The following is a 72,089-nucleotide window of genomic DNA, read 5'->3' on the forward strand; positions in this document are numbered from 1 at the left end:
ATCAGAAAAAAATAAGTCTATCCCAGATCAGAAAAAAATAAGTCTATCCCAGATCAGAAACAAGAGATGTTTGTAAAACACATATGCCCCCCCCCCCCCCCCCCCCATGGTGCAAAATTGAAAAGGGTTATACACACACACATCATTTAATTGAGAGTAGTATCATCAATTCAAAATATTGAGCAGACAATATCTTTCTATGTCAAGAGTGGATTGACCATGTGACCTAAAAATCAATAGGGGTCATCAACTCCTGAAGATGTACCAGTGTACCAAGTTTGATGTCTGTCAAGCAAATGGTTCTCAAGATATTGAACGGACAGTATATTCCTATGTCCAATTTGACCCTTGACTTTTGACCATGTGACCTTAAAATAATTAGTAGTCATCTTCTCCTGAAGATGTACCAGTGTACCAAGTTTGATGTCTGTCAAGCAAAGGCTTCTCAAGATATTGAGCGGAAAGTATATTCCTATGTACAGTTTAACCCTTGACCTTTGACCACGCGACCTCAAAATCAATAGGTGTCATCATCTCCTGAAGATGTACCAGTGTACCAAGTTTAATGTCTGTCAAGCAAAGGGTTCTCAAGATATGGAGCAGACAGTATATTCCAATGCCCAGTTTGACCCTTGACCTTTGACCATGTGATCTGAAAATCAATAGGGGTCGTCTTCTCCTGAAGATGTACCAGTGTACCACGTTTGATGTCTGTCAAGCAAAGGGTTCTCAAGATATTGAACGGACAGTATATTCCTATGTCCAGTTTGACCCTTGACCTTTAAACATGTGACCTCAAAATAAATAGGGGTAATTTTCTCCTGAAGATGTACCAGTGTATAAAGTTTGATGTCTGTCAAGCAAAGGGTTCTCGAGATATTTAACGGACAGTATATTCCTATGTCCAGTTTGACCTTTGACCTTTGACCATGTGACCTCAAAATCAATGGGGGTCATCTTCTTCTGAAGATGTACTGGCGTACCAAGTTTGATGTCTGTCAAGCAAAGGGTTCTCTAGACATTGAATGGTCAGTATATTCCTATGCCCAGTTTGACCCTTGACCTTTGACCATATGACCTCAAAATCAATAGGGGTCATCTACTCCTTAGGATGTACCAGTGTGCCAAGTTTGATGTCTTTCAAGCAAAGGGTTCTCAAGATATTGAGCGGACATTATATTCCTATGTCCAGAGTAGATTAACCCTTGACCTTTGGACCTGAAAAACAATAGGGATCCTCTTCTACTCATAACTAACCCACATATGAAGTATCATTATCATCAAGTGAATGGTTCTCAAGATATTGAGCAGACAACACATGGTCTACAGACCGACCGACCGACCGACCGACCGACAGGTGCAAAACAATATGCTCCCTCTTTTTCAAAGGGGGGGGGGGGGCATAAAAATAAGGTGAGGGTGGATGGGTGGGAATGCTCATGATCCATGCGCCTGCGCTGTTGTTATTCACCGCTCTCTCGCTTTTTAGCCGGGCTTTGCTAAAAGCCCTGGCTGTAGGCACACTGATCGCATTCCTTACTATAAATAGCTCAACATAGAAAAAGTAAACAAAAAGCCAAACAGCGTTCAAGAAGAAACTTCCGAAATACAAAGTAGTTTTTCTGATATTCAATAATTTAGCAAATCAAGATCAATTTTAGATTTTTGGAGCTAAAATTAAAGAAACAAAGGCAAATCTAATAGTTTCAGATTTTTATGATTGCTAAAATCACAAGATCAGTTTTTTAGGACACATAAACAATGCGCATGAATATCTATGAACTTCTTTTCATAGCGTGGGTTTTGACTGCAAAGAAGACAAAAACAACCAGAGGAAGATAGGATCGAAAAAGAAGACTGAAAATGGTTAGTTTTATGGAATTATAAATTTTACTTATTGTTTGAAAGGTTGTTTCTCTAGCGAGTGAAAAAAAAAGTCAAATACAGTGAATATGCTTAGTTTAATGCTCTGTTTTAACGCTGTCGATTACACGACTGTCCCGCCATTATGTCAATCGTAATGGGTAGTATTAATCATAATTGATTATCATCAGTTTAATTTCAAGAAGTCCATTTAGTGAAATGATGCATTGTACTATATTTTTTCATTCATACAATAATAGCATTTCACTCGTTGAACGAAACGTTAACCGCGTCCCGATGAACTATCAGTGGTCGCGTGCCGCCATGCTGAATTGTTTGTAAATAAAGGGCTTTAAATACAGTTGGGAATGGTACACTGTATGGCATTGATTGTAACGAAATTTCTTAACTTTTTATTATTGTAGAAAACAGAGTTTTAAAAAAATCTAAAAATTTGAATTTAAAAATTTTGAATAGAAATTATAATTGGAGATTGAATTTTCTTGGAGTTGAACAATTTACTTGGAGTGTGAATTTTCTTGAAGTGAAACATTTCAAAACTGAATTTTCTTGGAGTTGAACAAACATGAACATATGTGAAATCTTGGAGCTTTCGTACGGTACATTAGAATCTTATTTCTCAGATCACAAGCCAGTTTATGCCATAATTGATGAGAAAGCAAGTTTGACAGCCAAACATACATATTAAATAGTTAATCGGACATTACTAGGGATACAACAAATTTTATTGCCATCTAATGATAATCTGTTGTATATATCCAGGCATTAAGACGTGTTGATAGAAAGTGTATTTTATATCATCCAAATTAGTATGATTATGTCTATATCACATTAAACTGAAATTATGAAACTGCAGTACTCCAACTTATTATAGTCATAAATCTTTTTAAACATTTAAATGAAATTGTGAAGCAGCAGAACTTCACTATTAATAATTTTTAAACATTTTTAAAAAGAAAATAGTAGATACTCTGATTGACTTTATATACAATATATTCATCAAACACAGTACTAATTGTGCATGTTACTATAGTACACAGTATGATAATTACATTTATGTTTACACCAACAGAGTTCAGAAACAGACCTTTTTACATTAATGAAATCAGTTGTTGGACACTCTCCCTACCCAAAGAAGGTCACAGTCAAAGTGTTGTATGCTGACCCTGCAACAACATATTTCAATGACAAGAAGGAGAAGCGAGAATTGATGAACACAGTACTTGCAGACAGTACGAAAGCAGTGAAGTGCGTTGTGTATGATTCCAAGAAGTTTCACAGATTTACACCTGGCAAAACCATCATACTCAGAAACATTATTCGCAAGCCAGAGGGGATTGCTGTCACAAACGCCACTGTGATATTCCCCGCAGCAAAATCACTCAGCCTCCCACCAAGTATGGAGAAGGAAGGGATAGCTATATTGCACCCCCCTCCAGCTGATGTGAAGAGTGTGGTAGAAGCCTTAGCTTCTCCAACCAAGACCAAAGTGTCTGTTCGTGGAAAAATTGTTCAGGTTAGTATGCAAGGAGTAGAAAAAGAAGACACATCTGCCATTTTCATAAGCTTAGATGCTAGGTTTTATTTCTTCTAAGTGATAATGTCAAAGTTTTATGCATGAATATTCAATACCGCACCCATTTCTTTGCAAATATCCACATTGATGTTCATCTAACCTTGCGCTAAATGTATAATTCTGTTTGCCCCCTCCTTTCCCTGAACAAAGCAGTGGAAGCTGATTCAACAATACAATCAGTGTTATGCTTTTTACCTGATGATACTTTAAATAACTTAGTGTAGAATTTTTGCTGTGTAAAACTTTTAACTACAGAGACAGATTCTTTAAATTGTACTAGTTTATGACCCAGCAAAAAAAAGGGGGGTGTCATTTGCAATCCATTTGACACTTCTATGCACACTTATTTTCCTCCTGTATCAATTGTCGCATACATGCATAAATGGGAGACGCATGTACTAGATCTATCTTATCCACATCGAAGTGATCAATATGGACTTTATATTCCACCTTATGACAAATCATGGACTTCATTTAAAATTTGCTGATCTTTTGTCACTGGTTAAAAATTTCTAAATCCCTAAAGAATGTAAAGTTTTGCTACATTGTACTGATAAATCACAACCGTAAATATTCAACATTTTCTTAGTAGCTTTCAGATTTGCACATTTTCTCACCATAACCTTTGGCTGAAAGGGTACTTAGTCTCAGCTTGCTCAGTATCTTTTTGGTTGTTTGTTTTTAATAAAGGCAAACATATAATTGGTTTACAAAAGACATGACAACATTAAAGAAATTTATGCTTTACTGCTTTTCATGTATACAATTAATCTTTTTCTTTTGTTTGTTTTGTGTACACTCACATTGAACTCATTTATTTAATACCTGTTGTTATGAATTGTAGGAGGAAGCTACACGTTTTGTGACAGTGAAAAACGAAGACAATGTAAAGGTGAAGAACATCTATCTGGAAGACTCGACCAAGAAATGCAAGATAGCATTGTGGAGAGATCTTGCTGATCAGGCCATTAGACCAGGGGACTACGTGGAGGTGTCTGACTGTATTACAAACACTTTCAGAAATGAAGTGTCCTTATCAACTACCTCCAGGACAGCAATCACTGTAGGTTTATCTCTTTATCCATCAATTAATTATCATAACTTATTATACAGGTTTTGCACTATGTCCTACAAATCTTAAAATTTGTGATAAATGCACAGTTTTGCAATAATTTTTTAATTTTTCAAACAGAAAACAGAATGCCCAGAAGAAACGGTTATATGGGAAATTGAATCTGTGTGCGTTGAAGATGAGACCACTGCCACCCTTTTACTAAAAGATGATCGAGTAGTGACAGCACCTTTGAAGTCTCTGCGAGATGCCTTCCCAGAGTGCAAGGAAGACAACATTGAACAGTATCTCATTTCCCTGTGCCGCCCAACCATAGTTGTTGAATGTACATTTAAGGGAAGTTACTTGCTCTCTATGAGATTTTAGGTTAGGTTTTGAAACCATGTCCATGTCAGAATATACATTTTTAGATAGGAAAGTATTCTTTTTTTAACTCAAAATGCATATCCATATTATTTCCAAACACTTCATTTTTTCCACTGACATGCTGCTGCATTCACAACTTTAAATTCTGTTTTATTTATTCTTTGTGATCTGTTTTGTAGCTTTGTACTTTTATTTCTCAGGTGCATTTTTTGGGTAGCAATTCCCTGTTCATAGCTAATTGCATATTTATGATGCTTTAACTTATATCACATTTGACTTGTCCATCATGAACAATTTACATAGTGATGTATGTTTCTAATGGTGCTGATTTTTTAAAAAATATTTACACTTTTTCTATTTCTCAAACAGTTTTTGCATAATAACAATGTGCCAAATATTAAAGGTGATATGACGTTGTGTTGTAAAGTTCATTACATTTAATGGTAGTTACTTTTATTTCTTCCAAACTAAATTTAATAGTATTTTGTTATCACTATACTCCAGATGAATCTTTGATCAATACTTTACCACTCTTGCTGGAACAACAATTCTTCAATATTTGACCTAAATCTGTTGCAAAAAGTTTTGTATACGTGGTCACACTTCATTGAAAGAAAATTTGTCACCAATGCTCCTTAACTTTTGGATTCAGCATATTCAAATAAGCTTCTTATGTTGTGAAATGTATGGTTGTTGTTGGTTTCCTTTTCTAATCATGCTGATTATAAAACCTAGAAAACATTGTTTCATAATGTGTGTTTTTTAGATATTTATGTATTTTGTAGAATTTAAGGATTAGTTGTATGTATGTATATATGTTCCAGAAAGATATACAAGTTCTATTCAATGCTTGCAAATACAGATACTATCGAATCCTGATTCCATGTATTCATATGCTTTTTTGAGGTAGACAGTGTCTTCTACATGTAAAATTGTCTTTACAGCCTGTTTTGTATATTGCTGGACTTTGCTCAATTTTCATGATAATGAGAACAGAAAGGAATTTTGTGCCTTTTTTGTTGTTGTATTTGAGTAGATTTAGATTATATGCTGTTAATATGTCTGTAAATTATATTTTTTCTCCTCTTAATCCATAGATTAACTGGTAAATTTTTAAGTATCAAAATATGTTTTGAAAATGACTGATGTAATCTGAATCTATCATTAAAGGTAACTACATGTTTGTGAGAATTGTAATTTTGTCCTTCTAATCTGAAAACAAACTGGTTAACTGAATGTACGAGTAAAAAACATGTTGAAAAGTATGACTGGAACTGATTTCAAGGTAAACTACATCTTTGTGAGAATTGTAATTTTGTCCTTTTATTCTGAAACTGGTTACCTGAATCCACAAGAGAGAAACATGTTGTATATGACTGTAACTGATTTCAAGGTAAACTACATGTTTGTGAGAATTGTAATTTTGTCCTTTTAATCCAAAAGCAAACTGGTTACCTTAATCTATGAATAAGATACATATTGTAAAGATTGACTGGAACTGACTTCTAGGTTAACTACATGTTTGTGAGATCTGTAATTTTGTCATTTTAATCTGAAAACAAACTTATTACCCGAATCTACATGTAAGAAACATGTTGTCAAGATTGATTTGAATGATTTCAAGGTTAACTACGTGTTTGTGAGATCTGTAATTTTGTCCTCTTAATTTTTGAACAAATTCGTTGTTACCTGAGTCTTCAGGTTAGATACACATAAAAAATGAATGCGACTTTTTTTTCAAGGCTAAGTACATGTTTGTGATCATTGTAATTTGCTCTTTTAATCCACAAACAAACTACTTGCTTGAATCAACAGAGAGAAAGATGTATTAGAAAAAAAAGACTAAATTTGTTTCCAGGGTTAACTACATGTTTGTGATAATTGTACTTTTGCCATGCAATCTGTAAACTGGTTTTTTTTTTAAATATACACTTAACAATTATGATTGCAGTTTTTTCATGGTTAATATGATCATACATGTGCATGTACTTTAAATTCTTTTTCCTAATCAATAAAAACAATTTATGTTAATGTGCATAGCTTTATAATTGCTTCTTGTAGGTAGTACATACTTTTCTAGTTTTGAAGTACATGTATTGTAGTGTTGCACATTGGAAGCAGGCAAAGTGGGACCATGATTACTTTTGAAAAGAGTCAATTTTCATTAACATGACTTCCCCCATGTTACTATGACTATCATCTTGTAAATAAAAGTGTTCTAAATCTGGTTTGTTGTGTATGTTTTCATTATATAAAAGACTTTGGCTAATGGTTAATAAACTGTTATAGAATGAAAAATTGGCAATCATTGAATAAAATTCACTATCATACTTTGTTAGTACACTCAAATAATATTTGAACTTATACATAGGATTCAAAAGGATGCCTTTGCATACATCCCTCACAAAACTCTTATTTTAAAATATTCTCTGACTAAATTCTCCTGTTCTAGAAAGGTTTTGCCACCCTCTGCAAATGAATATTAAAAAAAAAATTAAACCTGTTCTTGAAAACATTGCAGTGTAGTGTATAACCTTAAAGCCCGGCTTTCAGTACTTTCAGTACTTTGATTGTAGTAAGCTGTGTGTGGTTTTCAACGTAGCGAGTCCAGTACATTCCTGAGAACTACCCGGAAGTGCAATTTCACGTTATTTCTCGCGAGTCACATGACGAGACTTTCCGACCCTGTCAAAGCTGTAAAGCTGTTGGAATAAGGATCTTTGACCTTATATAAGGTATACGTTGTGATTGAACTTGACCTTTCTAAAATGATCTTGAGAGACCTTGGTCCAAACGATCAATGGTTGTTTTGTTTTCATTGTTTGTCTTTTTTACGTCCTGTGGAGAATTTTTCATCCATATAGAGACGTCACCAGCAGTAAGTGAAGTATCACAAATTTAGACCTATGCTTAACGCTCAGGGCCGTAGCAGTAAGGGTTCTTTAGCGTACCAACGCCTGCTGCGACACGGGACTTCCCTTTTTAAGGTCATATCCGAAAAACCCGTGATTCTCCCTTCTAAATACCGAGCGTTTGGCGAAGGAGCAATCACTACCTATTTCGCAACCCTTGGTACAAAGAAATTAGATTTACTTGATCAATGATAAATTTTAAATAGAGATACATCCATCACAGTGAAGTACAACGAATGAACAGCAATGCTAGTGTGTCACGGTTTGTATCATCTTCACAAGTCAATTTATTACCTCGTACTAACCCATGACATCAGTCGCATAGGCACTCAATGTTTTAAATATCTATAATAAAACAATTGTCTTTTTGTAAAGATAATATTCACGTTGCCATCTTGGTTTTCCTTTTTACCAGCTGCATCGCTTAAAAAATTCGGCGAAAAGTTCGATATGATAAGATAATTAGACCCCTACCGTTCATAAGCAACTCTGTCAAGGTCATACCTCTCGCATCGCATCTTGACAGAGTTGCTTCTAAACGGTAGGGGTTTATAAATATTTTTATATAAAAAAACATCGAGTGCCTGTGATCAGTCGCTATATAAAAGTTGGGCTCATTAGACGATTACGCAATCCACTATAAATAAAACATCCAATGGAATCACTGCATCTTGTGATGGTGTACATAATGATGCGATCTCATACTATTGTAATGATAAACACGCGCAATTGTAATATTTACACCAGTAATTACGATTATTGATAGTAGATCAAGTTTGAAAACCTATTTGCTTAAGACAATATTGCTTAAACGATTGAAATATCCATAACTGTTGTTTCAATACACGTTGTGGTAGACAGTGTCAATGTGTAAAGGTACGAATTCACTAGGCATCAGTGTAGTGTGCGCATGCTCGGAGAGTGTGTTGTTGTCGAGATGCGTGCTACAGTCAAGATAGGTGTAAGAAGCGAGCTAGAGTCCATTTGTGTAGATCTGAATATATATTGCTCGGTTGAAATATAGGGGTTTCAACAATCTCGATTGAAATAAGAATTTCGCAAATTCTATGGTCGTTATAACGATCTAATTCGTCAATACAACCCATCATTGGGTCAAATGCTGTCTGACGTGTTTCATACCGATTGTTAAGCCGTTCTTGGCACACTGATTTTGACTACGGATAACTCCGTTTACCTGATCAGGATATATGTGTGTCCGGTTGACAGCAGATGCTTACTCCTCCTAGGCACCTGATCCCACCTCTGGTGTGTCCAGGGGTCCGTGTTTGCCCAACTATCTATTTTGTATTGCTTATAGGAGTCATGAGATTGATCACTGTTCGTTATCTTCACCTTTCATATATTATAACGTTTACCGGCGTTATCAATCCTTAGATATGATACTTCACTGGCGCGGCGAGCAATCGATAATGCACGAGGAATGTTCTATGTTTATCTTCTCTTGTACCATAGTTTGGCGTGCTTTCTTTTGTTAAAAGTGTGGGTTATCTGTACATAACCCACATTTTTCTTCAAACCCCGCCCACATTCTCGAAAAAAAAACCAAACAACATTACTGTCCACTGTCTGGAGTTCCTAAAGATCAAAATTGCACATATCAAACACGGATAACTGACTCAGACTAAGTTCTCCAAATACATTATTGATATTTGCACTGAATCTCACTTAAACCTTGATACAAGATAATATCGTCAATGTTCTCGTCCCAAAGACTTTCTATTTCCATATTCTCCTCAAGTCGAGAAACACGTGTACGTAGAAATACGGGTATTATTTATGAAGAGTTTCATAAAAGACCGATAAGAACGCGTTTGAGAGATAGACTTGTTTAGGGGACAGAGTGAATCAGACTTGTGTTTCTTTTATAGTTTCGCATCTTACAGTTCTTAATTTTTTCTCTCTCTTATGTTTCACAATTTTTTTTAATCATGTAAATGTTTTTCCAGCCAATTTAGTCAAAATATGTATTAGAATGAAGGATATCAAATAGGATTTTCAAAAGAGTAACCACCATCATCAGTTGAATATATTGCTATATTTTAAAACAAAAAAATTCACGAATATGGGTTCTTAGAATTTTATTTGAATTTTTAAATTTCAATTCTTTAAAGCCAATACCGGTACTAAGAGTCGGAGAATGCGTAAATGTGTAATAAAAATATCAAAACCAACAGTCCAAACATTTATATGCACTTTAAAAACGACCTTTTAAAAACAAATAATAAACATACATTTTTCGGTGATAGAAAGTCGTTATGATAGAAATATATGGTGTACAAAGTGTAATGTAAAGACATAACAATTGGCATCATATTGTAAACAGGCGGCCGCGCTTCCTATAATAAAATATAATGAATAATAGTAAACTATGGTACACGTCACTTACCCCATATAATATTGTTGATTATGTGCAGATACCCGATGGGCGTGGTCATAATGACACTTGGGAGCTACGCTCCCTCGTGTCATTATGACCACACCCATCGGGTATCATCCCTCCAATATCATGATGTCTAGCTCGAGATGAAGTTCCTTTAGAGTAAACATCAACATCTGTGCCTATGAAAATTTGAGAATCCTACCAGGCGTTGGTCAGGTGTTGGCTGACCGGATATGGGAACTGAGAAAACAAGGTCACACCACAAAAGAGGTCTTTGTTACTATTCCTAGAATGAAAATAACTCCAGAACTATTGGATTGTGTAGAGTTTGAACCATCAGTTATTGACATCTAACGGAATATATGGTGAACAGTTCAGCCCATATTTACGACAGTCATGAGGATATGAATTGTATGGAGTCTACCCGTATGGAAATAAAACACGTGACAACGAACGTCAAGATTTAATTTTCCTTATACAGCAACCCCACTAGCTGAACCAAGAAGGACACCATCCCTACCCTCACATCAGAGTCGCATAAATTACCAGGTCAAACACGAAAATAAACGTGAACCTGATCAAACATTTACAATGCAACGAGGGCCTGTATCTTTCAATCCACCAAGCTATCCAGGTGTAGACAGGGGCAAAGTACATCTGCAGTCTCTGGAAATGATGGCAGTGGACAGCTTACAGAGAATGTCAGAAATTTGTCTTCCCATACATATAGGCGTACTATGCCTTCGCCTCAGTTGTCGCCAACTTTTGTGTGACGCCGAACGACAGCTACAGAGAATCAGAGGCGACACGAAACAAAACCAGTATATCTGCCAAAAGATAGGACCACTAACTGTGAAGCCTTTTTTGTTAAATTCAGTAGATATGCAGAAGTGTCTCACTGGACGGCTACAGAACGCAAAGATCAGTTATGTTGGTGTCTTGATGGAAAGGCCAGCGAGTTTAACACTAGTATTGTGAGCAGAGACTATTTTGAATTAGTTCGCAAACTAGAAAAACGTTTTAACTTTGGACCTACCAGAAACTCTTCAAATCCAGTTTATGGGAGTTCATCAGAACTCGACAGAAAAACTTGAAGATTGGGCAGACAACTATTATTTTTAGCAATGAAAGCTTTCCGTGGTTTACATGAAGAGCATGTATATTCGCAAGTGATATGGCGATTTTGTCAAGGTTGCTGCGATAAAGCTGGTCAACATGCTGCAATGTCCAGACCCAAATCCATGGAGGAAGCCATTGATAAAATCAAATGGCAATTTACAAGTTATTTCTGAACATTATTTAATAGTTTCGAGTATTTAGCACATCTCATTTGTTTTAAACATGTTATTTTCTATCAGGCAATCTATATGTAAACAAAAACATGGCACAAGCCTTGTTTACATAACAAACAATTGTGGATGTGCAGCTCACTTGTAACACAAAAACTGATATTCAAATTTTGGTTAACCATAAGAATATGTTAGTTAAGCACTGTAAACAATAAAAATGGGGGGGGGGGACACAACATTTTTAACTCAACCGTGTCCATGTCCCTTTAAATTGATGCCTTTCGCCTGCTCAAAACATTCCGCGAATAGGTTATTTATGGGAGAGGAAATCCGAGTACCCGGATGAAACCCACAGGTTACATACAACCACTGAGCGTAACAGTGACAATGAAGCATGTTTTTCTCTTTTCTTAGAATCCAGTGTGTTAAACCACAACGCTACCTGGCCACCCTAAAACACGAACACAACTAAGTTTTAATCATGGTAATTGCTGTCTCAAGTACAAGATTGTATCATATCTAGTAAAATGCAAATAATACATTACAAATGTTCTCTGTGTGAACTTAGAATCTTAGTTCCACATCATTTCATTGATGTTAACATGTTTTTCACTAAATGCTGTTGCTGTCTTTAAAGTATAACTTTATGTGTGATTTGATAAGAGTGCAATTCTCATTTCATGTTCCGAACACATCTTATATATAAGTTTTGAGAGAAAAAAATGTTTTCATCATAGGAAATTAAAGAGTTTGGGTATTATAAAATTGAGGAAAATAATACATGTATCATGCTATAAACATTTCCCCCCAAACTTATATTTGTCATTGAAATTAAAATCATGTTCAAGAACTACTTAACATTTTCCCCACTAGGTTTCCAAATACATACTCGTATTTTCAAAAGGTTGATGGGTGTAAAGAGTTTCTATGAACACTACATGAGACTGCTTCCATATTAGGTTGACAAATTGTAATGATGGTTCAAAGAAAATGTTAAGAGTGTTGCTATGTAAAACGGATTTTAAAGCTGTAAATTCAAATTGTGGCTCCTTCATAGGCATGTAGGTCATGGTTTGAACCAACTTGAAATATTCATGATATAAGAAATTAAACATCCCATCCTACTTTCTAATTACCTCCTCTTGCAAGAGGACATTTTCCTTCAGTTGAGCACACGTGTATCCCCTATACCCAAGGATACTTTGCAACATGTTTCATGGATATCAATGCACCACAAAGTATGTTAAATGTTTACAAGATAGAGGACTTGACGATAAAAAATCAGTTGAGCTTCAGCTCAGATAGACGAACTCTGAACAGATTTTTCCGTTTTTATTTCAAGAGAAATTCCCCAAATAAGTATAAATTGGTTATTTTTGTTGAAGTAAAACATTGATGACAAATATTTCGTTATCCAGCATAAATATGGACAATGCCTTGGTATCTATAGTCTCCTGAAGGATGACCAATGATGAAACAAAAGATTACGAGAACATCTACTACTCAAACCTCCAACTTCCTTTGCACTGGATTTTTTCACGTCGTCGAACTCTAAAGGCGTCAAGCATTACTTTAACAAGGTTAGCACCCCTTCCTATATACAATGCTCAATTTGTTACGATATGAAAGCAAGTATTCATTATATCATATTTACCTAAATTCCTCCATTTCTGTGTTTGACTACATCCTCAATGACCCGTACTTGTTACATATACAAGTACTTCGTGAATGTAAACATGAATGTATTTTACAATATTAGGTCAACAAAACAAAAGTTAGTACCATTTTATCATTTCTGTAAAATTGAAATGCCGAGTCATTAGGGTTACATAGTAGCTTCATCGTTATTCGTTGTACATTATTATTTGTTGTTATCGTGGTTGAGAAACCCAAGAATTCAGGTGATCAACAAAGCGCAGTTTATATAAAAAGAAAGAACATAAGTTTTGCTGTCAATGAATTAACATACCAACAAACTTTTTATTGTTAGCAAAAACGCGAAATTTGATGCCTACGGAAAATAATGAAACCGTAGTGTATGTAATCTAAATACGTGGCGATATCGACAAGGTGGCATTAATGGTGAACTATGAAAAATATTAGCTATAGAACAAGTCGAGCATCACCGAGTCAACATTTCTAATTTCAAAATGACTTCCATGAAACCATCAATCTCACCTAATAGATATACTACGTCAAACCGTGCATCATGATTTAACCGATCTGGATCTTTTCTATAGATCTACAATTGCACTTAGATTTAGTTAACATAACGTATTTCTTCATTATGTATTATTTTCATGTCCTCAAATTTGAAATTCTTCTTCTGTCCAAGGAAATTTTATGTAAATTGCAAATAAAGAATATCGGTATTTCTACATTGATTTTCAGTAGTGGACTGGATTTCTGAAAGGGGGGGGGGGGTGATGTCGAATGTTGAACTTAAGTATGAGATTCTGCTGAAATAAAAGAAAGCTCAAATTAAGTTTGAGATTTTTTTCTCGAGAAATCCAAACCAGGGCAAAAACATAATGTAAATTACTTATTAACATACATGTATATAAGAATATGCATTTGTTATATGCCTCGCAATGAAAAACAAAGACATTTCTGTTACAAGGGACTTGGAATGAAAAGCTTCATCTCCTACATATATCAAGGAATGCTCTGGTGAGAATCTCTGCTGCCCTGTACGTCACATCTTGTTTACCATCAATTTCACAAACTCTGAAAAAAGAAGAAATACCCCTTGCAGTGAACTGATAATTGTCATTCAAATAACAATAATAACTAGACACGATCTCGTTGCGAGCAACGAGTAGGTCTTCCGTCCGATTTGTTGATGCACTCGGAGTTAAAAAAAAAAAAAGACAAATGAGTCCCAATTTAGTTTCCGACTTTAAGACACTTTAGATATAATCAATTTTTCATATCATAAGCTTCTGAAGCAAAGTTGCGGTGAAATTCGTTTGAAATTCGACTCTCCAGGCGAGCCATAAGGCCCGCGGGCCTATTTCTTGATGTCATTTGTTAGCCCTCTATAGACTCAACAACTTTAGTTCTATATGTCTTTACAAAATATTTACCTGTAAAAAGTTATTGAGATCGACCGATATTGACAAAAAATCGACTCTACAGGCGAGCCATTAGGACCATAGGCCTATTTCTTGATATCAATCGATAGATCTCGATAAACTGAACAACTTTTGTTCAATATGTCCTTACAAAATATTTACCAGTTACAAGTTTTTGAAATCGACTGATATCGACAAAAATCGACTCTACAGGCGAGCCATGAGGCCCACAGACCCATTTTTTGATATTGATCGATAGGTTATGACACATTGAACAACTTTTGTTCAATAATGCTTTTCCAAAAATATGTCGTTTTAAAGATATGAGGCGTCAAATATTTACGATTTTGGCCCTTAAAATCTCTAATTACGTAACATATGACCTACTTTTTGATTTGATAAGATCAAGCTCGTTGAGATGAACATTTCCGCTTCAATGACTTATTACAAAATATTAATAGTTTCTGAGATATTCTCATAAACCTTTGGACCCTTCTGGGCCCCTAATTTAAAGGGTCAGCCCCTTTTGCTTGATATCGTAAGAAAGGTCATGACATTTCAAACATTTTTTGTTCAACAAGTATTTAGAAATTCTTTACCGTTCTCGAGTTATTTCTAGAAGTAATTTTTAGGGGCCAAACTGTAGCTCCCTAACGGGGCCACATAGGGCAAAAACGAAATATGCATATTGTTCAGATCATCATTCTGAACAACTTTTGTTTTTTATTGCTTTTCAAAATATTTGTCGTTTTCGAGATACAAGGGGTAAAAATTTTATGGTTTTGGCCCTTAAAATCCCTTATTACGTAACATATGACCTAAATTTTTATATGAATAGATTTGGATTGTTGAGATGAACATTTTTTGTTCTTTGACTTATACCAAAATAGTAACGATTTTTGAGATATTTGATGTAGACTTTGAGCCCTTCTAGATCCCTAATTGAAGGGGCTAACCCCTAAATCTTGATATTTTCGAAAAGATCTCGTAAATGTGCACAACTTTTGTTCTACATGTCTTAACAAAATATTTGCAAGAAAAAAGATATTGGAGATCAAAGGTCAAAAATCGCCGAAATCGGCGAAAATTTTTGGCATCCATTTTTTCAGGTCCAGGCGAGCGTTTAGGCAAATCGCGTCCGGTAAAATCGAATCCCCCACAAATTTTCTAAAATGTTTACTCTATCTTGTGTAGAAATTTCAAGACTCTAGCTTCAAAACTAACGGAGGAGATGTGTGGACAACAAGGCCCTTCAAAAAGTCACTAAAAGAGAGATAACTCCTGACCGGAAGTGACGTCAAGCACGAAATTTTGCAAGCAAAGTCTCGTCACCAAAAGACATCTTTCCTGAAAATTTCGTGAAAATCGATCGAGAAATGGCTGAGAAAAACGCGTGTACTACCAAGGAAAATAATAATAATAATAATAATGAAGAAGAAGAACGCGAACAATAATAGTAAGGTCTTCCGCAGGAGACGGAAGACCTTAATAATGAAGAAGAAGAACGCGAACAATAATAGTAAGGTCTTCCGCAGGAGACGGAAGACCTTAATAATAATAATGAAGAAGAAGAACGCGAACAATAATAGTAAGGTCTTCCGCAGGAGACGGAAGACCTTAATAATAATAATGAAGAAGAAGAACGCGAACAATAATAGTAAGGTCTTCCGCAGGAGACGGAAGACCTTAACAAGAGGTACTGTGAGCAATGCTCACTAAGAATACCCCCCGCTTACCCCAATCTCCCAAAGGGTGTTGGTAATAGGTATAAACTACCTCTTTTCTGAGTGTAAAAAACAAATGGCATGACAAACCGAACCATATTGCTACTTCGATGTCCAGTGCATGTGACCTTTGACCTTTTGACCCCAAAATCGATAGGGAACATCTTCATCCCATGGGTAGTCCATATGTATGATATGGTGACTGTAGGTGGAAAGGATAACGCTTTAGAGCCCGGAAACCATATTGCTACTTCGATGTCCAGTGCGCTTGACCTTTGACCTTTTGACCCCAAAATCCATAGGGAACATCTTCATCCCATGGGTAGTCCATATGTATGATATGGTGACGGTAGGTGGAAAGGATAATGCTTTAGAGTCCGGAAACCATTGCGTCTACAGACGGACGGACGGACGGACAGACGGACAACCCGATTCCAGTATACCCCCCCCCCCCACAACTTGTTGCGGGGGGTATAATTAAATAAACGGAGGAAGTTAATGGGTAATTAATGTCATGCACATGAAACTTACACAACAAAACGTGCAATAAATCTTTACACAACAGAACGCATGTCATTCTACTATATGTCTACAATATTTACATATATTACTGATATTTGTAAGGGGGGAGTTTTCTTTCTGATGAGATACATCAAATACTTTTTCTTTGAATGAAACATACCATGAGAGGAATAAAGCGTTGGATAAATAAACAATACGGCAGAAAAAAGAACAAATACATTGAATTTCATGTGGATACATATACAAAATGTATAATATATTGTGTTAAGAAGGACAGCTTATCTTATATTATGAACATAAGTTTTTTTTAGAAATTGTTTTAATGTTACTGGATGACATAATTTTATTACATTTCCTATATCCAGCGTACTGCACTTCAATGAAAAGTGAAGATAACGAACAGTGATCGATCTCATAACTCAAATACGGGGTTAGGGTACACCTGGATACACCAGAGGTGGGGGGGGGGATAAACATCCCCTGTCGACAATTCACACCCACTGTGAGCCCTATACCTTGATCAGGTAACCGTAGTAATCCGTAGGCAAAATCAGTGTGCCAAGAACAGCCTAACAAATCCGACAGCATTTGACCTAAAGATAGGTTGTAATGGCAAGCTAAATCATGAAATTCGTCAACAATATTTGATTCGTTACATAGAACACAGAGTCTTACACTGTACTAGACCAGCTGTCAACCTCTACTAGTAGACGAGGATTTGTGATACGAAATTTTTGAGTTGTTTGTGAGTGAGGTTTTTTTTTTTTGGGGGGGGGGGGGGTGTTCCAAATATGTAACCGAATGTAAACTGATTTATATTCAACAATTTTAATATAGAAAACCCATATGAGAAAAAGGTCTGGCATTTCATAGCAGTTTTTGTTACTGAATAACCAATGAAATATAAAACACTTTTTATTGAACATGCCATTTATCAATTAAATGACATAATAGACTAAAATATACAAAATCAATTGGCTGGGACCACTGTTTACTACTGACTAGGTTTGAAAATGAGCAAGTCAACATGTAAATTACACAAATTGATCCAAGCCAATATACAGCTAAAGAAAACTAATAACATCAAAAACGTGGCGCACAAAAAATGCCACAAAGCAATGAGACATTCGAAGAAGTTGCAAATGGCAAAAGGTTCACGTGACAGTTTTACTGCTTTCTGATTGGCTAAAAGTTGTGAGGCACTTCTAGGGAAGTTTGTAACCCAATGGTATTGAGGTACTTGAAGAAAATACTACCTAAAGTATAAAATTCTGAATATAAAACAATTCAATGTTCCATGTTCCATTAAATATTTATCCAAGAGTTTGTTCACTGCATTTGTTATTTACTTTGCCTTCTTTATATCATATATTACTAAGTCCACACGTGTTTAAAATTACATTCAAACCATGACTCTTCAACTGTGCACTTTAGGTAGTATGTACATAGATATTTGTATAATTTTGTTTTCGTGGTGTGACCTTAAATTGACCCAATATGAAATTCCCGTATACACATTAATATAAATAGAAAAACGTCCTGTCTCAACATACATGTAAGTATACCATAAAAGACGACGTGGAGCTTTTCAAGCGAAAATATATTAAGGGGAATACATTCTATTGTCTATAAGTTTTAATAACCCCCATATTTCACATCCGTAATTTAGAAATGGTAAAACTACTTTGTCGAAGAGATCAAGCTAACACTGGTGGATTAAATTGTATATTTCTTATTATCCGAACTTAGCTTTTTGTGCTTGTTCGCATAGGTGTTTTTTGTAGCTTTCAAGAAGAATCCGGCCTGGGAAAGACTATTCCAAGATATTTAGATTTAGCGCAAACATCCGTGCATCAAAGGACCCCATTGGAAATAAACTATCTAGCTTTCATGGGTTATCCTGGGTATTTATGTATGTATGTTTGTATGTATGTATATACCGAATAAACATTTATCTTATTTTTTTTAAAGATTTAATACATTTTGTACTATATGATCATATAGGCTTCGCCCTTGGTCCTGAACCCCTGGAACCATGCATTTCACAATTAGGTAGAGAACTTCATGAACATGCATTTACTTTTTCTCAAATAAATATTGGAGTAGAGAAAATTTTCTAAGATTTCGTTCGCCCCGTATGCGGATGGTCGGGGATTGAATCCCTGCCGCGACAGACCTTAGTCGTTAAAACAGGTAGTGACAGTTCCATCGCCAAACGCTCGGCATCAGTTGTGTATGTCATGGGTCCTTGGAGATTACCTTAAAAACGGATGTCCCGTGTCACAGTAGGTGTGGCACGCTAAAGAACCCTCACTGCTTAATGACCGTAAGCGTCGAATATAGGCCTATATATGATGCCCTTCACCGGTGTTGTAGTATAGACCCACCCCCACCCCCCGGAAAAACGGGTCCGGGATAGACATTTCCCCCGGAAAGATGGGCCTGGCATAGAATTCCCCCTTAGGAAGAATTAACCCGGGCCAAATCCCCCCCCCCTAGGAAAAACCGCCCTCGTATAGAATTTCCCCCTAAATGACAGTACGCTTTCCCCTCCCCCTTCTTACATTTTAGCTATGTATCCGCTTCCAATTCTATTACTAGAATTCTCTTGCTTATCTAGACTCAGGATTTTTTTTTTTTTTTGGAGCAGGGTCTTGTGTATCACCATCATCATCTTATGTTTATTTTAAAAAAGGAAATTACTCAAATCGTGTAATAGTGTATAAAAATTCATTCATACATCTCAAGTCTTTCCTGTTATCTACCAGTATCTAACATCTGAAATAGTGAAGTTGGGAAGAAGTTAATGTCTTTTTAATTTAAAAGGAGTAGGTACGATTTTGGCCAAATTCTGCCCGGTCTCGTGCACGTTGGATAGAGGAAGGGGAAAAACCTTCAAAATACTTTTGTAATTTAGAATCCCGAAATTATTTAAATAAAACTATCCAAAAAAAAAAATCAGTTGGATACTGGTACAATTTACAATATATTAGAAGGTGTCAAGAAATATTATGAAGCCTGTCGACCTGGAAAGCATCATCTCAGATTACAATTCTCCTAAGTTAGATATACATGCAACCAAAAAACTGGAGGATTATAATAAGAAGCAGAGGTTCTTAAAGTATTAAAAAATATGTAAAACAACAAATCCCCTGGTAGTGATGGTTATACAACTGAATTCTTTAAACATTTTTGGAATGACATTAAATATTATGTTGTTAAGCTATTAATTGTATATATCATAAGAGGGAACTTCCTATTTCGCAAAGACTAGGAATCATTTCATGCTTACCTAAAGAGAATAAACCAAGACAGTTTTTAAAAAACTGGCGACCAATTACACTTTTAAATGTATTATACAAAATTATATCTGGTTGTCTCAGCTTTAGAATTAAACAAGTTTTGGATTATATAATATCCGATACACAGTCTGGTTTTTTAAAAGGTAGATATATAGGGGAGAATACTCGATTTATCTATGATATTATGTCATACACTGAAAGAAATAATATCCCAGGCCTTCTAGTTCTCATTGATTTTGAAAAGGTCATGGTCATTCATATATAAAGTTTTAAAGTATTTTGGTTTTGGGGAAAACTTTATTCAATGGATAAAGATCTTAAACACAAATTTCAGAGCCTCAGTTTTACAGAGTGGCTTTTTCTCTGAACAGTTTGATATACAAAGGGGATGTAGGCAGGGGGGATCCCATTGCACCTTATTTATTCATCCTATGTGCAGAAATTCTTGCAATATTAATTAAACAAAACAAAAGTATAAAAGGCATATGTATAGAAAACACAGAACACAAAATATCGCAATATGCAGATGATTCTTCACTAGCCCTTGACGGTTCACCTGAATCGCTTTTTGCAGCTCTAGATACAATAGAATTGTTTTTCCAGTTTTTCTGGTCTAAGGATTAATTCTTCTAAAACAAAAATTGTTTGGATTGGTTCAAAGAAATTTTCAAATCGAAGTTTTTCACCATGCAAGATGGAAATTAGATTGGGGATCAACAACTTTTAATTTATTGGGTATTACTTTTTCAGTTGACCTTACAGAAATTGAAGATATAAATTTCGGAATTCAAATACCAAAAATCGTTGCTCTTATTGAACAGTGGAAAAGAAGGATTCTTACTCCCATTGGGCGGGCTACTGTCATTAAAACCTTGCTTATTTCAAAATTGAATCATTTGTTTATATCACTTCCTACTCCAAAGAAAGAAACAATTTCTTATTTATACAAAATTATTTTTGAATTCCTATGGAAATCTAGTGTAGATAAAGTTAAAAGGTCTGTGATAACACAATACTATTTATCGGGTGGTATCAAGATGGTTGATATAAACAACTTTATTACATCATTGAAATGCTCTTGGATTAAAAGGCTTACTAGGTCCAACTGTCAGAAACCATGGATGAATATTTTTTTGCCATGTATGGAAATGATATTTTAAAGAAATTATATGACTTTGGAGATAGTTTTATTGTGGAACAATTACGTGTTAAAAGCAATGTTTTTTGGAAGGATGTTTTTAATGCTTGGTTTTTTATGCCCCCGAGATCGAAGATCGGGGGGCATATTGTTTTTGTCCTGTCTGTCATTCTGTAATTCTGTCATTCTGTCTGAAACTTTAACCTTGCTAATAACTTTTGAACAGTAAGTGATAGAGATTTGATATTTCACATGAGTATTCCTTGTGACAAGACCTTTCCGTGGGTACCAACATTTTTGACCCCTTGACCTTGGAGTTTGACCTACTTTTTGAAAACTTTAACCTTGCTAATAACTTTTGAACAGTAAGTGATAGAGCTTTGATATTTCGCATGAGTATTCCTTGTTACAAGACCTTTCCGTTGGTATTGAACCTTTTGACCTTGACATTTGACCTACTTCTATTTTTTTTTTTTTACATTGGTCATAACTTCTAAATGTGAAATATTAGAGCTTTAATATTGTACATGAGCATTTCTTTTGACAAGATCTTTCTACTGGTACCAAGATATTTGCCCTTGTGACCTTGGCCATCTTCGGAATTGGCCATTATCGGGGGCATTTGTGTTTCACAAACACATCTTGTTTATTTGAAGACTAGTCAAAATCTTCCAAATATTAAAAATAATTTTCATAATATTCCAGTGTGGTACAATTCTAATATTAGAATTGCGGGAAAACCTGTGTTTTATGAGAAATGGTATGAAAAGGGGATTAAAGTTGTTTAAGATTTTTTTGATACTGATTGTAACTTCCACACCGTAAAAAAATTTCAGTGTTTATACAATCTTCAAGAAGTATGTGTAATGAAATACAATAGCATTATTACTCCAATTTCAAAATATTTAAAATGTCTGTCAATTGATAGACACTCAACCAAACAAAATGTTAATCCATGTATGCCTATATTTTTTAACCAGTTTTATTGCATGAAAGATGTTCTAATATTATTTACAATATTTTAAATGCAAAAGAAGATATCCCAACTTATATGGGCAAGTGGAAAACTAAACTATCTTCATGTGGAGTAGATGATATTTCAGTGCAAGATGTGTTTAAAATTTGTTTCAAAACATCTAGTGATTCTTCTGTTCAGTGGTTACAGTTTAGAATTTTACATAGAATTCTTCCTGTTGGTTATTATTTGAAAAACATTAGTGTTAAAACAAATGATCTCTGTAGATTTTGTACAAGTAATATTGAAACAATAACACATATTTTTACTTCTTATAATAAGACCCAAACATTGTGGAGTGAGTTAAGTCTTCATATATATAGAATATTTTCAGAAAGAATTGGTTTTAATGTGTCAAATATAATATTTGGTGAAATTCCAATGTCTTTAAATAATAAAGCTATAAACTTTATAATTCTGTATGCTAAACAATACATATTTATCTGTTTAATGCAGAATAAAGAACCAAATCTTGTTGGATTACTATGCCACTTAAAGTTTAAATATCATGTAGAGAAATATGCTGCAATTCAGATAAAATATGGATGAAGTGGGAAAATATTTTTGCAATTGATTAATTATTACTACATGTACATGTCATTATTTTTAGTACATGTATTATTGTTACTATTATTACTTTCACTATTGTACAGCAAGTAACCTAAACCACAGGGAGATTGAAGCATGTATGCATGTATGAAAGGTATGTTTGTGTAAGTGTCTGATGTATTTATGTGACCAAAAAAAATTAATAAATTATTAAAAAAAACAAAAACAAAAAATTCTGCCCGGCGTTTATGGAGGAACATTTTTTTGTGTTGCAGATATTTTCCTATCAAATTCCTAAAAGAGTAACTTATAGTAACTCTCAAAAGCATATGAAAATCAACTCATCTACGCGCATGAGTAGTACATAATCAAATAAAGTAAGGGCTTTCAAGCTATTTGTGGTGTTTTCATGGTTTTTGTATTGATAAACTTGTGAAATTGAACACCTTTACCCTCGTCGCCCGGAATAATTTTTATATGGATTAAAAAATTACTAAATAACTTACAATATTCTTCTTAGTTTCATCCCGGGCGACGATGGAAGAGGGGTTAAAATATCAGTTGAAAAATGCGCCATCGTGACGCAATTTGCGTTGGTCGTGGCGGTTGAAGAGGAAACGAGAATCATTTGAGTAGTAAATATATTTTCAAATAATATATGCTCATATAGTTATTTATTTAAACACTTTGACATTTATTAAAATCATCATCATAATAATAAAAATCCGGATAAATTTAAGCCTATCTTACAGACCGGATGCCATTTTTGTTGTTATGTATAAATAGCACCAACCGACGATTCGTGAGAATTCATATTACATATCAGGCAAACTACATTTAAATAGTTTATAATATGTATACGGTGTGACCGTTGGACCGAGCAAAGCATGTACGTAACTCCGTGTCCCGAATGGTAATCATAATTCCGTTAAATACGGTAGATTATGATTCATTTAAAAACATATATTTTGAATGAAATTTCCTTGCCCTAAACACCCAGTAACATCTCAATATTAAAGGAGTTTATATGGGGACAACAGTTTTACTTGATCCGCCTATTCATTGAATGCGGGAAATAAAACGCAAGGCGACGTAAACTGTGCATTGTGACATCACATTTAGCCTCGACTTTTTTCTCTTTTTCAAAGCAAACATATAAACAACAATAATACATTCTGTATGCAATGAAAAAGGCCGTTAAAACTAAACAAAATTAACCAATAAATTCAAAATGGTAATTTTATTGTATACTCTTATTCACAGAAACTCATGAACTCGTTCATCTATTTAGTCGTATTACGGTTTTATATGTATTTATTTGCTAAAACCTGTTACAATGATAATTATACTATTCACTTTGAACAAAATGAGTGTTTAAATTACGAATTGCACGTCAGAGTCTTCTGTTATTGGCATTCAAAATAAAACACGAATAACTGTTGAAGCAGGTAATGAAAAAATAAATGGCGGCGCCCATATGGATCACGAAAATTTCACTGAACGTATATAGAGATTATCTCTTTTTCTTTTGCTGATTTTGACTTTTTTCTTTTACATACGTGTTACCTTTAGAGCCTTGCTTCGCGGATGGGCCTTCGGCCCGTCCGAGCTTCGCTCGGTATAACGATGGACGATTCTTTTAATAAATAATATATTCCTTGAAGATCCAAGCATTATTTTTTACATTTGATTAAATGGGAAACGGCATGTGGTATATTACATGTAACAGCAGACGACAATATCCACCTAGGTACGTACGTACATCAGTGACGTATTTAGTGCGAGTGCAACATTATATATTTTTCAAAGACAACAATTTATTTGTCAGAAAGTTTACGATGGTTATTCACGAATATAAAATTTTACGCACACTATATAAATATACACCGCGTTCGCCTCGCATGCGGAAGGCCCGGGGTTCGAATTCCGACCGCGACAGACCTAAGTCGTTATAACAGGTAGTGACAGGTTCGCTCAGCATCAGGTGTGAATGTCACGTGACGGGTCCTCGGAACGGATGACCGGTGTCAATAATATGGCGCTGGGGGGTCTTCAGTGTTCTACAATGGTTACAAAACTATTTCGTTGTTTGGGGAACACTAATTCACTTTCATTTTTGAAAACACAATACAAAACAAAAAAGTTTGTGTAGCTAAGATAGGGATTAATCTACATTTCTTGCAAGGCACTTTTTACTTGCATTAGTCCTAGAAGGAATATATGTTACTCATTAAAATTATTTTTAAATGGTATGACTGAGGTGCCTGAAAAATAATTTGCTCCATATGTGTTACTCGTATTACGATATGTATTTTAATTTACAATGATTGAAATAGATTATAGGCGCATAGATCGTTTTTCAAAAAAGAGGGGGGGGGGTGACTTCTCGAAAACATTGACAAACACAAAAATAGGGATTTTGGTATCATTGGTCAATGTAGTGTATCCAATGTATCACTTACAATTACATTTCATCTATTTTTCTCTACTACTATGAAATGCAGTCCGGGGGAGGGGGGGGGGTACACAAAGCGAATACACAACATATGGATATATACAAATATAATATTGAGACTCGCGTTAAAATTTTGTTTTTCTCCATTCGAGATCAATATACGATGTATGTATATACTTTCATAATGAGAAAATGCAGTTTATATATGAATGGTTTTCTTTTATCATGGGGCAGTGGTTGGTTAGCAAATCTTAAGTTTTATTTCTCTTGTATAAACTATCGAATGATTTTTGTATTTTACAACTTTTAAGAGGGTTTCTTTGGGCAAAAGTGGATACAATGACACTAAATTGCACAAACCAAGTGTTGGGGTGTACCAGCTTTGTATCGCTCAGTTGTACAGTACCGAACACATTGACGATTTTTTTGTGTGGAGAAGCCTGATAGTGGTGAGTGAGAGTGTGTGTGAATATGTGTATGTGAAGTACCACATATAAAACCTATGCTTAGCACTTAAGGCTATAGCATTGATTTTTTTTAACGTGCCAACACCTGTTGTGACACAGGACCTCCTTTTTTAAGGTCACAAAAAGCTGAAGATATCGAATAGTGACTGATGAATTCGAATTTGCGTAATTTCTATAAAGAATGCAAAATAAAGAGTAGGGCAAACACGGACCCCTGGACACAGTCGAGGTTGCATCAGGTGCATATCTGAAAGACCTGTGATTCTCACTTTTGTCGAGCGTTTGTCGAAGAGCACATGTATGTCTACGTCTCAGGTTCGACGTGGCATGTCATGAGCGGGGTTCGAACACACTATACCTCCCGGTTACGAAGCGAATGCCCTACCACTGATAACCGTAACCGTTTCATAATTATCTTCCCTTTGAAGTTGTGTTTCTAGTTTCTCAGAAACACTGCGTTTTTTCCTGAGTATACCTATGAAATGACATTTTGCTCCAACTTAATAATAAAATTCAGTGATTTGACTTTATAAAGTGATGACTTTAAGCGAAACTGTTTAAACCCCTGTGACATCAACTTGTTTGTCAGTAGCCTATCTCGAGTTATCGCAATTCACCTTTGAATTAGAACGCTTTACCCGATATAGTATTGCGTTGTGTGACGACACAATTGAATGAGACGATTGAACAATTTGAATGACATGTTTGATGTAATACAACAAGAGTTTTCATTGGCCGATTACAGCCCGCCCACTTTCTCGAGCGGATTCAGTGTAGCTCTTTAAAAAGATCCACCTCTTATAAAAACCTTCCGTTTACGGTACGCGGGTCACAAAAAGCTGCGGACGGTTGAGGCCTGAAATCGGTGTATTCTTGTGTTGCTGTCTCATAAACCCAATATAAAAAAATCTTCAACATATTTTGCTACTATATACTTGTGTCCAAACATACCTTCAAATATTCATTAAAGCCACACACGACCCGAAAACTCGCAGCTTCAAATGATTTCGTTTGTTGACGTAGCCATGTTCGGTAGCCGGTCAATTCGAACTCTTGCTATTGGTATCTATTCATAAAATTGGTTGTAAGTTATGTATTCGCTCTTCATTTATTACCAACACGAACAATTAATAGAAATTAAAACATTTTTTGTACCAGTTTTTGTAAAGGTAAAATAAGCTCTTGATTAACGAAAATGCAATGCTACATAAGCTCATTAGATGGAGACTGGCCGGCGCGGCCGCCCCTGGCTAATGAAAGCCACATCGCCGTGAGTTTAGCTATTCGAATAATTATCATTTAATAGGACTGGGGTACGTGGTATATTATTTAAACTATTTAGCTAAAATATTTTTGGGGTATTAGTACACATCTAGACGCTATTGTGCCAGTATGGAAATGAACCGGGATTCGACTGGCTACCTAACATGGCTACGAACGAAATCATCAAAAGCTGTGATCAAGTTTTTGGGTCGTATGGGGCTTAATAAATATTTGAAGGTATGTTTGGACACAAGTATAGTAGGAAAATATGTTAGGAATTTTTTTAAATATTAAATTTATGAGACAACAACACAAGAATACAACTTTTTCTCTTTCTTCCTTTGAAGTTTTTTTTCCCATCTAGCATCTGGCCGTCATGTTTTCAAATGCTGAATACTCCCGTATAAGGGAATTTGGGCGGACTTATACATATGGACCAATGAGAGTTTCAGTTGCATTTCGCAATTGTATTACAGATTCAATTGTGTCGTCACACAACGCAATACTATATCGGCCAAAGCGTTCTAATTCAAAGGTGAATTGCGATAAATACTGATCAAACTCGCGCGTATCGAATCAGTAAGAAATATAAACACCATATGCAGGTGATATTGGAATATTATGGCCTTCAATTCGAAATTTAGTTATTTCGACGACGTTTTACCTATTAACAATACTCATTTTCATCCATATGCAATCTTATCTTGCACACTGTGAGGCCTAGGACCATCACATTTGATCAGTTTGTGCATCTGGAGGAAAGTGTGTCGCTAACCGAATAAAGGTTAGTACATTCCTTCTGGAATGCTATGGCTCTGCAAACTCAAATCGTACCCGGCTCAAATCTTGCACAATGTGAGGCCTAGGACTATCAAACTTGGCCAAGGAAAGAGATTTCCATATATTGACAACGTAACACATATAAAAGTTATTTCGCTTTTGCATGTGTTTAGCTAAACATACCAGAGGTGGAATCGGGAGCTATGGAGTAAGAATCCCCTGTTAACATGAGTCCTATATCTTGATCAGGAACACGGAGTACATGTAATCAGTATGTAAGAATGAAACACGTGAGGAGCACTCGATCCATTAATAGCTTAGATTATCATAACGAACATGAAATTTGCGAAAAGCTGATTTTAAATCATACAGTTGAAAACCCTGCAACATCAAAGTATTCGTCAGTAGCCTACATCGATTTAAAATGTATGCTATTGCGTATTGAATCAACTGACATATGCATGTGTATGAAAGGTGAGGATAACGAACAGTAATCAATCTCATGAATCCCACCAGCAATACAATACAAATGGATAGTTAAGTAAATACGGATCCCTGGACACACCAGAGGTGGGAGGAGTAAACATACCCTGTCGACCGGTCACTCCCGTCGTGAGCCCTATATATTGATCAGGTAATCAAAATCAGTGTGCTACGAACGGTCTAACAATTGGTATGAAACACACCAGCCATCATATGACCCAATGATAGGTTTTATTATATAGCTAATAAATAGTCTATTATAAAGTCTGCGTAAAATCTAGAGGATGTTAGCGTTCAATATCCTGAGAATTTATTGAACGCTAACTTTTCATTGCGTAAATTGAATGCGCCCGAAACATTCCGAGTATGAGCGTTCAATATTGACGTTACCGTAACGACGTTAACAATCCAAAATGGCAGACGACGGTCCTCCGAATCTGACAGAGCCGGTATTTGATATTTACTTAAGCAAAATGTTTTACTGTACATAAATTATGATGTCCCCATTCACTCAATCAGTTTGCTTCATGCATTAATGACGGTTTAAATATTGAACAGTTACGAAATGCATGCTGTTATTGCACACCTTCACCTTAGATGCCAATATTGATGAATTCTCGTCTATTTTGGGGGTATTTTGAGTGAAAGGGGATTTAATTTAACAACTAAATACTTTGGCTATATAATAAAAGGGTTATTTAACTTATATAGGTGAATATTGGCACTCGTTGGATGTCAAAATGCACTCGCAAACTCGTGCATTTTCACAGCCAACTCGTGCCAATATTCACCAATATAAGTTCAATAACCCTATAGTATTGGTAAACTAGATCTTTATAACAACCATAGAATTTGCAAAATGCTGACTTTAGACAAGACTTTTGAAACCCCTGTGTAATCAACTTGTTTGTCAGTAGCTTGCCTCCATTTAAAAACTGACAATATGCAGAACTAGATCTTGCGTATCGAATCAGTTGAGATGTAAACACCATATGTAGGTGATATTGGAATATTGCTACATAAATATGGGAAGTTGACGATGGAGAAGCTGAAATCATCCCGTTTGTCATGAAGTTGAGTTGTTAGTTTGCCGTCAATAAAATATCTAAGAAGCAAAAGTGGACGACTCTGTCGTATCAATATATGAATGAAAGTTATTATTGTTAATAGATAAAACGTCGTCGATATATCTAAATGTGGAATTGAAGGCCACAGCAAGAGATTTGTTCTTCTCACATATAAGTTTCTGAATAAATTCTGCTTCATATGAACATAAAAACGAGTCAGCTAACAAAGGAGCACAATCCGTGACCATGGGAATTCCGACAGACTGTTGGATGAGGAGTCAAGCAAGGCCAATGACAAAGTCTTGGGTAACAATGTAATTTTACAAGACCTTGGCAAGCACTGGAAGACAATCCTGTTGTCCTCGTTCGAGGAAGTTCTCTGTCAGTGATGGAAAAAAGGGGGTGGACATGAGAGACGCCAAGATCGTTACCCTCTTCAAGAACAAGGGCGAACATAGCGACTGTAACAACCAAAGAGGCATATCGTAACTCAGCTTAGTGAAGAAAGTCATCCCCCGGGTTATCTTTGTCAACCTGCAGAAACAGGCCGAACGTGTCTTCACATTTGCATCAACGCTAGATATGTTCCTCTCTCCTCCAGGTCCAGGAAAAAGTATATATCAGCAGAAGTCCCTGTACATTGCCTGCGTCTTACCAAGGCGTTTGACTTCATCAGCAGAGGACACTTCATTACCCTGCCCAAATTTGGCTGTCAACCAAAGTTGCAGAGCTTCATTGAGTCCTCTCACAGCAACATGCAGGTAACGGCAGTACCTCTGAGTACTTCAACATCTGCAGTTAGGTCATACAAAGTTGTGTCATTGCTTTCACACTGTTTGGGTTTGGCCATTCTTACGCATTGACATAATATATCTCAATCATGTGATCAAATATTATATCCTTTGTGTAACACTGTATTTATATATTCCAAATTTTGTATGACCTTGTACCTTCTACGGAGAGGACTTATATAGGCAGTGCCCGTTGTCCGATCCAATTATGAATTATCATAATAAAATACTGTTTAAATTAATCCTGTGATCAGCCTAACCGTAATAGTTGAATTGTAATTCTGATATCTTATACCGTTAATGTTGAACGATCAGACTTTGGCAATGCCCTTTAGTGATATTCTTTGACCGGTTCATTGTTATATTTAACATATTGGATTTGCTCAATGTCAACACCTTACGATGTAAATGATTTTCTATCTTATAGTCTTACCGTTATAGTTGACTTGTCCGTCCTTGTCTAGATCTGCCTCACGAATCATTTCTTTAACATCTTCTTCTGACAACTTTTCCCCCAAGTTGCACATCACGGACTGGAGTTCCTGAGCACTAATGAATCCATTACCATCCTTGTCAAACACCCGAAAGGCTTCTCTCATTTCCACTTCTGGATCATGAATGCTATTTTGGAACTTCAACATCATGGAAACGAACTCACTAAAGTCAACAAAGCCATTGGCTACAAAGAAAGACACAGAAACATTGTAAAGGATATTACTGTAATTTTCTAGTTATGAAAGGTGGAGATACCGAACAGCGACCAATCTCTTAACTCCTATAAGCAATACAAAATAGAGAGTTGGGCAAACACGGACCCCTGGATATACCAGAGGTGGGATCATGTGCCTAGGAGGAGTAAGCATTCGACCGGTCACTCCCGCCATGAGCCTTATATCTTAATCAGGTACACGGAGTTATCCGTAGTCAAACTCAGTGCGTCAAGAACGGCCTAATAATTGGCATGAAACACGTCAGACAGTATTCAATGCAACCCATTGATAGGTTGTGTTGGCAAATTAGATCGTTATAACGACCACAGGATTTGCAAAATGCTGATTTTAAACGAGACTATTGGTACCCCTGCACCATCAACTTGTTTGTCAGCAGTCTGCTTCGATTTAAAAGCTTATCTTACACAGAACAAGCTCTTGCATATCGAATCAGTTGAGAGATGTAAACACCATATGCGGTAATAATGGAATATTGCTACATAAATATGAGAAGTTGATAGAATGTAAAACTTATACGGTACCAATTTTGATGCACCAGATGCGCAATTCGGCAAATATTGTCTCTTCAGTGATGCTCAAGCCGAAAGTTTTGGATATTCGAAATGACAAATATAATAAAATAACGAGAAAGAATTACTTAGAATATTGTCATTTCACGATAAGTGGTAGCTTAGTGGTTAGGAAACGTTAGGTTTGTAACCGAGAGGACCAGATTCAATTCTTGTCAAACTAAGACATTTAACATAGAGTAGGTAGTCACTGTCCCTTCGCCAAGTGTCCGGCATTAGGAGTGAAAATCAGGAGACTTTCGGATATGACTTTAAAAACGGAGGTCCGGATTATATATCCTGGTAGGACTTTGCATGATAAAGATCTCTTAGGAATACGACCGTAAGCACCATGTATACATGTAAGTTTAAACTTGTACGTTGCATACAATTTGTACATTTATTATTGCAAAGCACAGGTTCAATATACATGTAATTGGTTTTTAAAAGAGTAACACATCAGTCTGATAATTGTATATCAGTGTCAATCTTCATATACCATGCTATGATATGCAATTATTCATGAAGTTAACACTTTAATTTATCAACCCAATGAAGTTATATGTAAAACAATAAGATTAGACAATTATTAGCCTCGATAAATATCACTTCTCTGGGATTGATGGTAAATAATTGTATCGTATAAAAAGATGTAATGATTATGAAATCCTGACCATTCCTTCAATCCATCAAGTTAATGACTTTTTAAAATTAAAGGCATTAAGCTTAAATTTGATAAAAATAATATCCGTTTCATGAAAAAGTGAAGATAACGAACAATTACCAATCTCATTAAAGCCAAAAAAGTGATAGTGAGGCAAACACAGACACCTGCACACACCAGAGGTGACACCAGGTAACCAAGAAGAGTAAACATTCCCCGTTTAGTGACCACATCCAACATAAGCCCTATATGATTAGCAAACACAGCAATAGGGAATCAGGATGCAAAGAATGACCAAACCACGTCAAGCAGCATTCCACCCTATCGCGGGGTGGACAAATTAGATGATTATAAGAACCATACAATCTTCGAAATGCCGAAACTCCGCAACACCAACCCACCTACCAGCAGACCGCCTCGATTCAAAACCAACCGCATACAGAACATGCCCTCACGCATCGAACCCGCCGAGAGACACAAACATCACACACAGGTAACAATGAGACGCCGCCGAGAGACACAAACATCACACACAGGTAACAATGAGACGCCGCCGAGAGACACAAACATCACACACAGGTAACAATGAGACGCCGCCGAGAGACACAAACATCACACACAGGTAACAATGAGACGCCGCCGAGAGACACAAACATCACACACAGGTAACAATGAGACGCCGCCGAGAGACACAAACATCACACACAGGCAACAATGGGACGTCGCAACACAAACACGGAAACACAATCACGGAGAAGATAAAGCCATCCAGTTGGTCATAAAGTGTGCTGCTGCCAACGCCCATGTCCAATGAAATAGCCATACATGAAGCAGAAATGAAAGACCCTGTGGTGTCTGTCATTCACCTTGAGCCTACCGGAACATATCAAACCGACACAACAAGGAAAACGAGCATTGTATCGAAATACCGAGCAGAAGGCCACAGCAAAATATCCTTTCCTTTCTTCTCATACAATCTCCGCCCCATAAAAATACAAAATCAGGTCAGCCAACAATGGAACACAATCTGTGTTCACGTGAATCCCAACAGACCGCCGAAAGGTCCGACCATCAGAATGCAGACATGGCCAACGCAGAACTACAGCATATCCCCAATATCACCATCAGAGCACCTGCACACACAACCTGAGCGGTGTTCAACAAAGCAACCCCCTGGATGACCGACCACAAGATACAAACACCTCCGACTTACATTACCACTGAAGAAGCGGTCATCTACGACGTCAAAAGCCAACCTTTAACTCACCGCGGGAAACGATGGTGTAAAGTACCGATTTTTGAAAGTTTTAAATTCAAATTTAATGAAATTTTTTTGTAACCCTTGTGAATCCACATTTGTTTTAAACCATCTGTCACATAAGTTCTGGCATAATACGTTTGACGTTCCTCATTCATATCAGTTAATATTTTTGTGAAAAGTGAAGATAATGAGCAGTGATCAATCTCATAACTTCTATAAGGAATACAAAATAGAAAGTTGGGCAAACACGGACTCCTGGATATACCAGAGGTGGGATCAGGTGCCTAGGAGGATTAAGCATCCCCTGTCGACTAGTTACACCCGCAGAGCAATCTGTAGTCGAATAGGTATGTAAATAACGGTTTAGGAATTGGTATGAATTCCGTCAAGCAACATTCAACCTAATGACAGTTGGTATTCGCAAATTAAATCATTACAACGACCATATAATTTGCAAACTAACTTTATACGGAACTGTTGACATTTCTGCAGCATCAACTAAGTTGTCAGTAGTCTGCTTCGTTTTAAAATGTGATCATATGCAGAACATGCTCTCGCATATCGAATCGGCTGGGAAACGGCACGGGTATGCCGTGAGATGGGTTTTTCATAATTGTTGAACTGATTATAAAAATCGGACATTTACCATCCGGATTTTATAGGAGGGTCATCTCAAAAGTTTTTTACTATTGGATGCTATGGGAATTTGTTGGAAATGCAGCATTTTTAAAATATCTATTTTGTATTTCTGTCCTAGAGGTTTCTCATTCTTTCTAATATATGAACGTTATAGTGAAAAGTCACCACATGGTGATATTGTACAAAAGTCGATCCTTTGGTCCAGGAATTATATCAAAGTTAAATTTGTTCAATGCCTCATCCCTCTAAATTTGGCATATTGTGGCAGATATCGGCGTAGAAGAATTACTTTGTAAAGAAATACATCTTTGAATTGCTGATGTTTCTTTTGATGTTTTATCAACAAATTGTAAAATGCTCAAGGTCGCCTCGAATATGCGAGCAATTCATGCTTCGTTCTTCGGTTAACAAAACTGGAAAACAATGATATACATTGTAATAGTCATTTCAGCATTTTACCCGATTCATATCACAAAAGCTTGATTTTGCTTTAAAAACACAATACTTAAGAAAGTTATAACATCGCACCAACGACTGAAAATAAAAACCCTCGCAGAGCTATGCCCACTCGAATTAGACTCGGCCTCGTTAAATGCCATGGACCTTGGACTATAACTTGACGTAAAGCATGTTGTTACTGACGTTCGTTTTCTATAATTGTGACTTGTAACTGATAAATTACAAATCAATAGTTCAAAATATATTAATTATGAGATATGGCAACATTGGACTCTTCTTTATGACTGCAGTTGCACCTACTCTATTGGCCGTGTAAAAGGCTAAATATTCCTTGGTTTGCAATTACACAAGATCGTAAACATAGGGTACAATATTTCGAATAAATTTTGTTATGCCTAAGAATAACTTCCGGTTTATTTACTGAAGAGATATAGATAAAGAATTCGGAAGGCAACTGACACTACACTTCGTTGAAAGTTGCCTTCGTGTAGAATTATCATATACAAGTATGATGCCTTATCTCTCTTTGGAGATGACGTCATTAAAGCCGATAAATTCTATAACAATATTTTTTAAATCTGTTTTTGTCTCGTAACCGGGGAAGTCGTGAGTTCGAGCCCCGCTCATGCCATGACCGCGTCACTCAACCTTAAACATACATTGTAGGTAGTTATTGCTCCTTTGCCAAACGCTCGGCATTTAGAAGTGAGGATCACGGGTATTTGGAATATGACCTTAAAGCGAAGGTCCCGTAATGAGGCAGGCGTTCACAAGTTAAAGACCCTCACTGCTACGGCCCTAAGTACTAAGTCTAAATTTGTGATTTTTCATTGGTTACTTCACGATATATAGTGAACAATTCTCAAAGGGATATCAAACAAATAAGTGTCTGTCATACAACTGTTAGAACTCAGAAAGGTGTTACAATGGTCCTTAGGGTCGTGATCAAAAGATCAATGTCGGATAAAAATCTGAATTGAAGTGGTTAGCCCGCTTAGGGGTTGTTGTTAAAAATTCGCCTAAGTTACTATCATCCGACTTTGATTACACGATGTATTGGAACGAATAAGCTTTTAGATACATATATGAAGTGATATTAAAAAATTACATGTACATTTTCATTTCTGAATAAACAAAAGAAATGGTATATAGAGTGTTAATATTTGAAACAACATTCATAATATATAGTTTTAAAGGGGATGATAATTGAACTTATTTCTTTTCTTCTTTGTGTCAGATATTGATTTTTTATCTTCCGTATTCCCAAAGGATCCAAACTTCAAGACGAGATGGCTGCGAAATCTACGTTCAGACCACTTCACAGTCATCAAGTTTTGAGCCAAGCATTTTACGGCAGATCAGTTTAAATTGCATCCTGGTTTAGCCAGAAAGTGTGACCAGAATAAGCTATATCTTTAAGTAGATGCCATACCAGCTCTGTTGCACATGCTTACAGATGTAACAAAGAGGGAAAAAAACAGGGAACGCCCACAGCTTATTTCAAGCGGAAGATAATACTGTAACGTAATTCGTTAAAAGAATTCCATGTTCATCGCTCCGATACTCTTGTCTAAAATTCAAATTGACTGCAGACAAATCCAAAGTAAACCAACCCCCCTCCCCCGAAAAATATGCATCCAAATCCAAATTAATTGTAAGCTATGATGAACAACTGAAAACAACGAACAGTGATTAATCTCATGGACACCTGCACACACCCCTCTAACCAATGTTTAGAAAACAATGGCGAAAGGAAAGCTGTGTTAAACAAATGGAAAAATTAAATGAACGGCGAAACAAAAAGCGCTATCAAATATGCTTACAGAAATACGGTTGTAGAGATATAAATGAAAGAAGTTTCAATATACAGCCTGTCTTTTACACACGTTCTTTCCGAGACGAACCGAGTACTGACCACGTGGTTGTCTTTCTAAAACATACCACGTGGTATTTATCCGGTAATTCTCCGATGTGTATATATCTAACTACAGTTTAGATCTGGCATAATTAATTTACTCTGATAGGTCCTTATTCCTATATATACAGTTGATGAATTCCAACCTGTTTAGCGAGTATGCGAGTGGGTCTAACAACCTTCATTTTCATTAAAATCCTAATTCACAAACTCGTCCATTTGCAAAATAATGTGTCGTTGGTTGCACAGTTTTGAATCTCAATTTGAAAGTAGGCTTTATGACATAAAAAAATCTGGAAATCATGAACGATAATCATAGAGCGATGTTCTTAAGGAGATATGATGCTGAGATGAAAGTAATTAGATTCTTCAAAAAAAAAAAAATCATTTTATCATAAAAAGAAGGCCTCTCCTGTTTGAAAAATGACAATTTTTATATATGTTAATGAGTTCGTTTCCATGGAAACAACCTATGTACCTAACAATGTTGAAAACACACAAAAGGCTAAAATTTAGCAGTTTTAGATCCAAAAATATGTACAACAAACAGATTGTAATATGAATATGTTTAATGATCATCATATAAACAGCATATGTACAGACACTATGATGTGAAAATATTTTTCAGGTAACACAAAAATTCAGTCCGAATTTCCTCAGCGCCTCTGAAAAATGTCTTTTTGAGGATGAGATTTTCAAGGAAATGGTAAAAAACATTTACTGAATGTAATTAGATTTTAATTATTTTACTATGATTTAAAGATGGTATCCATAGCTACAGGACTAACCGAAAATATTGATATGTTAATGAATTGGATAAAAAGATATGATGAACTGAAAGTCATCTGAGGTCATTGAAAATTGCTACAAACAAATCAGGCTGAATTTTTTTTTCTTTCTCTAAAACATTTTTCTAAAACACCAAACACAACGTTTAGATGTTAGGCTCTTACATGTGATTGATTTGTGAAAATATTTTAGTTAGTTGAAAACATTCAATTTGAAAAGAAATTAGTCTGAATTTTCTCTGTCTTTCTTAATATTTTTTGTTTTTTGAGCGTAAATTGTTTAGATAAACGCCAAAAAATCGTATAAAATATGAATGTATTTAGAATTTTTAAAATTTTATTTAAAGAATGTATTCAGGTACCAAGCAAAAAAAAAAAAAAAAAAATACTTAAAGATATCACCGACCAAATTAAATTAAATATTTCGATCTCATTAAAAATACTTTAAAAAATCTTTAATCACAATAATCAAATGTTTGGCTTAAATCATTTTGAACACAGCCTTATTTTGTTTTGAAAAAATAATTCAAACAACTTGTCATCCGATATCGATACAGGTGCGCCTATGTAATAATATATCGCAGTCTTGTACCTTAAGTTGTAATTGAATCATTGTACATAATTCATTAAAGTAAAAGATCCCCCACTTGCGAATATTTGTCAGTTCTTTCCCCTATTTCAAACATAGGTGGCGCAAGACTCGTTTACGTCCTTGTTGACTTCCGGTGTACATAAGATTTATGAGAGAGTGTAAGGTTTTTGTTGTGTAAACAGGGAGCGGGGGTAGAATTCCCGAGAAAAGAAGCTTTTAAAAAAAACCAATTGGTTCATTGTCATCAAATGTGACAGTGACAACGATCGTTTTAAGTTCCACGCAGCGTCGTGCGCTAGAAACACCAGTCTTCAGTTCAGTCCGACTTCACAGATGACGACTTTGTTGCAGAAAGTATTTACGGTGGGTTAAACATTTGCTCTATAGATCGTAATATTCTGCATTAATGTTTTATGCTGAAATTTCATCTATCCTTAGTGATACAGTCATCAATGATCTTATAAGTCTATGACTCTTAACCCCCCCCCCCCCTCTTTATAGACTAGATCTAATCATACAGGGGAAATTTGAGCCATCAATATATAAATGAAGTATGGTACAAAAATATATTTAAGATGTCATTTAATTTTAGAGTTCACCAAGGTCGTCAAAATATGAATGAACGCGATTGCTAACAGCCCCCCCCCCCCCCCCCTATCTTATTGTTTTAAACATATGCAATTCAACAACTTATAAAGAATTATGATATTGTATATTATATATTCAACCTAAACTACTGTTTAAGCATGTAAACTTAATCACGAATTAGTTTATAGTGAAAAAGGTTCAATGTGTATTGAATGTCATTTATTTAATCGATATGACAGAGAAAATTCGGTTGCAACTGAAACTCCCATCTTGCTCTCCTTTCCGTCCAGAGAGTCTTGCATTGCGTTTTCTAAGTTCGTCTCTAAGCGCAGTGAGATCCTACGAAGCGTAATCCGCCATCGTTACTAAATATTCAACAACTCTCTAATCTAAACGTGTCCTTCCGACGCTCTCTTAAAATTGAGGTTAGAAAGGCCTTGGACGTAAACGGATCGTGTGCCACCTGTAACCAAGGGCGAGTAATTTGAAGATTTATTTGCCATTATTTTTATTTACGTAATCTCAGAATATAATACAAATTTTTTATTGATATTCTAGTATAGGCCTACATGTATATGATAAAAAAAAAATTGCAGATTTTTTTATCCCCAAGTTTGCCATGTGGCCATACTTTTAAAATTGTGTAGATATTCTGATCATCATGTTGCGGCTCCGTCTTTCATCTCTATTTTGGTTTAGAAATATTATACACACTGTAACATTCCCTCCGACCAGAATCCATATATGCGATACCGCGATATCTGTCAAACTCTGTCTGCTGTCAACGTAAACAACGTAAATATGGCGTCAAAAATCACCCGCTTATGTCGTTACCTTATATTTGCTATAAAAACAAAAACAAAACAAAAATAAAACACGTCATACAAAATTATTTAATCATAATACGGCCCCAACCGTTTTGATTTATGGTTTTGTATTTCGAAAATATGACTTTAATCAAAGTCATAATCAATGTATGTCACGACAATCATGACCCAAATACGTTAGTTCGAGTTGCGCACTGACTTCAAAAACGTCACAATCATATAGGTATAGCTAGTAACTTTGTGCTCCGATTTTTTTAAATGTTAACATAAACAATTATTTGATTGATAATTCCATTAAATAGTCTGGTTTATAAAGTTGATATTCACAGGGAAGAAACTAAACCTACGATCGGTAGTAGGTTCAGTTACAAGTGTGGCATGGTGTACAAAAATCTTAAGCTTAAATGTGTGATTTAAAGCCATTTTCATTTAATCTTGATGCGTTTCTCCCAAATGAAATTATAGTCTGGATAATTATACTTGTTTTCGTGGATGCTGCAAGACAACCTCCGAGATCGAGAAATATTGTTTTAAAGTATAATAACCGAGGCGACAGTCGAGACTTTTATACTTCAAACAACATTTCGAGACCGAGGGGGGTACTAGTATCCTGCAACATCCAGGAAAGCAAGCTCAGAAATATGTAGCCAATCTTTTACCTATACAGCTACAGATTACATGCAGGTCACATCGTGACGTCATGGCAGTTTTCGAAACGAACTAGGCCTTCATATGTACATGTTTGTTTGCTGACAAAAAGGTGAGACGGTAGAGTATGATAGATCTATGTTGAAAATAATTCAAATTTGATGTTGACAGATTACATGTATATCAACTGCTTTAAATACCATCGTTGGAAACCAACGATCGGGTTGCACTTCTTTTACCTCATAGTCAGAAACTCACGATCGGTCGCACGTCTTTTACCTCCCGTAGGACACAACACCGATATTTTCGCTGGAAGGTGTGTCTCAGCTTCATTATGTAATTAGTCGTTTTATTATTTCTCATTGCGATATTCAACCAATTAAAAAGTCCCCTATTTCCTGTGTGTTCGGGAGCATAGAAAAGCATGGCTTTGGAAGCGAAGAGTTTGACAAGTTACAAAGCTTTCAGCAAGATGTTTTATAACTTCTTTGTCAGTTTGTTTAAAAATTGATTTTATTCAAAATATAAATATACCTCACAACTTATCTCTTTCTTCCTTCATCTAGATCCCGTGGGGATCCGGGTTAGAATAGGTCCTCAGCACCTCTTGCTTGTCGTTAAGGGGCGACCACATGGGGCGGACTTTCGGATGAGACTGCAAAAACCGAGCGCCGTGTCACAGCAGGTGTGGCACGATAAAGATCCCTCCCTGCTAAAAGGCCGTAAGTGCCGAGCATGTCTAAATTTTGCAGCCCTTCACCGGCAATGGTAACGTCTCCATATGAGTGAAAAATTCTCGAGAGGGACGTTAAACAATATACAACCAACCTTCATATGGTCCAATTTTGTGAGCATTGACTCCTTGAATTTGCATACCCGATATGATTTATTCGTACAAAGGTTGCACGCAAATGATGCGTCTGTTGGGTGAAAGTTGAGGCACTTTAAAGCATACAGTAGGGGGACAAAAGTGTTGAGAGAAAAAAATGGCGTCGCGTATCCAACACAAGAGAGGCAACTCGTACATGTACGAAAAATCGTCTTGACAGCTGATTTAATAGAATAAAGATCAGTATTTAGTTTGGTGACCCTTCGATCGGATGACGTGCTTGATTCTCCCGGGAACAGAATTATAAAGGTTTCTGACATAATATAAGTTAATCATTACAGCACAATTTAATGAAAACAGACCAGCATCAGTGTCTCAGAAGACTATCAAACTTCGACTTAAAGAAAATGGTTTCTCCAGAGGTGTGTATAAGAAGAAAGTTGTAATCAAAAACGTCAACAGGAGGAAACGCTTGTCATGGTATAGAGAGAAGTACAAAATGAATGGTCTAAAGTGATTTTTAGTGATGAATCTCAGATATGTGTGGGTGAAAACAATCGTGTTTATGTGTGGAAGAAAGCCGGGGAGGGTTGGAGACCCGATTTAGTACCGCGACAAAATGACCGAAAGTTCAGCATTATGGTTTGGGGAAGCTTGTGTTTTAATGGAGTTGAAACATTATGTCGAGTTGAAGAGAATATAAATTCAGCAAAATACATTGATATCTTAGATACAAACCTTTGGTCAGTTATTGTGCGTCATTTTCCAAACGGTAGTTACCTTTTCGAAAACGATATTGCCCCAGTTCATCGGTCTCGTTTGGCACAAAAATTCATTGTCAGAAATCAAATAAAAAACATGAACACAGTCTCCGGACTTCAATGTTATTGAAAATGTTTGGTTATATATTAAAAGAAAACTTCAATCACAGATGCATAATTTTAATTCCGCCGACGAACTTTTTCAACACTCGCTCAGGATATGGCAGGGCATTCTCTATGTGGAGCCCCCCGATTGTTGTTTACGATTCTCTGGATCCTCCGATATTCCCGATCTTGGCAACTTTTCTATCGACCCAGTGCTTTGAAATTTACGGACAACTCGATATACTGAAGCCAAAGATCTGTTGACACTGCTTGCAATCCTTAATATTTTTTCTCCGTTTGAATGTAGCTCTATAATAACATGTTTCAAGGGTTGTGGAGTTTCTTGACGCTTCGTCTCCATTTTGTTACCGAGATATAATGTAAACAAAACTATGAGCAGACGATAAATAATACGTAAAGTCACACGTGACATACACTGATCTACATGTAGTTATATTTCAGGGGAATTTCCTTAACTCGAACACTGAACAGAAATAAACAGATTTTAGTACGCGCGGATCTATGACGCTACCGCGACGCCATTGTTTTCTCAACACTTTTGTCCCCTACTGTAGCTATACTGTTCAGGTGAAGTTTTTGACGACAGAGCCCTGTAACCCCGATCGTTCATAGTGGCACAACAAAACATACTTTCATGGGCGCCGCCATTACTGCTGACGCTTAGAGTTTCGGGAATACTTACGGCGATTCCCATTGGTCCTTGATAGGTCACGTAAGGTCATGAATTTTAATGAGTTATGCGAAAATATCGGCGTTGAGTCTTATGTTTTATTTATTGATATATACATTTGATACAACTTAATTATTAGGAAGTCACTTGGAGTTCCAAATTAAACGTTCTTTATGTAACATAATTGATCTCTCTCCGTACTGAAAATTAGATAATGATTTTACGAATGTAATCCGTCATGCCGAATATTTCACCAAAGACAAAATTAACGTCGTTCCTAACTTCAATATATGAAACTCAACATTGCGAATGTGTTTATAATGACAATTTAAGAACAAAATTATGAATACACGTCGTTTCTTCTCGTCAAACGCAGTAATTGAAAACGTAATGCACACTATGAATGAAAAACTGCTATATTGTACACAGTGGCCTGATGTCTTGGACATTGTTAGGTAGCTCGGTTAAAAAAAACACTTCCCAGAACAGTTCCGGACCATTCGATATCTGACATATTGGACAGTTTTCGACTTATTACTTACTTTCAAGATCTGTGTCATCACAAAACATGTTCAACCAAAAATAAAAAAAAACTTTTTATGTGTTTATCCATGTGTTTGTACATATCAGTAACTGTTAATAAATTATTACAAAAAGTCATTGCAGTGACTTCTAAAATGTTAAGAACGTTGAAAATGTAAGATAAATATCGTCTTTAAAAACTCATCGATGTGTCAGACCGTTATTCTCGGGAGGGTGTGTGCTTCTTGAATGAGAGATATATAAGTAAAATAATTATAAATCTTCATGAAACGATAAATATGGGCCTAGTCAAAACTATTATGAGTATAACTAACACAAATTTATGCTGATCATGTTGTAAACCAATCGCATCTTATTGCAACATTAACATTTGACTAGTTTGTTTGTAAACATGAACAATAATCGAGTTTTATTTACTTACATCATGTAACACACAGTTAAGGCTCTTATCCTTGCATTAAGAAGGTCCATAGTTTGATTGGTTGTTTAAATGAGTTATATTTTCAATGTTTAATATCAAAAGTAAAAAAAGCAACATTTGTTTGTTGGTTTTCTTTTAAAAACTTGCTGAGGCGGATCAAGAAATTATCAAGGGAAGAGGTTGTGACTCAGGTTTGTATCTTTTCCGCCTATAATCAGGGGGTGGGGTTGAAAATTCCAAAATGGCAATACGACCATTTTCTTTCTTTTTAATGTTCATCCAAATCGGAGACTCTAGAGGGGTCCCCACCCCATAATCGCCACTGCAATGTAAATATTAATTAAATAGGATCATGTTTAAATTATTCCTTAAAAGTTTGTACTTTGTAACAGAAACCCAGAATGAACACGAAAATATAACAGTGCATATCGCGTCATATCGATGCTGTTTTTCATGCGAAAGAATCTGTTTGATATGTTATGTGAAAAATAAATATCCATAAAACGTTAGTGGGTTATAGTTCTAGATATCACGTGATCCCAAACACCAATCCCGTGTCTTAAAACATTTGAAATTTTGTTTACTTTTTAACGTAATTTCATCACCGCAAATATGTATGCCCCGAATTCTTATTTCTCCACGGAATTTTGAATAACCCTGAGGCTTGTGCATTTATAAACTGGAAAATAGGCTAGGTATAAAATATCGACGCGAGACAGATAGATACTTCACAGTTATGCAAAGACATACATCTACTTTGACCTTATTTTTGACAATATTTAAACAAGAGGCCCATGGGCCACATCGCTCACCTGAGTCACCTTGGCCCATATTTGAAGACTTTCCATGTATATATTTGCATGTAAAACCTTAGTCCCTATTATGGCCCCAACCTACCCTTGGAGGCCATGATTTTTGCTAACATGAATCTACACAATGTCAGAAAGCTTTCATGTAAACGTGAACTTCTTTGGCCCAATGGTTCCTGAGAAGAATATTTATAAAGATTTTTCCTATATTTGTATGTAAAACTTTGATCCCCTATTGTAGCCCCATCCTATCCTCGGGGGCCATGATTTTAACTTCAATTTGCACTATGTTAGAAAGTAGTTTTTGAGAAGAAGATTTTTAAAGATTTTCCCTATATATTTGTATGTAAAACTTTGTTTCCCCCTTGTGGCCCCATCCTACCACCAGGGGCCATGATTTGAACAAACTTGAATCTACACTATGTCAGAAAGCTTTCATGTAAATATCAGCTCTTCTGGCTCAGTGGTTCTTGAGAAGAAGAGTTTTAAAGATTTTCCCTATACATAATTATGTATATTTGTATGTAAAACTTTGATCCCCTATTGTAGCCCCATCCTATCCTCGGGGGCCATGATTTTAACTTCAAACTTCAATTTGCACTATGTTAGAAAGTAGTTTTTTGAGAAGAAGATTTTTAAAGATTTCCCTATATATTTGTATGTAAAACTTTGATCCCCCTTGTGGCCCCATCCTACCCCCGGAGGCCATGATTTTTACAAACTTGAATCTGCACTATGTTAAAAAGCTTTCATGTAAATTTCAACTTTCCTGGCCCAGTAGTTTTTTAGAAGAAGATTTAAAAAAAAATTCCCTATATATTTGTATGCAAAACTTTAATCCCCCCTTGTATTCCCATCATCCCCAAGGGGGTATGATTTTAACAAACTTTGCACTATGTCAGAAAGCTTTCATGTAAATATCAGCTTTTCTGGCTCAGTGGTTCTTGATAAGAAGATTTTTAAATGACCCCAACCTAATTTTGCATTTTTGTAATTATCTCCCCTTGGAAAAGAACATGGCCCTTCATTTGAACAAACTTGAAAGCCCGTTACCCAAGGATGCTTTTGGCCAAGTTTGGTTGAAATTGGCCCACTGGTTCTGGAAAAGAAGTCGAAAATGTTAAAAAAAAAAAAAAACAAACAAACAAACAAACAAAAATTACAGACAGACAGACGACGGACAACAGGCGATCAGAAAAGGTCACTTGAGCTTTCAGCTCAGGTGAGCTAAATATGACAAATTAAATGTAGAATTTTAAAAACCAGAAGCACTTTTAAAATGTCACATACGCATGTATATCTTTCATGTGTTTATAACATCTATAATGTACAAGGTCTGAAAAATGTCAAGTAAAAGCTGTGAGAGGAGTTGGTTACACAAAGTAGGTTCCATACCATCTTCGAAGATGGTACCATACTTAAAAATGACAAAGTTCAACTACATCATGTACATGTAAACTATTCGAAGAATGTCCGATCATTTCCAAAACGATACATGCACATCTTCAATGCTTCCATAACAGCTGTACAAGGTCTGACGGATGTCAAATAAATGCTGTAAGAGGAGTAGGTACCGTCTATTCAAGATGCTTAAAACATGACAAAGTTCAATTATACGTAATCCCCCCCCCCCCCCGAAAAATGTTTGATCACTTTCAAAAAGACACATGTACATCTTCTATGTGTCCATAATAACTGTACAATATTTGAGGAACGTCAAGTTAGAGGTGTGAGAGGAGTTGATTACACAAAGTAGGTACCCTATTACAGGGACACCCACCCGCCATTACATAAGCCGTGTCCACGCTGTGCAACCCGGCCAAATATGTCACTAGAAGAAGCGTCAATGTTGCATATAAATAGGAGAGCTATACCAAAGTAATAATTTAGCAATGAACCTTCAATTTACCACATTTGTATGTTCGGAGTTATAAACATGTTTACTTTCAACTGGCCAAAACTCGATATTTTTCAAAGCTTTTTCGTTTCATTAAGTGATAGATCCATGAATCACTCATGTTAAACCTAAGGTGGGCACAAAGAATCACTCATGTTAAACCTAAGGTGGGCACCATTAATCACTCGTGTTAAACCTACATATTGTAAGGTGGGCACCATGAATCACTCATGTTAAACCTATGGTGGGCACCATGCTTCGCCAATGATAATATTGAGACATGCTGATTTTGAAAATTAGAAATGCATGACGCCTATCCTTTTTCAGCCGTTAAAGTGTCTGAAAAATTAATTTTTAAAGGAAAATATTCAAAATCTCAAACTCACTGATGTCATATCTTAAACTCGGAATCAGGTTCAGACAATAAAATCATCCTTTTTCCAACATTGTCAATGAAAAATCTTAAATGGTGACAGAAATGGTTGTTATCACATATTGCCTTATTTCGTATTCAGCCTTACCGTCTTTGTCTACATCGCTGATCATCTTCAGGACGTCATCGTCTGTCGGATTTTGGCCCAGGTTTCTCATCACGGTCCCCAGTTCACCAGCACTGATCAAATTGTCGCCATTCTTATCGAACATGCCGAACGCCTCTCTCCAGTCTAAGTTTATATAGAAGAGGTTAATAGAAGATTGTCAAACTAAATATCTTATCATAAGGATACCAATTTAATTGCAAGCAAATAGCTCTGAACGATAATTTTCATGGAGAGACAAAACAATTTTTTTAAAATCTAAATCATATAAAATGTTTTTAGAATCTTTTTAGAATTTTTACAAATACAAATATTTATTTGCACAAACACAATTACAATAATTGGGAAAGACCCATTGAAAATCATTACATAATGTTTACATAATTCTTATGTAGTCGAAAGTAATTGACGTCTGTATTCAAAACAGTCTCTAATAAATTTCCCAGTGATTTTCAAGACTTTATGTATATCACTGTTAAAATATATTTGTAACTTGTATCTTTCATTGTCCAGAGTAATATGTTTCTGTGTTATATTATAAATGTTTCTAAGGTATGTGTGTCTTAGCTTAGAATAACATTTACATTAAAAAAGAAAATTAATTTCATCCTCAATCACGCCAGTATTGCAAGCATTATAGCATCTTTCATTTATTGATGTGGAATTATATATCTACCACTTTCTATTGCAAGTTTATGTGCACTCAATCTATTTCTACTAAGAGACGATCTCTCCAATCTTTTTCTGAGTAAATCAACATACATTGCACATGTATGGACTTCTTTTTCTTGTGTATAATTTAAAAAAAAATTCAAGTTTTTTTTTTTTTTTACCAAAGATTTTTGATGATTGCTCTGGTGCACTGGTCAATGATTCTTTGTTTTATGTTTGGTAAAAGGTGTTGAATTTAATCCTTATATTTTGTAATGTTTCAAAATCTCAGATTATCTAGAATAGAAAATATTTTCCTAGTCCAAGTATTGTAATCACTTGTGGATTGGTAAAGTTTCAAAGCCAAAGAATCAGACGTTATCAGATGATTTAATACTTGAGAATGAAAGTTTGGACCAAAGTGGTAGTCTATTAAGTTCTGCTAGACAACCAGCATTGGAAGTTTTGCAGTGCACTCCAAGGATATCTTTAATAAATTTTAAGTGAATTTTTTCTATATTTGAAATATCTTTGAATGAGAGATCCACTCCCCATATTTCACTACAATAAAGAAGAACTGGAAGTACAATAGCATCAAAAAGTTTTTCTAAAAGTTTACATGGGTTATCAATACCAATAATTCTGTTCATTATAAAACATGCTTTTCTGACTTTTTCAATAAGCACAGCTGTTGCTAAGTTAAACCTCCCATTACATTTCATCATTAACACCTAAATAGCAGTGTTTTGGTACATTTTGTATTGTATTGCCATTAATAGTAAATTCATTCCCTTGAGGTTTGCCATTTGAGTTAAATATCAAGACTTTAGATTTCTCTACATTGACTTGCAGTTTCCAGTTTGAACAATAGTTACTGAGAATATCAAGGCTGTTTTGTAAACCACTTTTAAATGATAATTTTCATGGAGAAACAAGACAAATTTTTTTCTTAATCTGCATACCAATATAGGTAAGCTGTCTAAAAAAAAGTATCACTTCTGGTTTAATAAGCACTAATTAATAGATAGTACACACTTTGTGTTGATGTCTCTAAGGCAGAATTTTAATAATCCTCTAATACTTCGGATGAGACCGCAAAAACCGAGGTCCCGTGTCACAGCAGGTGTGGTACGATAAAGATTCCTCCCTGCTTAAGGGCCATAAGCACCGAGCATTGGCCAAAATTTCACAGCCCTTCACCGGCAGTGGTGACGTCTCCATATGAATGAAAGATTCTCGAGAGGGACGTTAAACAATATTCAATCAATCAATCTAATACTTTTTATCTAATCTGGCTTTATTGTCTGGACTAAATGTGACGTCACGGTTTATGTTTTTTTTTTAGCACGATTTCATACTCAAACTCAAACTCCGTGCTCTAAATCGTACTCATACTCAAAAGTGAAGGTTATAAAACTTTTATAAAGTCATTCTCGCACTCAAATGGAGTAGATGCTCAAGATTTTTTAGTATGCTTTAGAGCGTGCACAAAGTTGTACTCAAAACAAACATGGCTGAGTTTGATTATGAGTACGGGAAAAGTTTTAACATCCGGTGATGTGAAATAGGATGACAGTGCACTCCCTTTTGTTTTCATAAGGTTGACATGACATGCACGCACAATATGAAATCAACCATGCTATTTATTGATTCATTATTTGTTTTATGTCCTGTTGAGAATTTTTCAAACATATACCACAAATTTAGACATATGCTTAGCGCTCAGGGCCGAGCAGTTAGGGTTCTTTATCGCGCCAAAGTCTGCCGGGACATGGGTCCTCAGTTTTTAAGGTCATATCGATTTTCGCTTCTAAATGCCGAGCGTTTGGCAATGGAGCAATCACTACTATGTTAACCTTTAGTTTGACGCGGCCATGATCCGACTCGGGGCTCGAACTCACGACCTCCCAGTTACGAAACAAACGCTCTACCACTGAACTGTCGCGACCGGTTACTATCACGGAAAAAGACGTAACTGTAAGCATGACACCAAATCATCATGATTAGCTTGATCATTAATCATGATGGGCTTTTGTGGATCTAAATGTATTATTACCAATACGACAAGGTACCACAAACAGCGCATAATACGCCCGTAAAAATGCTTACATAGGGGTGATTTCTTCAGTCATAATTTGTGGGTCAACAACCTGTAATTTTTTAAAAATTGAAGAAAATCCTTGCCACATGCACATCTTCCATAACCATAAAATATTCTGTAAAATAAGAAGGTCCTCGCTTGAAAACTGTTAAAAGAAAAATAAAAGACAAATCAGGTACTCTCTATGCAATATTTTCTAAAACGGTTTAAGTTCAACAACCTATAATTTTCTCAAAATTCGAAGGAAACCAAAAGTTCCATACCCATACAAATACTCTGTAAAATAAAGTCCTCACTTGAAAAATATGGAGACTCAAAACTGACTAGGTTCAATAACCAGTAATTTTCTCAGAAATTGAAGGAAATCAAAATCCTTGCCACATGCACATCTTCAACACCTATATAAACACTCTGTAAAATAAGGAGGTTCTTACTTAAAAACTTCACTGAACAGATCATGTACTCTCTTTGCAATACTTTCTCAAAACGGACCAATTTCAACAACCCATAATTTTCTCAAAAATTGAATAAAATCAAAATCCTTGCCACATGCACATCTTCAATATCCATACAAACACTCTGTAAAACAAGAAGATGGACCTCACTTGTAAATCATGGGAGGAGTCTGCCGGACAAATTATGTACCCTCCATATAACAATAATTTTTTTTCAAATAAAGGGGCAAAACTGCAAGGGACGTCGAAATGGATCAAAACTGCAACACGATTAGAGTGATCCACAAAGAAGCTACATAGCAAGTTTCAGCTTGATACATGTATGTGACAGAGAAATGAAATTAGAAACAGAAAACCCCGAACGGACGGACATACAGACATCGCTTTACCATAATACGTCCTGTCTAAAGACGGGCGTATAAAAAAAGGAATGCAGGAAACTGAATCTACATGCGCTTCTGAGATATTTAATCAGCAGTGATTCTATACGATGTGATGATGCTCTAATTTGCTCTATGAAAAATTTGTCAATGCTGCATAGGGATTTATTACTTTTAAGGAAATCCATGATGTTTTTACCTATTATGTAATCTTTGTTAAACTAGAGTTGTTGCTTTTTATGTTTTATTTTCAAATAGACATCGTTCTTCCATTGTTGGCTGAGGCGATGACAGGTGTGAATATAGAAGGGGACCGAGGGTCCGACCCTCCTCCCCCTCGAGTTTAGTATATTTGCCTATTTTTATGCACTCCCAGTTTTAAAATATATGTTAATCCCGTATATATAGGACTCCCTGAAAATAAATCAGAAAATTGCAAAGGCCAACTTAATGAAATATTCTATCACCGCGGTGGGTAAGGGATGTAAATATACTTTGCGGCGAAGTGTTGAAACTTATATACCGTTAGTGACCTTACAAAAAACTACTTACTAATTATGGCTAAAACCACTATCAACTTCAATGCAAAAAATGATAATTCATTTTATTACTCTTACAGTTTCTAGGTTTTGATTGTTGAAATATTGTTATAATAATAATGTTTAATAATACATGTTTTTATTTGTTGAAGGAATAAAAAAAACATTGTAAAAACTGTTGTGAAATTCCAGATCGCCGCGGTGGTCTAGAGGTAATCTCGGCTGAGATTCGGCTTGGTTGAATATTTGGACTGACTCCTTCACTGACTCTCGGGGCAGTCCTTCATAATTCATGTCTCCTGTTCGCTTCAAATAAGTTACTTGACTTTCAAATCAAATCTGTATCACTATTAATACTGCATTACTTACCGTCTTAAGTATATAACATACAAATAAATTTGAAGCACTTCACCTGCAGTGCTTCCATATGTGTGAAAAATTCTCAAGAGGGATGTTAAACAAGTACAATCAATCAATCAATCAATCAATCAATCAATCAGTCAATCAATCAATCAATCAATCAATCCTGATCGTTTAATAAAGCACTTACTAACTTTTGATTCGGTATACCAGTAACAATACTCAATGACACACTGATTTTGACTACGGATAACTCCATTTGCCTGATCAAGATATATGGCTCACGGCGGGTGTGACGGTCAACAGGGTATGTTTACTCCTCCTAGGCACCTGATCCCACCTCTGGTATATCCAGGGACTCGTGTTTGTCCAACTATCTATTTTGATTATGGGATTTATGAGATTTATTATTGTTCGTTATCTTCACCTTTCATACATGTGTACGTGACAAAGTTCATATAGTCACGAGTAAACCTCATCAAAAGCTGATAATTATAATACGAAGCAAACAAATGTCAACGATTTCTAGAATTGAGGTGCAGTATACAACTACCAATCGCTGCGAGTGACTAGGATAACCAACGCAAGGAAGTAAATTAAATGAATTGCAATAACATCACGATATACAAAATATCAAGGATTTCTCGAACTTTCAAAACATGTTTTCCGTTATTGCAGAACCATGTAATATGAAAGATGAAGTAACGAACAGTGATCAATCTCATAACTCCCACAAGGAATACAAAATAGAGAGCAAACAGGGATTCTGGACATTGCAGGGGTGAGGTTAGGTGCCTGGGAGGAGTAAGTATCCCCTGTTGATCGGTCACATTCGCCGTGAGCCCTATATCCTGATCATACCTTTCTAGGCGAAATAACAGAAAAATGTATATTTCACTTTCTCCAAATCACCACAGTTCTGCAGCTATTGATTGTGCAATGAGTGCATCTTTTCAAACGCCGAGAACGTCTAGTCATTTTCCTTAACAAAATTGATTTCTTTTGAAATATTGATCCATAATCTGAACATCTGTATTAATCATGATAAAATGACCATGATTCTGGTTCACAACACACTACGGTCACAGGCATTTTTTGTACCGAGAGAGAGATCATCTACTCTCCATCATAAATTTTAACTATAAACAAAAGTTTCTAATTTATTTTTTTCAGTGACTTTGAATTTGACCTATGACCATGATTCAGTGTGATGATGCACTGTCTGCTAAGACTCAGTGAGATAATGCGTTGTCTAGTTAGACTCAGTGAGATGATGCGCTGTCTGGTTAGACTCAGTGAGATGATGCACTGTCTAGTTAGACTTAGTGAGATGCGCTGTCTAGTTAGACTCAGTGAGATGATGCACTGTCTAGTTAGACTCAGTGAGATGATGCACTGTCTAGTTAGACTCAGTGAGATGATTCACTGTCTGGTTAGACTCAGTGAGATGATGCACTGTCTAGTTAGACTCAGTGAGATGATGCGCTGTCTGGTTAGACTCAGTGAGATGATGCACTGTCTAGTTAGACTCAGTGAGATGATGCACTGTCTAGTTAGACTCAGTGAGATGATGCACTGTCTGGTTAGACTCAGTGAGATGATGCACTGTCTAGTTAGACTCAGTGAGATGATGCACTGTCTAGTTAGACTCAGTGAGATGATGCATTGTCTAGTTAGACTCAGTGAGATGATGCACTGTCTAGTTAGACTCAGTGAGATGATGCACTGTCTAGTTAGACTCAGTGAGATGATGCACTGTCTAGTTAGACTCAGTGAGATGATGCACTGTCTAGTTAGACTCAGTGAGATGATGCACTGTCTAGTTAGACTCAGTGAGATGATGCACTGTCTAGTTAGACTCAGTGAGATGATGCACTGTCTAGTTAGACTCAGTGAGATCATGCGCTGTCTAGTTAGACTCAGTGAGATGATGCGTTGTCTGGTTAGACTCAGTGAGATCATGCACTGTCTAGTTAGACTCAGTGAGATGATGCACTGTCTAGTTAGACTCAGTGAGATGATGCACTGTCTAGTTAGACTCAGTGAGATCATGCGTTGTCTGGTTAGACTCAGTGAGATGATGCGTTGTCTGGTTAGACTTAGTGAGATGTCTGGTTAGATCTTTTTGCCAAGTATGACCTTATAATGAATCCTCATTACGTAGTTGTGACCCATCACACAAATTTCAAACATTTTTAACCAGAGGCCTTATCCTTGGACAATTTACCTTGGTTGAGAAAGTAACTTTCATGCAATCAAATAACCTCTCCAAAGTTATCCCTGCCCGTAAAAATAAAGTGTTAGCCGAACTCGATATCTAGACATCAACATCTCACTGTTCTTTCCAATGTCTAGCGTACAGTTTGAGCCCTTTCCATCACTTTAGCAGTGCTATTACATTATAACAGACAGACATTGGAAGTTCAAACTTGGCACCACATTGGAAGTTCAAACTTGGCACCGGGGACCTCCATTGTCGAGTGGTTAGAGCATCGCGCTCAAAATCACACGGCCTCTCGCCTCTGCTCGGCGCGGGTTCGAATCATGCTCGGTAACTGTAAGTGAGAAAGTTTACTTTCGGAAGGTCGGTGGTCTCTTCCCAGGTACATTGTATCTGGATTCTCTCTTCCATCAATAAAAAACTGGGCGCCACCACATAACTGAAAAATTGTTGAGTGTGGTCGAAAACAGCAATCAATCAATCAAACCTGGCACCAATGTTACTGATGACGAGATGGTGTGTAATGACTCTAATTCACAGTCAGTTTTGTTTAGGTGAGACGTCACCAAGTGTATGTGAAAGACCTGATACTCACCTCTAAATGCCGAACGTTTGGCGAAGGAGCAACCACTACCCATGTCTACGTCATAGTTTTAACGCGGCCATGTCACGAGCGGGGCTCGAACTCCCGACCGCCCAGTTACGAATAGTAATCAAGATATCATCTAGGATCTATATTTGTTATATGTGACCTAGCAACATTGACTCGTTTATGGTGATCCTGAAATAATGGAGATTTGTATGAAGTCTTATCACTTACATGGTACTTGTGATATTACCTGGACACCACTTGAAGGTGCAACAGGCTTACCCAAAGTAATATCCTCGTCTAAACCCTATATACACAGGGCAGTGCCATAAACGAGTCTGTGGGGATCCGGGATAGAATATGTCATCAGTACGCCATTGCTTGTCTTAAGAGGCAACTAAAGAGGGCGGTCCTTCGGATGATACCTTAAAAGTCAAAGCAGGTGTGGCACAATATAGATTTATCCCTGCTCAAAGACCGTAAGCGCCAAGCATAGGCCCAAACCGGCAATGGTGACGTCTCCATATAAGTGAAAAATTCTCGAGAGGGACGTTAAAGAATATGAGAGCAACGAAAATATCCCCCTTGCTTCATTCAAGCGGAAAACAAAATCTCCATTCTTTAATTGGAGCAACATTCATGACAATACACGAATAGATTTAAGACTTTACTTTCGATGATAGAGAAAAAGAAAAATAGAGTCAAATGATTTGTCGTACCTTTCAGCGTCTCCTCAGACACGTCGTTTACAGACTGAAAATTAAAAGTAAGAATCATTCTATTATTTGTGTTAAAATAATATAAGTTCAGTTCTCCTCACTTACCTATCTATCTGTCTAAATTCTTATATAAAATCAAAGTATACTGATCTTTTTCAAAAGGGTATAGAAATTAGAATTTGTGTGAAAATTGATGAGATCTAGTATGTCTTTAAAAATTTCAGTCAAAATACATAATACATGTACATTTGAAACTACGAGAAAACTTCAGAGCACATAATAACTAACATTGTAGCTATATTTAAAACCAAAAGTAGTGAAAATCTTGTAAATTCAAACAAATCAACAAAACATTTTACGAAATTTGAATACCCTAGCAAAGTTTCAAATGAGGTTAAGGTCCATGCATCAGAATCAGACGTGGTACCAATAGAAATACCGTGTTACTCACAATAAATGGAAATACCCTGTCACTCACAATAAATGGAAATACCCTGTCACTCACAATAAATGGAAATACCCTGTCACTCTCTATCAATGGAAATACCCTGTCACTCTCTATCAATGGAAATACCCGGTCACTCACAATAAATATAAATACCCTATCAATCACAATAACTGGAAATACCTTGTCATTCACTATAAATGGAAATACCCTGTCATTCACTATAAATGGAAATACCCTGTTACTCACTATAAATGGAAATACCGTGTCATTCACAATAAATGGAAATACCCTGTTACTCACAATAAATGGAAATACCCTGTCATTCACTATAAATGGAAATACCCTGTCACTCACAATAAATGGAAATACCCTGTCACTCTCTATCAATGGAAATACCCTGTCACTCACAACAAATATAAATACCCTGTCACTCACAATAACTGGAAATGCCTTGTCATTCACTATAAATGGAAATACCCTGTCATTCACTATAAATGGAAATACCCTGTTACTCACTATAAATGGAAATACCATGTCATTCACAATAAATGGAAATACCCTGTCACTCACAATAAATGGAAATACCCTGTCACTCACTATAAATAGAAATACCCTGTCGCTCTCTATAAATAAAAATACCCTGTCGCTCTCTATAAATGGAAATACTCTGTCACTCACTATAAATGCCAGGAACTTTACCGTGCAGCTTTGCTATTTTACGTACCCTCGAGAGGTTTCCCCTCCCGATGATATCCTATAGCAAACTGGTTATAAACAATGTTAAGCTTTTCGATATACATGTATGAGTCAAAGTTCTAGGAAGTGTAGCTGCAGAACCGTAGCTCTTTGGGTGGAATACATTAGAATAGACCAGAGAACTACAGATTCACTCATCATAACACTTTTGATTGCGTCACACTCATAACACTTTTGATTTACGTCACGCCTCTTTCTGTGCACGATTGTGGTCTTACATCTTTGTATTTTCACATCACCACTAAAGGTTGTGATGAGCCATTTATTATGATTTGAAGAAAAGAACCAAACAATGGCCGATTAAATTAAAAGTTCACTGTTATTTGGGGTTTTACAATATAGTTACTGTTTACTGTTCATTTAGTTATACATCAACACGAGTTTTCATCGAACACGCCTTTACTGGCGTGTTTATTTACACCGAACATAGTGACGTCAGGCGAAGTCTATATTTGTCCGACGGGTATTTGAATATAGCTGTATGCTTCGTCTCCCGCATTCGAAGGTTCTCATTCAGTGCACTAAAACGTATACCCACTTCAGAGAGTAATTCTATACCTACACACATGTGTTTATTTATTTCATAAATTATTTATGCATATTTGTGTGAAACGAATAAGAACATAAATGTGAATAAAAAAATATTTGTACAGACCAAAGGATTTTAACCCTGAAAGATAGTCTTTGTCATTACTGTGATCTTGTATTTTTGTTTTTCGAATTCATGAAAAAACATTTTCGTTGTTTTACTATGATTCAATATGAATTTCTAAGTTCGTCTACTTTCTGGTCCCCGACGACGTGGTTAACGGAACTTAATTCTGAGTAGGATTTTCATGTACATTTGTGATAAATTATATTTGTTTCCACTATAGCGTCAAATGGATGCCATACGTAAATTAATTCAAGTTTCCGAAGTCTCGTGATTCAAACACGAATATCAAGAGATGATAATTACAAATACAGATATTGTCTTCATTATCTAAAACAATATTCAACATGCATCATTTTGAAAATAATAAATCGTTACATGTGTCAATCTATGAATAATTCAAAACCTTGAAAGGAAACGAAAGAAATATTTACTACCGATGCATCACGTTATATAACAGTCTCCATGAGCACTAAATTAATGCAGACTAGTATCCTATGACATGCTGGACGTATCCCTTGACAACAGAAAGGATATTAAAACTCATAAATACACCCAATTATCTAGATACCCGCTGACAGGAGACCGGGAAATCACATGTTTGGAATCTGTTTGAAACACATTTTGCATATTTAAAAAAAAACCCAAAAAAAAAAAAAAAAAAAAAAAAAACCAAACAAACAAAAAACAAAAAAACTACATTTTAAATACTGTAAGATATTCTAATAAAACCTTTCAGAAAAAAATTATGTAACCGACTATCATATAGACACTATATTACTTAACAAATAAATTTGATAAATTTGTTTAATGTGCGCATTGGCAATAGTTCACATAAATCACATCGTAAGTGGGTTAAAAGAGAAATTTAATGAAACGATTAGTAAACAATTTGCGGAACGCCGAGGCAGTAGATCAAGGTCACGCCAACAGACGGGAGTACTCCATGGTGCATCACGCATGTCATCACGTCGGCTAATCGTCACTATCCATTACGCTCACAAATCTCGTCCCAAATAACATTAGGTGAGATTGCAGCGAGCTTTTGTAAAGTGGCTTATGAACTTTTATTGATTTCCCCACGTCAAGATTCGAAGGTACATGTAATTCCAGTAAAAGACGCTAAAACAGATTCAGAATCCAAATTTGTTATTGAGTCACAAACGTTTTGCCTCTAATAAAACAAATCACGTGATGACATTAGTTGATTTCCGACATAGTGCAAATTATGTACATAATATGAATTCTTGCTTTTAATGAATTTAACATCTAAATTAAAAGTCGAAAGAAAAGGTTATATTTCGTCAGCAGTAATTGTTTGTAAATGTATGTAATTTTGAGTATTTTGTCAATTTCGCATGTGCATCTAAATTCTCGGCCCAAAATGCTTGCATATTTTGACAGTTATGAAATACTGGTGTATGTTTACCAAGATTTATAATCCACATGGTCGACAGTGACCTGTAAATTAAATAAATATATACATATGTAGGTATTAGGAAAATCTTATGGTTGTCGTTCTAAATAGAGCATAACATTGTAGTACGAGAAAGGGAAAAACTACAAGAATTTCATTGCAAGATTAGCAAAAATTCTCTGATCATAAACTGACATCTGTAGACAATCAGTGATTACTAGAGATCCTAACGCTAATTAATAACAACACACAAGGACGTAAAAACCAAGTGCGCTCAGAAATAGGCGTGTACATGTACATAAAATATAGGAGTAAATACTGAAAACTTACCATTGCGCTTAGTTGAATACTGTGAAAATTCTAGTTACACAAAAGTGTTGTATAAAATAAGTCGACTATATCCCACAGAATAGGATGACTTTCCTGGTGTCTGTGCTTATCCCTAGAACCGGATTATCTTCCTCATCGCTGTACAGTCGGCGGTTTCCACGCCTGAACGTTTTCCTCGATATCGTTTACCGAGTTAGACCGGCCCGTATTTGATTTACTGTCATATGCCGATGTGTTAATTCAAAGTTGCCGAAATGGATTATCCCGTTGCAATCAATCACTGCTAATTTTCCCGATCTTCTCCACTGTGTTCAGAACGACAAAACCCTGTATTCATGCCGCTGTGATATTTATAGACTACTGTTGGTACCGCTGTTTGTAATTGGAAAAACATACTATGCGTTTTCTTCACCTCTTTTTTTTCGCCAAACACACTGATACATATTGCCAACTGCATGTACTGAGAAACAGAACGTGTTTCCCTCTAAATGCATTTCATGAGTGTGCGTGTCATCGTGTAGCCTGTTATCTGTATTCGGTGAAGATCAGGAGAAAGTGCGGAATCGCATCGTCTATATATCTTTTCTTTCGAGAATTAGTCTATACATGTAAAAATTTGTAACTTGACTTTGACGAAAATAATTTCATAAATAGCGCCAATCACTTTTTACAATTACACTTGCATTAAAAGAATTTCAGAACTTCCCGTTTTTTTTCTATTTAAAACTTTCAATTATGTAAACAAGAAGTGTTTGTTCTACGTGTGGTAATCAGTTGATTTTTTATGTGTACCATTTCAAGAGTCTGGTCACAAGAAATGTCTAAAAGTTTAAAAGCATGATGACTGATACATTATAAAAGCTAAATGCATATTTAGGAATAGCAGAAAAGAATATAAAAAGGGGTGAATTTCGCAGCCTCGGGGTTTTCACTTTAGGGTGATATCGTTTAATGATAATACATATATTTTGTAAAGCCTGTCATCAGTATATGCACTTTTGAGTTTGAGGGCATTGGAGGTTTAAGAACACATCTTGTTTAATACTGTGACAATCTCTTTTCCAACAACATAACATTTAATTACCTTTAGGTATTGACTTTTAACGCATATCAAAACTTTAACGTTGCTTACGACTTCTGAACTGTAAATATCTATGAAATCTAAAAACATTTTTTTTCCAGTTCTGAAAATATCTAAGATAAATTCTAATATTATGTGTGATGGGGTTACATGGTTTTGCATCACTCCCCTAGCGTTAAAGTTGTGGCAATTTAGGGATGGCACCTACCGTACCCTTATACCATCTAAGATTGGACCATCAATATGAATATATTTTGGACCAGTCCAGAAACCAATGATAGGAAATGCAATCATTGCCTGTCTTGAGAAGTAGTGTTGTTGTAAAATTGGTGTTCTTTTGTAGCGTTAAAATAGTTCTAAATTGTCGAAAGTTGTACAAGAACTTGTCAGTCATATTTAGCACGGACATGCACAAAAATTTGAGATGGGAATTACAGCAGTCAATATTTTAAACGTCCCAATCAAGGGAGATGAATATATTGTAAGGAGCAATGCAGCAATTTAATATACTTATCTATAATGTGTCAATCTCTCTGTACCAAACAAAACTGTGGTACAAACGGGGCGGCATTTGGCATTGGGGACAATTTGCGGGCCGTCCTTATGGTTTGGTTTAATAATTTCCCGTTTAGTGGGGAATGCTTTTGATTAATAGTACAATTCGGTGATTATCCTATGAAGGGCTCATCGATTTTCAGCATAAATCCCAAATTATGAGGATTTGGCCGGGGTGTATAATTCCAATTTTTCCCACACAGCGACCAGCCATCTCTACAGCTTGTGGCTACAGATAACATTCATCTCCGATTGGATCTATTGATTTTGGCTTGCCATGAAACGGAATCGCAAAATGAGAGGAAAATACGAAAGATAGAATCGTTGCAATTTTTCTGCGGTACGACTTCAGCTTGTGGGTAGGGATGTAAGCGATTTTGACTCTTCGGTAATTTAAATGTATATCGTTACTAGTTCGTTCATAAGGCGATTTAAGCCACTTATGTTAAATACATATCTGGGTCCATTTTCTAACATTAGATGTAAAACATCAAGCGTAAGGAGGGTATCAATCTCGGCTGAGATTCGGCTCGGCTGAATGCCTGGACTGACGCCTTCACCGAATTTCGCAGCAGTCCTTCATAATTCATATCTGGAAATTTACTTTCAGCTTCGGCCGGTTCTAGCATTTAATGTGCATTTAAGTGACACTGCTGTTCGCTTCAGATTTTAAAGTGATTTGGCTGTTAAGCTAACTCTCTATCACTATTAATTTTGCATTGCTTACCGTCTAGGTATGAAAATCCCAAAATGAAAACAGTCACTAAATTTTCCGTTCAAATGTTGAATTCCATAACACAATATTTTATATTTTAAAGGGTTTTTACCACGATTTTTAATGTAATTAAAATCAGAAGGAGTAACCTTATTAAAGCACGTTTCTATGGCATGTCAAATGTTGCAATATTTGATCTTTTGCAATTGTATTGTATAATTTTCCATTTGTATTCTATATTTTCCTTTTGCATTGTATAATTTTTCATTTTCATTGTATAATTTCCATTTGTATTGTATACTTTTCCATTTGTATTCTATATTTTTCATTTGTATTGTATAATTTTTCATTTGTATTCCATATTTTCCATTTGTATTATATATATTTTTTCATTGTATAATTTCCATTTGCATTGCAAAATCTTTCATTTGTATTGCATCCGAGGGATTGTTTATTTTGATTTGTTACGAAGGATTTCATTAGTTTAGGTCCCACTTATATTTAGCCGTGACGTACCACAAATAGACTTACTATGCTACATGTACGCGCACAGTGGCGTAGCAGTGGTTTTTTTTATAACGTGTCAACACCTGTCGCAACACGGGATGTCTGCTTTTAAGGTCACATTATCCGAAAGATCTGTGATTCTCACTTTTAGATAGCAATGCGAATGGGAAAGTATTAAAGCTGTATGGTCCGAATTACAATATTTTTTTCCATCTCGTAAAAACGCTATTAAATCATCGCACGTATATAGTTATGAGGCTGTACGACATATCATAAATTATTTCACTTGTTTTAACCCAAATAATTTGATTTTAAATCGATGTTTACAAATAACCGTGTCACTCTGCATTTCAAGTGACAGTCACGTGACCAGTTCAAACTTTCAGATCATCGGTGGTCTTATCTGTGTAAAGCTGTGTATTTTGTTATAACAGTACCGTACCATAAGTTTAATAAAAATAAAAATATCAAATACCTCTTAGTAATTCGTTGTTTTACGCTCTTTCAGCCTTAAAACTAGACAGTTGCGTATGAGTTAATACATCATGTTGGGATTTTCCTGACGCGCGTGGGTCTATTTATAGACTTCTATTATGGGATGATTTATATATGTACCCGCTATATTTACTTTCTAAATAATATTCGCACTGTTTTCTTTTACATGCAGATGTTTTCAAGCATGTAATTAAGGGAAAGTTAATAACTTTATAAAGTAATTAATCTGCTTTAAAGTAATTATGTACAAAAATAATACATGAACATCGGGTCATACAGCTTTAACTGGTTTGATGCAGCCATGACACGAGTAGAACTCGAACATGCGACCTCACGGTTACGAACCAAAGGGTATATCACTGAACTACCGCGATCGGTTCCATATAAGGACTTGTTGAATATACATATAGCTAGCAATGTGGAATCTTGCGCCGGGAGACCTCCCCCCTTTCCTTCACAAATATATTTTATATAAAGATGTCTTAAAAAAGCATGCATGTGCGTTTTATTTTGTCAAAGCGCGCTTGTTCCAGGGGACTTCCAGGGGCGGATCCAGGAATTGTGATTACGGGGGCGCCACTTTATTGAGGCAGCCCTCAGCCCCCGAAAGCTTTTATAGATTTTACAGATTTTATAGGGCTTGAAATATGTCATTTTTAATAAAGTAAAATTAATCAAATGACGCAAATTTTAAGGGTTTCTGGAAAAATTAAGTTCTCTTAATAAAGTAATTCAAGAAATCAAAAGGTTTTGTCATCTATTTCTCCGGGAATGGAAGAAATTATTGCTTCTTTTATCTTTTAATACATTTTTCTATACAAGATACCAAGATTTACCTTAAATTAAAAAATTGGGGGGGGGGGGGTGCGCCCCTCTTAAATCCGCCACTGACTTCGCCCTCCCCCTGTAAGCCCCCCCCCCCCCCTTTCGCCAACGCTTTGCACTGGACTCACTAGGGATCTTAAGACAGTCCCCAGACATCTATTCCCTCAGCAAACATTTATATTAGCCTAATTTACTACATCGACATTGACCACTCGGACGGAGGAGATATCTCGCTCACAGAAAGGATGGAACGTTTTCAACTTTTGGTAAATAGCTGAATGACACATTTCGTTTGCAAACATTTTGACTGTGTTCCCTTGTAGATCATAATATTTTTAAAGCATTAGAGGTCTGTATATGTAGAGTGTAGCATGCATTAGCCAATGCTGATCTAATTAAAATCAGTTCTTCTCTAACCGTTACACTGGAGAAGGTAGAGAAGATTTGCTATTTATTAAATTCATGCATGTGTCGAAGGAAACAGTCGATTTACTGATATCGATTTAATTTATAATTTTATTTTTCAAAGGGGGGGGGGTGGGGGACCGGATTTTTTTTTACCAATCTGATGAAAATCTATCGACTTCTTAAATCGTATAGTGTGTGTTTAAGAGAGAGAGAGGGGGGGGAGACATGGGGCCAATAGTCGTAACCTCTACCTTATAATCGTCCCTCTCATTACTTTAAAAAAATAGAGAGAGAGAGAGGGGGGGGGGGCTGTCATTCATTATATTGTTGCAATTTTTTTCCCACTTCGTTGGCACGTACCGTCATTTTTTAAAAATAAAGGCCGCCGTACTTCAGCATTTTTGACGATTATTAACTGGCATTTTTTCGACTTTTTCATTTTCTTACTATTTTGATCGGGGGGTGGGGGTGGGTTAGGGATAGTCTGATAGACCGTATAAACATTTCGTACATGGTGTCAATACTCAAAACTTCAAGCGGGGGGGGGGGGGGCAATATATCGTTGCATATGAAATCAAAGGTGCATATATATAAAAAGTGTATGCTACACAGAAATTTCTGTGGTTGCCAGACCCGAGGCGACTTCAATGATTGCCTCAATACCTGGTAGGCTATAAGAGTTCTCAAACAGAAGGCAGTCTCTGATTATGTCCAGTCTGAAGGACAACGAGCCTATTAATTGGTAAACAGAATGTCGATATCATGAATTAAATGGGTTAGAATGCAATATGTAAGTTTGTTATTGAAGGTGGTTTTCCGTTGGTTTGAAGTATTTCTAAATTTAGTTCTAAGCTCACAAAATTTTTCCGACTTGCCTCGTTGGTAAAAGTAAAGAAACTCTTCTTTTTTGTGCTGATTATTACAGCTATATACTGTACAACACAATATAATGGGACTTGTAACTGTTGAATCTCTCCATTTTGTATCAATAGCCTGCTGTATATGCTGTTCATAACTTGTTAAATGTTTTCATGCTTGGTCGCTTCACCGCGATTGACACGTATGACGTCACATACTAATGGCGCGAAAATCTCTAACGAGAATATGCATATCTGGCTTTTTGCACTTTCGATGCAAAATAATCACTAAAGCACGATTTATATCGAAAAAATAATAATAGCACGATTCAAACACCACATTTTCATATAAATTTACAAACAATAAAAATGGTGGTAAAAACCCTTTAAGTCAATGAGTCGGATGAATTACCGTACCTATGCTGAATTGCGGCCCTAACCTACCCCCGGGGGCCATGATTTGAACAAACTTGAATCTGCACTATGTAAGAAAGCTTTCATGTAAATCTCGGCTCTTCTAGCTCAGTGGTTCTTGAGAAGAAGATTTTTAAAGATTCCCGCTATATATTTCTATGTAAAACTTTGATCTCCTATTGTGGACATTGCTGGACCCAGTAAGTGTTCTACCAAGCCCCTATCTTTACTCCTCACGAAAGTATTAACAGCTGTGAAGGAGAAACTTCAAACCTACCGTGTGACTACATATACCAGATGTGGTGTTAATCAAATGCAGATTCTTAAAAATAAAGTCTAAAGAAGTTTTAGTAAACTTGAAATCGCAAAACTTTTTTCAAATCAACATCATCAAAATGTTTGCCTTTTCAACACTTTACACGACCATTCCTCACGATAAATTAAAGGCTAGACTTTTTGACATCATAGACTCTGATTCCATACACAGGTACTCTGAAATTGAAATAAAAAATATGCTGGAGTTCCTCATTGTGAATATCTTCGTGGTCTTTGGTGATCAGGTCTTTCCAACAGTCTGTTGGAATTCCCATGGGCACGAATTGTGCTCCTACACTTTTTGACACCAAAGAAAGTTGTTTTTTTTTTAAAAATAAAAATAGAAAGAGGAAATATTCATATCTTGTGATCAGTAACTAAAAAATTACTTTGTTAAACACCACTCTAATTCTTTGCACAAGTACTCTGAAGTTGATATAAAAAAGATGCTGAAGTTCCTCATTGGTAATATCTTGGTTGTCTGGTGATCAGGTTTTCCAACAGCCTGTTGGGATTCCCAAGGGCATGAACTGTGCACTTTTATTAGTTGATCTGCTTTAATATTCTTACAAGGCATAATTCATTCAAAAGCTTTTAGATGAAAACAAAATATCTCTTGCTCTGGCCTTCAACTCGAGATTTACAAACACTGATTTATCTATCAATCAGTTTCATTCATATCTCGATTAGATATAACCCAATGAACTCGAAACAAGAGGCCCACAGGCCTTATCGGTCACCTGAATACTAGTGAAAAAAGTATCATTACTTCCATGGGCTATGAAATCTAGAAAAAAATTCCTGTTCTGAATATCGAAGCTAAATTCTAATGTTCAGCAACAGTATAAAACAAGATGTGTTCTTAAAACTTCACTGCCCTCAAAATTGCATACACTGATAAAATGCTTTAAATAATAGGTGTATCAACATTAAAATATCAAAAGATATGACTAATTTGGACTCACCGAAAAGTCATAACCCTGGGTTATAAAATTCACCATTTTTTGCACATCCTTTTCTGCTATTCCTAAGTATGCATTTAGATTTTATACAGTGTCAGCAAACTTACACATAAATACTATATACTAAGTTTGGCCCCACCACGGGGTCAGACCCCTTACTCTGGGAATCATGAAATTTACAATTTCGGTAAAAGACTATCTGCTCTATCTATTTACTTTCAATTTAGTATCAATAGCACTAAAGAATATGTCATTTGAGTGTTTTATACATAAACACTATATACCAAGTTTGGCCCTGCCCTGGGATCAGAACCCTCATCCCGGGTATCATGAAATTTGCAATTTTGGTAGCGGCCTTCCTTCTCTACATCACTATGCATTTAGTTTTTCTTACACGTGTGTGGTTCTTTAAAAGATTTTTTAAAATGGTCAATTTTGGGCAGTTTTGCCCCGCCCCTAGCGCCACAGGGGTGTTGGAGTCCTGAAATCTACAATTTATGTCCCTCTTGTTCCAGTGATGCTTCCTATCAAATTTAAAAAGAATTGGAATGGTAATTAAGTTAAAAATGTTCAATTGTTAACGCACGACAACCAATTGCAATAGGTCACCTGAGTTTTACTTAAGTGACCTAATAAAAGACAGCGCAGAGTCTTCCACATCTGCCTCATACTTAAGATATTTTATTGAACACAGACGTAAACGGCAAACTAGCAACTCAATTTTATGAAAAACGCGATGACTTCAGCTTCTCCATCGTCATCTTCCCATATTTATGTAACAATATTCCATTATCACCTGCATATGGCGTTTATTTCTATCAACTGATTCCATACTTCTGCGTTTGATCAGTTTGTAATTCTAGGAAAGTTACTGACAAATACATGTTGTAAGTTGATATTGCAGGAGTTTCAGCAGTATCGTTTAAAGTTAGGATGATCGTTAATTTACCAATACAACCTGTCATTGTCTAAAATGCTGCCTGATATGTTTCATACCAATTGAGTTTGTTTTATACACACTGATTTTTGACTACGGATTACACTGTTTGCCCGATAAAGATATAGGGCTCAATTGAGTTTGACCGATCGACAGGGGATGCTTACCTTTGTTTCCATTGTATATTGTTTAGTATATTTTTCTATATTTATTATTCATAATTATAAAATCTTTAAAAACAATTGATAAAAGTGATGTTTTTGAACAATATCGGATAGTACCCGACTCAGATGCACGGGCTTTTTCATGGTTAGTGAACACATGTTGTTTATTGAAGTATTCGCACGCACGAGTTTTACTGGCCAGTACTGTTTGGAGTAAGAAGTGTAATAGGTTTGTTTGGACACTATTCGTTAAGGAAAGCACTTTAGTTTTGACAAAATCTACCCTTCTGTCACGCCACGACTCAGCGAAAACCAACGTAATCGTCTTGTTGGGATGTTTCAAGCTGGCATGGCACAAAATATCGTAGCAAGACACTTTGGAGTTCATCGGAACACCATCCAGTCATTATGGAGACGTTTCCAACAATCTGGTAACACTCGGGATCGACCACGTTCTGAGTGTCCTCGTGTGACGTCGCATCGACAGCACAACCACATTAGACTTGTGCAACTGAGAAATCGTTTCCAGACAGCAAGTTTGACTGCTCGTAGCATTCCTGGACTTCGACCAATCAGTCCAAGAACTGTGCGTAATCGTCTGCGCGAGCACAACATCAGACCAAGACGTCCAGCGGTGCGCCCAATACTGCTTCAAAGTCATCGTATCGCTAGACTAGCATGGTACAGATGACATCTGCGATTCAGAATATAGGACTGTGCCAATATTCTGTTCACTGATGAATCCAGATTTCATTTGGATAGCAGTGACGGCCGTTGTAGAGTGTATCGTCGCGTTGGGGAGCGGTACCAGAACGCTTGTGTTGTGCAACGTCGACAATTCGGTGGAGGTAGCGTTATGGTGTGGGTGGAATAACAGCACGTGGAAGGACCCCTCTACATATTGTCAATGGAAATCTAACCGGCGTACGCTATCGAGACGAAATTATTCAGCGCCGTGTGATACCCTTCATACAGAGACAGCAAAATCACATCACTCTGCAACAAGACAACGCAAGGTCACATGTTAGAATGTCGATGTCTTGCCTTGGCCAGCTGTTTCCCCCGATTTATCGTCGATCGAGCACATCTGGGATGAAATGGAACGACGACTACGCCGTTTACCAAATCAGCCAATGAGGCGCCGTTATCAAGCATGCGTGAATGGTGTTCACACACGTTAGCAACTTTGTTAATTCAAGAGAGATAATTTAATATGTTACATAAGGAATTAATTTTTATTTACTGTATATATTAGTAAATATAGCATAACCAATGCACGCAATTATTCAAAAATGTTCTTAAGTTCATTTGAATTAAAGATATCGTTCATTCAATTCAACAACAATTCAAACACGCATTAAAAAGGTCTTTCCTCTATGCATTATCATTTGTGATTCCCTGTGCTTGCGATGAGTTTCATCTATTTCATTTTTAAAAGCCAAGAAGAAGGGTATAATTTACTAGCATCCTTGTGTAGCGTAGATTCAAGTTTCTTTAAATCGTGATATTTAACATACTCAAAACTTTATAATCTCCTATTTTGGCCCAACCCTCCTCCCTGGAGGTTTTGATATAAATAAATTTGAAACTTTTATTAAAACTACATGCATATGGACATGGCTTTAACAAAACTTGAAATTCTCAGAATTATGTCTCCCCTCTTGCAGAGAATCGTTTCTCCTCCTGTAAAGCTCATTCGATAGACTTGAAACTTTGTACAAATGCTTCATTGTCATTTTAGATGTGCATATTGTCGGGACAGGAGTACTCAAGTATTTTCCTATAAGGTATAGTGGATCTAAGAGGAATGGAGGATGTAAAATAGCTTGTGAACTCTTCTCCTTCTACGTGTATATGGCTTATCGGATAGACTTGAAACTTTGTACAATATATTGCCATTTGTAGATATGTAGATTGTCGACACAGGAGGATCCAATTGTTTTCATACAAGTTATAGTGGATCCAAGAGGAATGGAGGGTATAAAATAGCCTGTGAACATTTCTCCTCCTATATGGCGTATTGGATAGACTTGAAACTTTGTACAATGTTTCATTGTCATTTGTAGATATGCATATTGTCAGAACAGGGTGATCCAATTATTTTAATAAAAGTTACAGTGGATCTGGCGTTGAGGGTGTAAAATAACTTGTGAACACTTCTTCTATATGGCTTATCGGATACTAGCCTTGACATTTAGTACATGTACTTCGTTATCAATTAATGATGTTCACGTCGTTCTGAACAGGTATATATTACATGTATTTTCCCAGAATTTACAGTGGATCGAAGAGGAGTGTTTTATAGCTTTTTCATGTACAAGGGTATGCTCACTTTTCTACTGGTTCTTCAGCACAACAGTCATTATTTTTGCATCATATATACACAGCAATGACATTGGTCACATCGATGTTGAATCTTTTCTCCATCTTTTTTTCCCTCAATGCACTAATTGTACTGTTCATAATGTATCTGTCCCTGCTTATGTTTTCTGCTCTATAACATGCAGTACATTAAGGGAGGAGGTTGTAATTTGGACCACTTTCAGTTTGGGGAAGTTGGAAGACATTTTTATGACAAAATTATATTTATCTTTCGTGTAATCTTTTATGCAATACATCCAATGCCAGAAAGAATTGTATTGTATTGATTGATTGTATTTTGTTTAACGTTCCTCTCGAGAATTTTTCACCCATATGGAGACGTCACCAATACAGGCCTGTATTGGTGACGTCTCCATATGGGTGAAAAATTCATAAAAATGTCTTCCAAGTTCCCCAAACTGAAAGTGGTCCAAATTACAACCTCCTCCCTTAATGTACTGCATGTTATAGAGCAGAAAACATAAGCAGGGACAGAGATTCGAACCCCGACCTTCCGCATGCGGGGCGAACGCTCTACCTCTAGACCACCGTGGCGTTTGAAAGAATGGGAGAAATGAATTACAACGTGACATTGGAGTGAACATAATGCTGCGTTCCCACTATCACAATTCACGTCACGATTGAAATCCAAACTTCCGCGAGAGTTCGTTTGCTTACAAACCAAACTCTTCCAGTTAGGCATCATGGGATAGCGATTTCTTAGGCCGCGTATATACTGTGTGACGTCCCTGTAGAATGACGAAAAACATAACGTCAAACGTAAATAACTTTCAAACCAAGAACGTAAACATCAAATTCATTACTGTACACAATAATTTGAACAAAGTCTCCACACTTTTTAATGATCTTTGGATCATTTTATGTCTAAAATAAAATCCATACTTTTATATTAATGCTCTTAGTGTCAATATCTTTAAACTTTTAACTACGAACTACTTCTTTAGTGTCATTTGCCTGCGTGATAATCGCGGACTCACAATATACAAATCTGTATATTGTACTGCGTCACATAGGAGAGGTCTATTCGTAGGTGACGTAAATGAGGCCTCGACGGGGATCGAGTTTGGATTGAAATCGTGAAGTAATCGTCGTGATCGTATCAAATCTTACCTATCTTGACGTCAGTCGTGACGTCACAATCGTGAGGATCGTATAAAATCTTATCTAATCTTGGCGTCAATCGTGTTGATCGTAGAAAATTTTGACAGTCAAGGATTTTTCTACGATCAACACGATTAATTTTCAGTCGTTATAATCAAATCAGATCGTATTGCATCGTAACAAAACACAACATATCGCATATAATCGTGCTCCCAAATCGTGATGATACCAGTCATTTTTTTTTTTTTTTTACAGATCACTACGCTATGATATAAGCATACAGCAATACTGCTGATGTAACGTGGTCATTAACTTTAACTTCCGCCATTCTCAGTGGCTGTACATTGTAGGTTGTATTGTTCACTTTCTACATGTTTAAAAAATGAAGTCAATGGTCAGTCGGGCTGTATATATACCCGTCGGGGTCCCATCGTAACTCAAAACGTGATCACCCTCGATCCTGATCATGAAAGACATCGCTATCACAATCGTATCCTATCGCAACATAGCGCATCTCTTTGTGATTAACGTATCGTAACGTATACGAACGTATCTGCACGTACACAATCGTCCGAAATCGGGGACTCGGATTGTGATGATTTTATGAGATCGAGGTCCAATCGTGAACTTGATCGGGACTAGTCGCGTGAAACCAGACGCTCTGCATTTTCCGTAAATATCCGAAGAGCTCGTCGGAGATTTACGGAGACAGCCGAGAGTCTGGTTAAACGAGACTAGATCAGGGCAATCTTATCGGAACGCAACAAATCGGATAAGAACGGATTATCTCGTATCAAAACCTGAAATTCCATAAATCTTCCGATTCAGAAACGGTGGTTGTTTTACACCTTACTAAGTACGAGAGTTCTCCAAAGGAAAATAAATCGGACGTATCACGAAACAATTTCCCCCATACATATCTTCTTAAATCAAAGTTGCTTTTATTCGTCATTTAGTTCTACACCTGGTATAATGCATGTATGTATTTATGCATCACATCAAATTTTATAGCGAACGGGTCGGGTTTGTATAAAAGGTTTGCCTCATTTTGAATGAATCTATGTCAAAGTTTGTACATTTCGTCTACCGATATCCAGCGGATTAGTGTTGAACCCGAATAAATACAACAGGAAAGAAAGATTGAAATAGAACCAATGAGAACTAAGGTGAAGTTTACGATCCATAGTAAGAGGAATCAACAGATATGAAATACATGTAGCTAAATGACTAACAGACAATTTATGCTTGAATGGAATTAAAAGGCCGTCTCATTATCAATCAAAATATTAGATACAAGTATTTAGTTTAGAAGTCTTCCCTATTTAGGATTGGAGTAATGCGGTCACAAAGTTTCTGTTAGTTAAGAAATGATATATCAAACACAAGATGTTTAACTTGCTGACTTACTAAGATCATGAATTGTCATTGTAATATACATACCACACTCCCTGTGGTAAGTATACACATGTACACGGTATAATGTGTAAATTTACATGTAAATGTTCGTTAATGACGTTTAGCCACCGGGGGAGGGGGATATGAGTACGTTTTTTCTTTCCATTCTCTACCAATAGGTGTCGCTACTTGTTAACACATCTGTCAATGCCGGCATTTCAAAGTTCTTGTAAAACGCTTTGTAAATTCTTAATCAAAGTATCACAACGACTAATTAATGATAATCACAGTCATTAACAGTTCAAGGTCACCTAAGTTCAATATCTAGTGTGCAACCCAACGAGAACCAATGACTGCACAAAAGTCTCTAAAAACTGTCTACGAACGTTGTTCCAGTAATTGGGCCAGTTGTTGCAGAGTCTGAGGCTGCGGTTGTCTTTGGCGGATGCGCTCATCCAGTTCACCCCATCCATGTTCGATAGGGTTCAAATCTGGTGATTTTAGATGGCTAAGGAATAACCTGGATATAGTGTCTTTAAAGATCATCATGTGTTAAACAAGCAGTATGTGGTCTGGTATTGTCAAGGTGGAATACTGCTCCGGGATGCTGCTTTACATAGAAACCAAGAAGGGGCTGTATGACTTCGTCAATATACCGTTCGGCCGTCAAAATACTCTGTACCTGAGCCAATGTTGCCTGTATAGGATACTACTGCCCACGTCATAACATCACACCCTCAAACATGTCAGCCTACTGGATGCAATAATGAGCAAAATGTTTATATTGGCGCCAAAACACTCTGAGTCTTCAGAACATGCATGAAAAAAAAACTATTTGAAAAAATTCAGCGAAAAGTATTACTATACGTTTCAATTTTTATCCGTATACATTCAGAAATGTATATAGTATACATTTATTTGTTTTGCATAAATTTACTGAATGCTATACTCAACAGAAATGCGCATCGAGATG

General features: G+C 36.1%; 2 protein-coding genes across 2 annotated transcripts; one reads left to right on the forward strand and one right to left on the reverse strand.

Annotated features, from left to right (window-relative positions):
• The first annotated feature begins 2,983 nt into the window (after positions 1-2,983).
• Positions 2,984-4,898, forward strand: LOC130054991 (uncharacterized). Its single transcript, XM_056166133.1, has 3 exons — positions 2,984-3,400; positions 4,305-4,523; positions 4,653-4,898. Exons 1-3 carry the CDS (start codon positions 2,984-2,986, stop codon positions 4,896-4,898), a joined length of 882 nt encoding a protein of 293 aa, XP_056022108.1.
• Positions 4,899-12,819: 7,921 nt separating this feature from the next.
• LOC130054689 (calmodulin-beta-like) lies at positions 12,820-58,432 on the reverse strand. The gene is made up of 5 exons (XM_056165204.1): positions 58,004-58,432; positions 54,401-54,434; positions 46,368-46,511; positions 30,564-30,809; positions 12,820-14,227 (listed from the first exon to the last, which is right to left on the reverse strand). The coding sequence occupies exons 1-5, from the start codon at positions 58,004-58,006 to the stop codon at positions 14,196-14,198; spliced, it is 459 nt and encodes a 152-aa protein (XP_056021179.1). The 5' UTR covers positions 58,007-58,432; the 3' UTR covers positions 12,820-14,195.
• Between the last annotated feature and the right edge of the window lie 13,657 nt (positions 58,433-72,089).

This window comes from Ostrea edulis, chromosome 5, assembly GCF_947568905.1.
Source record: "Ostrea edulis chromosome 5, xbOstEdul1.1, whole genome shotgun sequence".
NCBI classification, from domain to species: Eukaryota; Metazoa; Mollusca; class Bivalvia; order Ostreida; family Ostreidae; genus Ostrea; species Ostrea edulis.

What these genes read in the sequence shown, in the direction of transcription:
- LOC130054991 (XM_056166133.1), top strand. Translation starts at nt 2,984, where the DNA reads ATGAAATCAGTTGTTGGACACTCTCCCTACCCAAAGAAGGTCACAGTC. An exon ending in TTCGTGGAAAAATTGTTCAG is followed by an intron (nt 3,401 to 4,304) that starts GTTAGTATGCAA and finishes TATGAATTGTAG; the next exon opens with GAGGAAGCTACACGTTTTGT. An exon ending in CCTCCAGGACAGCAATCACT is followed by an intron (nt 4,524 to 4,652) that starts GTAGGTTTATCT and finishes TTTTTCAAACAG; the next exon opens with AAAACAGAATGCCCAGAAGA.
- LOC130054689 (XM_056165204.1), bottom strand. An exon ending in CAGCGATGTAGACAAAGACG is followed by an intron (nt 30,810 to 46,367) that starts GTAAGGCTGAAT and finishes CTTTCTTTGTAG; the next exon opens with CCAATGGCTTTGTTGACTTT. An exon ending in CGGACAAGTCAACTATAACG is followed by an intron (nt 14,228 to 30,563) that starts GTAAGACTATAA and finishes TTCTTTTTTCAG; the next exon opens with AGTTTGTGAAATTGATGGTA.